At 40.1% G+C, this 64,011-nt stretch overlaps 3 protein-coding genes across 4 annotated transcripts in view; 2 read left to right on the top strand and 1 right to left on the bottom strand.

Moving 5' to 3' along the window:
• fam53b (family with sequence similarity 53 member B) overlaps positions 1-14,629 on the top strand; it is a 16,823-nt gene extending 2,194 nt beyond the window's left edge. The window contains exons 1-5 of one of the 2 annotated variants that reach the window (XM_088016369.1): positions 2,867-3,166; positions 5,462-5,655; positions 6,264-6,312; positions 8,243-8,988; positions 13,544-14,629. In XM_088016369.1, the coding sequence (XP_087872495.1) occupies positions 5,566-5,655; positions 6,264-6,312; positions 8,243-8,988; positions 13,544-13,852 (1,194 nt within the window). In that variant the 5' untranslated portion in view covers positions 2,867-3,166; positions 5,462-5,565 and the 3' untranslated portion in view covers positions 13,853-14,629. Of the gene's footprint in view, positions 1-2,866; positions 3,167-5,461; positions 5,656-6,263; positions 6,313-8,242; positions 8,989-13,543 lie in introns of those variants that run through there. The other variant, XM_014993567.2, reaches the window with a different exon arrangement.
• A 7,035-nt stretch (positions 14,630-21,664) lies between these two features.
• lhpp (phospholysine phosphohistidine inorganic pyrophosphate phosphatase) lies at positions 21,665-47,090 on the bottom strand. Its single transcript, XM_014993569.2, has 7 exons — positions 46,922-47,090; positions 46,460-46,647; positions 45,945-46,098; positions 45,789-45,852; positions 45,597-45,689; positions 44,928-45,019; positions 21,665-22,311 (listed from the first exon to the last, which is right to left on the bottom strand). The coding sequence occupies exons 1-7, from the start codon at positions 47,050-47,052 to the stop codon at positions 22,209-22,211; spliced, it is 825 nt and encodes a 274-aa protein (XP_014849055.2). The 5' UTR covers positions 47,053-47,090; the 3' UTR covers positions 21,665-22,208.
• Positions 47,091-48,196: 1,106 nt separating this feature from the next.
• On the top strand, positions 48,197-55,207 carry oat (ornithine aminotransferase). The gene is made up of 10 exons (XM_088016478.1): positions 48,197-48,316; positions 50,362-50,553; positions 50,655-50,879; positions 50,987-51,082; positions 51,192-51,319; positions 51,542-51,664; positions 53,156-53,284; positions 53,393-53,506; positions 53,631-53,775; positions 54,004-55,207. Exons 2-10 carry the CDS (start codon positions 50,367-50,369, stop codon positions 54,162-54,164), a joined length of 1,308 nt encoding a protein of 435 aa, XP_087872604.1. The 5' UTR covers positions 48,197-48,316; positions 50,362-50,366; the 3' UTR covers positions 54,165-55,207.
• Positions 55,208-64,011: the final 8,804 nt, after the last annotated feature.

The following is a 64,011-nucleotide window of genomic DNA, read 5'->3' as shown; positions in this document are numbered from 1 at the left end:
CAGCTTGGACAAGTTTGTCCAAAGCCTCGATTACTGAGCTCAACAAAGCTCTTGTTCTGGACAAATGTATACAGTGCAAGCGATTATGTATGAGATAATTAAGCGGCGAGCCAGCTTTAAGAACCTGGGCCTCCCTGGCTGCCATGCGTAGCCATGCTGAGCCTTTGTGTTTATGGTAAGTGGGCAGCTGCATGCCTGTGAGACCTTGGCTGTACCCCAGGGCCTCGACTGAGCCCGATAGCTGCCATTGAAGCCTCCCGGCCATGCTCATTTCTGACTATTCACTCACAGCTTTAAAAAATGTGGAGCAAGCCTCCCGTATGACTTGGTTTAATTTCTGTGAACGTGTTGGGCAGCTGTGTGCTTGCCAGCACCCTACAATGTGTTTCATAAAGTTCCTTTCATTCAGTCAGCCTCGACAGTACTAAGTACCACCTGCTGCTCACTGGGAGCTAAATAATGACCCCAACAAAGGAAGTTTCAGGTTTCGAAAACCTGGAGTTTTCTCTGTGATGTGCAATCTGCTGCTGCAGCGTCAAAAAAAAAAAAAAAAAAAAGCAGAAATAGATGGCTAGATTTCACATTTATTTCATATCAGAGTTTCAGTTTCTACACAGATACACAAATATGACACATTTTGTTTGCTTCTGTTTAATTACTTGCAGTTAATAAAAAAAAAACCCAGTTCAGTTTCTGAGACAATTACATTACAAAAACACCAAAATAAAGGTTTTTAGATTCTTTTTGTTTTGACCTACATAACCATGGAGAAAGATTGCTGACTTGGCAGTTGTCCAGCAGACAGTCACTGAGACAATCCACAAGTAGGGTAATCCCAAAAAGGTATTGTATTGCTGTACAAGTCGGCTATTCAGAGTGCCGTATCCTAACATAATAATGGAAAATTATGTGGAAGAAAAAAATGTGGCGCAAAAAGTTGAATAGAATCCAACTTGCTTTAACATACAACTAACCAAAAGATTAGCATAGAAATGTGGGCCTACTGGAAGGTACATACAATACAGAAAATTCATTCAGCATCTGACATATTTTGTATGACTGCATTTAGAATTGTTGGTAAAACCCACATTGCTTTAATAGCTTCTGTTGGTAATCTATCTTGAATTTCTCATTGTCCTCTTGACAGTTTTAGAGCACAAGCAAGAGGTCAAGTCTCTCCAAATTACCACTCAATGTGTAGTAACTTCACACTGAATATCAAATGTTATAAATGTTGTGCAAATTTGTTTTTCTTCCACTCAACTTTCCCTCAAAAACATCCTGCCTGTGGAGGAAGTCAGTGTTTGTCTGCTGGGCAACTAGCAAGTCAGCAGTCTGTTTATGTCATAGGACATAACATGCTCATGACATAACATTTCTGTGTTAAACATTCTTTTTCTTGGTCTTATGAAATATTACAAGTTTTAGAGAAGCTCAATTCAGTGCTGGATTTTTATCAGCTGCAAGCTGTAGTCTTCAGAATTAATAGTTATTTGTTTTATTTTTGTTTCGAATGAGAGAAAAAAAACAAAACAAGATTTTTGTCATACATTGGGATGAATCTGAATTCTCAAAAGGCGGGCGTAGATTTGGAACCTGCTACTCTTCAGGGGTTTAGCTATTTGCTTTGTTTCCTCAGGAATACTGTCTGCAGAAAATGTCCCATTTACCCTGATTTCCTCCTGCAGAGGTTACAGAGATGAGGAACAGTACAAATCCCCCAGTTAGCCTTCCAAGGCCGGCCATCTCAGGTGCTCTGCTGATTCTCCTTTTGTTGAGACAGCCACAGTTGTCTTTCCATTGATTGGTATTTATTTAGGAATATCAAAACCTCTTCTCCATTAAACTTTTGCATGGAATTTTGTACTTTTTTTAAATTTAGCATCTTCTTTGACTAAAGTCCGAGAGGTTAGAGTCCTTGTCAAATGGCGTTTTGACTAAAGTCCAAAGGGTTGGAGTCCCAGTTGACGGCGTCTCAACTAAAGTCCTACAGCTTTTTATTTCTCTTTCTCACTGTTTACGTTTAAACGATGTTTTTTAAATCTCTCTCTTTCTCACTGTTTATTACATGCTGTTTTTATTTTAATTATGTAAAGCACTTTGAAATGCCTTGCTGCTGAAATGTGCTATACAAATAAAATTTGATTGATTGATTGATTCTTAGAAAAAAATAAAAATAAATCAAAGATTACATTTCTAAGTGGCAATCCTTCAGAGTAATAAATCTGAATAAGCCAACGCCATATCAAACACTTTTGTTTCTACCAGCTGTCCAAGTGCTATAAAACAGATTAGTATTAGCTCTAATTGTCAGACACAAAGCTGACAAATCCTTATGTAATGGTGGCCTAACCCACGGGATTACAGTCTAGGCAATGTATGGAAAAGCTACTCAAACAGAGCAGACGCTGCTGTTGGGGTCTTTGTTGGGATTGCTTTGTGTGGTCTTTATGAAATTTGGATAAATCAAGAGCAAATAAACAAATGCTGTCTCAAGAAAAAGACATCCAATTCATATCCATTTATATTTTAAAAAGTATTATCTCACTTTAAATCTTAGAATGCAATTCAGTCACATAGTGGGATTGAGATCCTAATTAAAACGCAATACAATGCAGTTGAAGAACATTTGACAAAAAGCCCACTTGCGTTGAGTTGACCCAGTAAGCTCTGTGGTTTCCTCGCGTCGTATCTCACTTTTGCAGCACGATTGCTTGATGTCGCTGACAAACCAAAGCGACCATGGTTGAAAAGTTTTCGGTAACCACAAAGGAAGAAGGGCAGCATCTGCTCATCCAAGACAGCATCGTCATTGCCTTTCAGGACAGACGCCAGACAGCATTGCAGAGAGATGTGTTGGAAGTCAGTTTGTCAGTCTGCCTTTGATGGGAAGTGAAATGCTCTGTTGCATTGTGCTCAGCGATTAGACTTTCTCTGTTGTCATGGTGGCTAAAGATAAAACAGTTATCGGATGCCAGAAGCGTAGAGACTCCCACCAATTCCAGAGAAATGGCGATGTCGCTAACAGAGGTGCTTTCAGGTTTTACATCAGAATTGGAGAAGGACACATATTTTTGTTGCTGAATTTGGCAGTTTGTAAGATGCAGCTCTGGGCACGGTAACGGATGAAGGAGTGCCAAGCAGGGGCTGGTAGGAGATTCTAATGGTAAGTTTCAAGAAACGAGAAAATTTGAAATTAGGCTTTTAAAAAATACCCTTGTTTCCTAACATTCATCAGAGTATTTATTTATTTTTATGCAAAAGACTTGAGCAAAAACAAGTTATTTTTCAATTGATTATTGCACAGAACATGTGAATTAGCTGGGCTGTCTGCTCAGGTAGCCAGTCTACACTTGCTATTAGTGTACAGCAGCATTTGGTGGAGGGGCAGCGCTTAGTAACTCTACCCTCGAGTGATCCCAGCACTTTCTATGGGATCCCATTAATCATTTTTGCATCTCAAATGTAAATCATACGACTGGCGTAATGGAAAACTTTTAGTCGTAAAACTTACTGATTTCAAAGAAGCCAGCTGCAAATATATTTATCCTTTTGGGAAAATTAAAAAAAGGAATCAATCACATTTGGCAAACCAAATGTTATATGAAACCAGAAATCTATATTACCGGTAAAGCGTGATCTGTGGATCTCAAGTTTTCATGTCATGGGACTCTGATATTGGCCTATGCCTGATCTTAGGTTTGCTTTCCAGGTTTTGTCTGTCCAAGAAAAAGTAGTTTCACTCCTTTCCTTTTTATTATTATTATTTTTTTTATCCTAGCATTTTGCATCCTGTGTTTTTACTCAAAATCCAAGACAAGCTTGAGTGGTTTTCCAGGGCTGCAGGGCTAGGTTAGGCTTTTATAATTGTGTGTTCCACTTATGTCATGCAGCAGAGGAATGTTTATAATTATGTTATAAACCTCACCCACTTGAAGTACTCAGTTCAGATTTATAGGGATAGGGGAAGGGAAAAGGGAGAGAAAGATGATTTAATTGTTGCAATTTTCTCTAGCTGAACATATTGGCGGTGTTTACGATGGGAGCATGAAGAATGTCAGATAACCCCGGGAGTCGTCGGTGGGGAGGACTTCGTGTTGGTCGCTGTGTGTCTGTCTCTGGGTCATTTAGATGCGTAAACAACTGCTTCCCCTTCCGTAGTGTCAGTCGCAGCCATCTCGCAGATCTCTGTAGTCGATGGCCACGCCACGCACGTTATCCATCCCACTGTCACCAGTTAAGCCCAAAGAGCTCAGTGAGTGTTGTGTCTTTTCCTCAGAACCCCTCTCTTGTTCCGTCGTCTCGAGGTGATAAGTGTTAGTGATGGAAGTCATTCGCTGAATTCAAACAGCACCTTTGGCGTGCTCCTGCATGGTCTTGTGACGCTGTTGCACTCCACTCCAGCCCCCAGAGCAGCCAGACCTCTCTGCTCGCGCCTCTTCTGTTTTTGTTTGTGTGCTGGTTTCCTGTAGTGACCTTCAGGGCGTCATACGACCATCTCGTGTCCTCTTTGTTCCACGACTGCTCTACCTGACATGGCCTTGCATGCGACTGATTGCTGTGGTAGCGAGATCCTCTGACCATTATATAGATTTACATCTGACAGGGGGGAGGGAGGCAATCAGCAGTTTTAGTGTAATCATGGAGCAGCGTTAATACAAGGAGGCCTGTTTTGATAACCGCAAGGTCAGCTATTCCTGGCCGGCCCCCGAGGAGTCAATTACACAACTCCTCTGTGGGCTCCAGAGTGGGACACTTTTAAGGAAACTCGCACGAATCTAAAAAGGTGGAGTTCCACTTAATGTGGCTTTCTTGAGGAGGCCATGCGGAAGTGAAAACACATGATGGCGGAGGAGACAAATAAAGTGTGTTCTGGGAGTGCAGCCTCAGAAAAAAACTTGAATTCCCATTACCTTCCACATATGTAGATGTTGAACAGGATGCACGTGTTGGAACTGCAGAAACGGAATCCGTGTGTGTGTGTGTGTGTGTGTGTGTGTGTGTGTGTGTGTGTGTGTGTGTGTGAAAGAGAGAAATGGAGCTTGGGTGATTCAGTATTAAAAATTTAACTGTGCATGGAAGGCCACTCTTTAAGGTTAAATGTCTGTGGGGGGCTTTGGGTTTCAGGTTAGTTTGGTGTTTAGTGTAGAGGCTGTAGTAGAAACTCTGCAATAGTTTGATAATATTCCAGATTTACAGAGTTTTTTATTTGAGTTATTTTTTTAAAATCCACCCATGTGTCCATCCATCTTCCTGTTGTTCCAGTCGGCATCGGACACCAAAGCGATTCTCAGGGAATTCCTTTTAGGGATCTTAAGGGTTTCTTTTCCATTTGATGATGCATTTCAGAGCCTCCAGGTCAGGGATCCCTTCCTCTCCGTTCGCAGCTTTTATACGGCCGACAGAATGTTAAAAATGCTCCCAATTCTAATCCCGCTCTCATCTCCCTGTGCCCTCTCAGGTGTGGGCCGAGAAGTGAAACGCATTCCAGCCGACTAATAGCACCAAGCCCGAAGAGATGGCCCTCAGCATGAACTGCCATTACTGGACCGGCTGTGGACAGGGATGCGTGTTGTGATGGTGATCATTTACAAGAAAACAGTGGAAAAAAAGGGTGGCGACGATGTAACAGCAACACGTACGGACTTGGGCACGGTGAGAGGATATTTTGAGATTACGTAAGCAGTTCCTTGTGTGTGGAATGTGTCATTTGGTGTCTAAGTGACGTGTGCTCTTCAAAGGAGAGCACAACCTGCTACTCTGAATTAAAACCACCTATTTCTCTTAAAAACAAAGCTGAAACCCAACTCTCTCAGGCAGAATATTTAACGGCTGCCCGAGTGACTCACAGGACATGACATCAGAGAAACAACGCGAATGCTTTTTACGATTATAAATGCAGGACATTTATGCTGCAATTACAGATGATTGCATCATAAAAGCTGGTAGCATTAACCAGGATTTCTCTTGGAATGACAGTGTAGTATTCTTTACACAAGGCTGACCAACTCTGACTAATTTTTGGTTCTGCATCCCTGCAACTTGAAGCTCTGCCAGCAGAGAAGAAAATTCCCCCACTTATGTGGACTGAGATTGCCCTCAGTCTCATGAAGTGAAGTCATCTGCGGCCGAACTTTTGTTCACCACTTTCTTCAGTTTTATTGAAATTATTAACTGCTACCTCTGCAATCCCACATTCCTTTTATTTTTGTGGTGTTTAAATGGCTGACAGAGAATCTTGTTCTGATTTCTAACACTTCCAGGCGCCGACCATGAGCCAGGGAGCAGCACTTTTTTCTTGTGGACTCATGGGTAAGCTTTCCTTATCTCACTTGCTCGATATGCAGATGTGCTCGTAACTTTTACACGCTTTGGTAACGTGTGTTATAAGTTACTAGCTTCTGAGGATTTTGTCTGAGCTGCTTTTTTGGAGAGTGGAATAATTATGCAACAAACAACATCATTAACGTCTAAAAAAACCGTTTAAATTAGTTATACAAAAAAAATGGATAGATGCTCAAATATATACATAAACAACCACTAATATTTGTTTAGCATCTAGCTTTTTTTTTTTTTTAAGTCATCAACAAGTTTCTGATGTACTCCTGATTGGATTATGTGACTATAAATTGTGGACTTCATTCAAATTAAAGTTTGTTGGCACAGTTCTAACTTTTAAGTTAACTTTCTACATATTTTTATCTGGTTAAGGTTGTAGAAGCTAAACATTAGCCAGCTTTATCCATCCTCTAACCGGTTTGCTCGTTTGCCATCACTGTGCTGTTTTACTGCAAGTTCAATCATCTAGCTGCTGATTTAAGTTGAGGTTAAAGCATTCATTCTAAATTATTTCCACCCCACAGCATTATTCTGCCACCACCATCTTTAATAATCCTAACTAAAAGGCCAGAATGTCCAGATCAAGTCTGTAGTTGATTCAATATGCTTTATTCATTTTCCTAAGCTGAACTTTGCTTATTCGAGGCTCAAAGTGGTTTAAATGCTGCTCTGCAGCTTGGAAGTGTCCGATGAGTTTAAGATACGGAAGCTGACTCTGCTGCAGTTGGTTTAAGGCCATGTGGATTCATGTGAAACATGCCTTACAGGTGGTTTTCACGTACAAGAATGTGTTCAAGTGAGGTCATGTTAGTAAGTTTATCTTTGCGGAAATCTCCTCACACCCAAACACGGTAAACCTGATTTTTCCCACTTTCTTGATGTCTGATGTTCTTGGAGTAACTATGGTCCGAGGTGATGATAGTACTTCCCACAAGCCTTGTTTTTGTTTCTGGCTTTGATTATCAGCGACGTTTATCTCGAGATAGAGAGAGAGAGAGGAACAAACGTCCTGCGTGCTATGAATGGATAGTTGCTGTCGTGTTTAGCTGCTCACTCGCCACAGTCATGTTGGTTACCTTTATTCAAAAGAAAAGACAAGAATCAGTTGGGAGGTGACTTAGTTTCCTGTGCTCCTGTTAGCAACAACTTGGGTCATCAGAATGTTTGCGATGTATATATATATTTACTCCGACTCCAGCGCATTGAGCCAGCTGGACGTTGAGCTTCCTTCCTTTTTCCAGTCGGCACGGCGACTAGAGCACTGCCTGAGGGACAGGGCAGGGTGTGTTTGTGGTGAATACAACACAAAGCAGCCAGTGCTATGAATACGGAAACAATCCCAAAGCAGAAGTTTGACGTCACTTATGTCTGCACAACCCTGGCATATATAGTAACAAAAGAGCAGCAGTTTGGTCTGTCAGGATAATAATGTACTTTCTTTCTAGTGGAAAATTGTCTGTATGGAGTAAGAAATTCAGTCCTCAAACCACAATGCTTCTATCACTATTGAACAAAACAATCAATACAGACCGAGCGTGGGCTTTTTCATCAATAGTAATACAACCGTCACGGCTTGGGGGCTGAATTTTACTGTATATTGTCAATTTTCCACTACGATTTCAAGCAAGTTAACAAAGCCTCTGCAACAAACCACGTGAGGCTCTTCTGTGAGCAACGGCAAACAAAAGCAAACAACAAAAGCTACTTAGATTTATAGTATTTTAAACCTTACAGTCAGCAGGGATGTCAAACTCATTTTCATTTGAGTGTTTTTTTTTCTGTTTTACCCCCAATACCAGTAAGTGGCCCATTCTTATCGGAGATACTATTAACAAGCTTGCTCTGAACATCTGCTGTCTTGTGTTGAGCATTTTGAAAAGGCTGTCGCTGCTGTTTGTTACAGAGACGAGCCGATGGCGTGAGGTGGGGACCAGCTGCGCCTTGCAGCAGCGGCCGGTCGGAACCAGCCTGGAGAGCCTTTGGGACGTCCTGCCCGACGTGCACAGGACTTCTGCCCACTGGGGCTGGGACGTGGGCTCCACCTCCAGCACCATCTCCAGCCTGCTGCAGGACCTGAGCCTGACCGAGGCCTCGCACTCCACCGCGCCCCCCAGCAAGCGCCAGTGCCGGTCCCTGTCCTGCTCTGACGAGCTGAGCAGCTGCCGCTCCACCTGGCGCCCTCAGGGCTCCCGCGTGTGGACTTCGGTGGAGAAGAGGAGGTGCCACAGCGGGGGCAGCGTTCAGCGCGGCGGCGGCCTCGGGAACTCGCAGCTCTGCTTCCCGGCCATGCAGCGCAGCTCCAGCTTCAGCTTGCCTGCCCGCTCCAACAGCCAGGAGCAGCCCTGCTTCCCCCAGCTGTCGTCAAGGCCTTCCGCCTTCTCTGGCCCAACTCCCAACTCCTCCGATCTGTCTGCCCAGGCCCTCTACCTCTCCCATGAACAAATCTGTCTCCCTGAGGCGGAGGAATCCTCACCGGCGAGCTCGCCAGACTCCACTCCAGAACTCGAGCGCCGGAGTGGGGAAGGTGGCCTTGCCCGGAGTCGCTCCCAGCCGTGTGTCTTAAACGACAAAAAGATCGGTGTGAAACGCAGGCGGCCGGCGGACTCTCAGAAACAGAGGCCTTCCCTGGATCTGGCAAAGATGACTCAGGTTAGTGTTTGGAGAACAGATCATAAAGTAGGAAAATATGCGGAAGAATTTCCTGTTTTCAGTCAGTTCGTCATTATTTATAGCGGACAACATAAAATGCTGCGTATCAGATAAGAGACAAAGGAAAACAAAGACCAAAAGGAAAAAAAGTGATGTTGGTTTGGAGACTGAGAAAAAAGTTTAAATGGAAAGGAGGAAACAGTGAAGTTAGATGAAAAAAAAACTGATTCTAAAAACAAATTGAACAAATTAAATGGCACACAGATGGATTTCTGAACATGTAGGTTTTATTTATTGGTTTATAAAGGGGGCTGAACAGTTCAAATTATATAATTTATTTCCTGTAAATAAAAATAATAATAATAATAATAATTGTACTTCTTAGTCTTTATAACATCTACCAGATGTAAATTCTACAGACATCTATTGGACAAATTCTACATTTTGTGATCCAAACATGATCATGACTTGTGAGATTTAGTCCATGTCCTCTAGCCTCTGTTTTTTTTTTTGTTTTTTTTCTTTTTGCTTGTCATGCCATGAAAACAAACACTTTTGGTAAAGGTCGCGGCAGTCTCCCTCAACACACCTCGCAAGTGTCTGTCTGCCTGCATTGTCGTTGAAAGCAGTCATTCATTCATGCAGGCCTGTTGAGATTCACATTCCATTATGTGGGTGTGTATTTGCATTCACATTCAAGGAGGAGGATTCTGTTGTATTTAATGCCTGGGAGAAGATAGCCGGGTCAAAGCAGACTTCTAGAAAACGGGTTCGCAATCCAGCACACCTCTCTGTTTTAGTTTGCTCGTCCATGGAGGCGTTATGTCTTCCTGCCCTCACACGGAGTAAAGTTTCACGTATTTTCATAAACACAAAGCAGGCCTCGGCCTTTCGGAGACAGTCATTTGGAGTTCAGCGGTGTCACTGTTGTGACACAGCAAGTAGACGCCACAGGAGCTTCAAACAGAGGCGAGGTCAGTGCAGAGAAAAACAACCAGAGGCAAGACAACCAAAAGTGTTTTCACACCATTCTCAGCTGCAGATCTTCTCTATTGTTGTTCTCTGATTCTGTGTGGAAGGACGACATCAGTCAACGCAGGGAGGGGAAAAAAAAAAGTGAAAGCTGTTACTATTTTGGAAAAAGTTCTGCAGAAATCTAAAGAGTTTCTCTTTTCAAATTAAGAAACTCTGAGACATGTTTAGTGGTGATAAGACTCTGAGGTTACTCCCCCCACCCAGCTGTAGGACTTTTACCCCCATCTACCTTATCAGGACTCAAAGTCACCTCACTATTCAACGATTGCTCGCAGCGTTGCTGAATGTGTGTCTCCAGAGCGTACCGTCATCCAGACACGTCGGCGATGTAGCTTTCCCGAGGAGAAACCAATCACCTGCTGCGGAGCTCGGCCTCGCTTTACAAATATCAGGAAGTGGAGCAGTGGTGGCTGAAGGTTATAGATTATCGAAAAGATAAGACGGATTTCTGTTAATTCAGCTTATCTCTGGGGTGCTATAAAAGTATCCATGCCCCTTGGCGTTTTCTACGTTTTGTCAAGTTACAATCACATTTTACAATGTATTTCATGGGGACTTTTATGGGATAGAAAGGTACAAGGTAGTGCATAAAAGTGGAGTGGAAGAAAATAATTGTTTTTTTGTTGTTGGCCATTGTATTAATAAGCAGAGTCCAGCTGTGTAATTTGATCTCGGTGTTAATCCAGGTATTCTGTGAAAAGCCTCAGAGAACGTTAGTTAACAAGCAGCATAATGAAGACCAAGGAACACAGCAGGGCAGGGATGAAAGGTGTGGAGGACTTTAGAGCAGTAATCCCAAAGCAAAGCAGTGGTAGTAAAGCTGGTAGAACAAACAGGAAAATAAGAGCAGCTGAAACCAGAATATTACATACACTACATAAAAAAACAGCCCTTCTGTCCTATAAAACAAGATAGCAGTGTTTAAGGTGTGGCCTTAACACAAATCTACAGGTGTTTACTTCAGTTATCTCAAATGTATCAGTTAACCTATCAGAAGCTTCCAAACCCATGACATCACGTGGGCTTTTTCTCTCACTGTTTTAAAGGGATAGTAATCACTCCGTATGAAAACTCCTGATTTCGAAGATATTAATGAATAAACCTCTTAGATTCTTCCTCTGGTCATTGTGGCATTTAGCAAATAGAAATAATTTGAGTAATTCTAGCTGACCTAAAAGATGAGACGTTTGGTCTGGCTTAACTTCAGACTGAGAGACAAAAGGTTCATGTGTCTAAATACAAATGCTTACTATTTGCAAAAGAAAACTGGAAACCATGTATCATTTTTCTTCAACTTCAAAACTGTGCACTACTTTGTTTCGATCTGTCACAAAAAAAGTCAATAAAATACATTGAAGCCTAGTGGTTATAGTTTGATGAAAGGGGAATGAACTTTTGCAAGGAACTGTATTGATCTCGTTTTTCTGGATGTTGTGGAGTCGAGGTCAGCATCTGTAGCTTTGATGACTTTTTCGTTTTGCTCAGACCCATGTTGTTGTTGGGTCCCTTCCACTGGTTCGTCCCATAGTGTTTTGATCCAGAGGTCTGACTCTGGAGTCTGAAATGCTAATCCAACAATGCAATAATCGGTATGGCAGACGAATGTCCCTGCTTTCCCAGAGCCAAGAAAAACATCAGTATTCCTCTTTGATCTCCAGAGGAATACTGGATCGTCACTGTCTAGAAGGTCATGGCTGACAGCTTCAGCTTTAGCTACCCCGGTCCTCGTTTTTCACATTTTCTGCTGTGTTAAATGATGATAAATCACTTTTAATATATCTGAACTAAATTCACTTTGGTATTTCTTTTTTTTTTTTGTTAGATAATGACCTAAGAACTCTAGGTCATTACTTGGAGTTCGGAAATGAAAAGCAAACTCTTTATTTTGGGTCTGAGTAGATTAAACTCGTTAAACTCACCAGCAGTTCCTTTCAGCAGAGAGTTATCTGATCATAACAGCTCGAGTTTTACTCCTCAGTTCTCAATGTGGCTTACACTGAATGCTACATCTGTGCCTCATCTGAGATGTGCAGATTTATGGATGTTGCAGCTAACGCCACTTCCACCGCTTGCAGCTGTTCGCCCTGCACTCATTTGTGAGGGGAATGGCTTTTTAAAAGACGGGCGGTGCATTTTAATTGTCTACAGAAACGTAATGGCCAACTACTGATGGTGTTTATGAGTTCACACAGAGCACACATCAAGTTTTGTCAATCAAAAACGTATTCATCTGAATCTTGAAATCGTAGGCTTTTCCACCCCAATCAACTAAAGCTCATCTGCATCCACACACCTCTTAAACTTAACAGTCCTATTCCTTCTAAAGGTTACGTAAGCGCGCAAATGACGGGTCGGGGGATGGGGGGATTCACAGAGGCCCCATTCTCTCTTGTCCCTCTGGCCCGACACCGGCGAGGCATGAGGCAGCTGTCCGGCCTTCTCCATATTAGCCATACAGATTGGATAAGCCTCTGTCGTAAAGGCTTCTCATTCCGGCACGCACAGCTGTCGCAGGGCATGCCCGCAGCACCACTGGCACATGTGTATTCGCCTGACGAAGCTTGTAGGTTTCCCCAGATCTAAGTGCGCATTGTGCAGGGCCATCGAGAGGCCAGAGGAGTCAAAAGGCCGACCCGAGTGATGTACGGCCGCTTGCTGCGTGGGTACTCGAAACACAGATCACAGCTTTGTAGCCTCGACCAGTGTGAAATGTGAGCTGAATTAATGCCCCAAGTTTTCTGTTGTTTTTTTTTTATATTATATTACATTATATTATTCCTGCATTTTTAAAAGTAGCTCTGTTGTGGTTCCATACTTTCATCACATAATCTCAGAAGTAATGAGAAGCAATGGTGCAGATTAATTTCATCTTTTAAATAGAGATGTGACTAAATGTTAGTAAATGAAAAGAATACTTTGGTACCTTGGTTTCGATTTAAAATTTTCTACCACATTTTTCATTCCACTCAACTCTCCTTTAATATTATTGGGTGATGCACTTTGTGACCAGCCAGTTTCTTTAGGGAGGAATTACTGACTGTCTGCTGGAAAACTGTCAACTAACCCACTCCCAGTGACTGCCGAGGCCATGACATCAGATATCTCTAAAAAACATTGTTTTTTTTTATCTCAACAGTTATCCATATAAATTAAATTTAATAAGATTCATCGTTGTGCGCGTAATGGACCTTTGAGTTTCACTTCTTGATCTGAATTACTAAAATAAATGAACATTTCAAAGATATTCTAGGTCATTTAGATGCGGCTGTAAAGTATAAATATCTTTTTAAGAAGTGGCTTACAAACTGCCTTTAATATGCAGCACTGCTGATTCACCTTTATGTAATCTTGATGCTGTTAATATAATCTTTATTAGTCATTTCTTTTTCATATCAAAATTTCAGGCAGACCTTTCACAGAGGAAATGAGTCATTTACTGTTACTAATTTGTTCCGATTCAGAAATTATGATATTTACAAGGTTGTTTTGATTTCTGTTTTTTTTCCCCGTTTTTCTACAGAAACTTCGGAATTTCCACAGCCTCAGCTGCCCTGGGATCACAAGCGACGACCCGTTAAAGTCCGGCCCGGCGGCCCGCTCTCTCAGGCCCAGCGCCGACGACCTGTCCGACAACGAGGACGCCTCGGAGCTCAACGGCAACGAGTCGTCCGACGCCGACTGGAACCCCAGGGGCCGCGGCGACAACACGGTGGCGGGAACAACCGGAGGGAAGGACGGCGAGACCCTGTGGGTGGGGCTGTGCAGCATGACGAGGGACATGTACCAGCTGGGAGGAGAGCTCGACATCGAGCAGATTGAGAGGAACTGAGCTGAGTTGCTTTTTCCTCCTCCGGTGGGGAAGCTAATCACGGGACTGGAAGTTTATCACCAGGTGGTACAATAAACAGTGCTGATAGTCTTAAGGGCAAAGCAAGAGGGGAGCTCATGCAGAGAGCATTCCAGGGCTTCTTCTTCTTTTTTGTTTTTTTCTTCTTAAGGAGAAACTGAACAGGAGTTTTGTGCTTTAAATGTCCATGTTTGGGGACTTTGTGTTGTTAGAGGCGACTCCCCCCCCCCATCCCTACTGTGCGGTGTCTCAGGATAAAACGGAAGTCAGGGAAGAAGGATCTGAGTTGAAATAAGAAAAAAATAATAAATAAAATAGATACTCTGACATCACTCTAACCCTGAATAGCCTACTTGTGCTTTGTTTGGAGAGAATTCACAGCAGGTTTGTATAAATTCTCTGCACTAGAAAGAGTGTCTTTATTTTTCCTCTGACGTTCCTCACTAGCACATAGGTACATGATGGAGACGAATGAACACCACTTATCAAGCTACTGTTGAAACTCTGTTCACTCTTTACTGAGCAGCAAGCAGCACAAAACACCTATAAAGTATCCGGATGCTTCACGTTTTACTGAGTAACTTCAGGCTTAACTCTGAGATCTGAGCTCCTGAATGTCTGGAAGACGCTTTGAGATGCTAACTGTGTTAATGTTCTTTCTTTCTTATGATTTGTAACTACAAAGTTATGTAAAACACGAACATAATTTCTATAAAAAAATAAATAAATAAAAAATAAACACAGGTTTAAAAGTGTAAATTGTAGTCACTTTACTTGACTTGATGTTTACAATCTCTGTTTTGTACGCTTTGCTGGTTTGTGTCTTGTTTTGTTTTTTTGCTCAGGTGCTGTGCCAAAAATATTTATTACATTGCTTGAAGTTTTTCACGTTTTCTCACGATACAACCGCTTTATTTGGGTTTGGTTTGACAAATACAGCAGAGAAATGCAAAGTCGTGCAGATTTAACATATGAAAAGCTAGAAATATTGATCTGTATTCAGACCACAAGTCTTTGCATGGTTTGCCCATGCGAAGTTTTTACTCATTTTTGCAAACTTTCTCAAAGTAAGCTGGATCATTAAGTCTTCACCTGATTTGATATGGACTTATTGGATTTAAGTCTGGACTTTGACTGGGACATTTTTACTCATGAATTCAATTCGTTTTAGTTCTGGCTGTAGATTTAGGGTTGGTGTCCTACTTTAGAGTTCAAGTCCAACTGGTTTTTGTCTTCCTATCAACTCCGGCCAGCTTCGCTGTTCCTGCTGAAGAAATGCATCTCCACAGCACGATGCTGCCATCACCATACTTTTACAATGGGGATTGTGTGTTCAAGGTTATGTGCACTGTCGTGTTTCCTTCACATATTTGTGTTTTGCACGTAAGCTTTAAAAATTAAAAATACATATATATTAATAACAAAACAAGTACGAGCAATTGCATAAAATGGGGGTCGAACACAAATAGATGCCACGCTTCCTGGCTTTTATTTGTAAAGAATTGTTTCCATCAAACTTTACAATCATGGAGTACTTTGTGTTGATATATCATAAACTCCAAATATGGTCGCTTTTAAATTTGCGGCTGTGATGTGACAATACGGAAAAAGTTCAAGGGTTATAAATATTTCTGCGCGGCACTGTATGCCATGTTCCCTTAGCCGGCCTACTTTTTTTTTTACGAGATGGCATGAGGTCTGACATTTTATGTGTTGGAGCAGTTTCACAATGAAAGCGGTTACACGTGAAATAGATCCAACAGTTTACTCGAGGACTTTGGTTTCACGCTGCTTTTTAGGCAGGCAAATAATTGTTTTAGATGTGGATGCACTGCGAGTTTATAGATTAGATTATTCTGCATAGATTTTCTTTTACAGCCTTTCTCCAATAAATTGTGCACATTCGAGTTTTGAAACACGGCTATTAGTAGGGCACGTCTATTTAGCAGCAAATGCCCTTGTTGGTTTACTCGTCAATGCCGCAGTAACACAGACTGGTGCTGAAGCGGGGAGGACGCTGAGGCAGGGGAGGGAAGTCCGCTTTTTTTTTTTTTCCCAACATACATATATATGTATATGTATATATATATATATATATATATATATATATATATATATATATATATATATTTTTTTTTTTTTTTTTTTTTTTTGATGGCGGGTGGAGAGGTGAAGCTGAGCGACGGTTCACCCCAAAGGCCTCGCTCCCTCCCCGCTCTGGGAAACAAAAGGGGCTTTTTCTCTAAGGAGCGCGGTGACGTGGGAGGCGGCAGTGAATGTGGGCCATGTGTCAGGGCTGTTGCTGCTCCGTTTGTCTGCTTCCCCTCCCCGGCTCTGGTGCCTGTGTAGACCTCAAGAGTTTGTATTGTTCCCTTTTTTTTTTTTTTTTGGCTCTGTTGTGATTGCACACCCTTTTGTAGCGTGCTCACACAGAGTGATGCTGCTCCACATTCTTTGAAAGTGTAAGGTACCTTCTGAAGGAATGAAGTCACATCATTAAAAGGTCCGGCTGAGTAATTCGAAGATTGCTTGACATGCTATTCTCCTGGCTCAAATAGCACACAAAGCCCCATCTGTGGGGAATTTAAGTGGCCTCCAAGGCCACTGCGTGCTCCTGCAATGGATGATTATGTTGTCCTACGAGAATCTGTATGCTTGCACAGTAAGGTCACATTCACTCATGTCAGCCGCCTGTGGTACGTGCAAGCCACTTACCGGCCCTGGAAATGGGTAAACATGGCCCTTGTTAAACGTGCTGAGCGGCAGACTGACACACCGAGGGCCCCTGGGCTTTAATCAGCGAAGTGACAGGAGTGAAAGGAGGCTGTGTTCTGGGAGAAGATAGGCATACAACAGGAGGAGTGGGCTATGTCAAGGTCCAGCGCTGCACGCTCTCACAACCCCCCCCGGCCCCCTCCACACACACACACACAAGCACTAACTCAGCAGAGTTTTGGTCACTTTTGAACTGTCATAAGGGCTTATACCCAGTCCTTTCTGCTCCAATCACTATGTTTGCTTTGTTTTTTGTTTTTTTGTTTTTTTTTGTTACACCTAACTGTTCAAAATCATCAAACAAATTTAATGTCAGATAAAGATAACCAGGGTAGACGCAAAATCCAGTTTTCAAATGATGAAAAAGCTGTCTAAACCAACCCGGCTCTGTGTGGAAAACGAAGTACCCTCAGAGCGGAGAACTATCAGAAGTTTTTTTTTTCTTTTTTTGTGAGAATCAACAGCTTTATTCTATCACAGATTCTCAATCAGATTTAAGTTCAAACTTTGACTCTGCCCACTACAAAACCTGTAAGCCATTCACAGGTGAGTTTGTTTGTTTGCTCTGAATAATTTTTCTGCTGGATAATCAAAGAGATCTTGAATTTCATGAACTGAATCTTTCCAGGTTTTCTGGTACAGTCGTCCATATCCAGGAGAAGCAAAGCATCAGACCATCGCACTAACACAACCACGCTCGACTGTCGGTTTGCAATAAAACAAACGCTGTTTGTTTTAATTCTGGTTTACAAGGGCAACCTTTCAAAAATGCTCCTTTTCTTTCTTGACCAGTGGTGTTTGATACAGTGTTGTTTAAGCAATTTCTTCATTGCATTCGGAAATGTAACTGTTAAACTGTAAAGTGAGTGCTAGAACCTGTCAGTAATCAGACCTGGTTAATTTGTAGTAGCAGTTAACTTGGAAAAACAAGGATAGTTATTGTGCAGGTTGTTCTCTGGGTTATCTGCGTCTGATATTAAAATTAGTTTGATGGTGTCAAACATTTACAGTAAATGTGACAAAAAAAAAAAAAAAGAAAAACAAACAAAAAAATATGCCAGGAGGACTACATCTTTTCACAAACACACTTCTTTAATTACTACTTTTAAGTTCAGGGATTCATTTAACTTTATAAAACTAAACTGTTTCCTGGAACCTCATTTGGGTCTTCATCTCATCAGACCTTTGACCCTTTTTCGTGCAGCTGGGGAGTTGAAGTCGTGCCAGAAACGTTTCTTTTTCTTCCTACGTTCTCCTGTGGGACGGGCACCAACTTTTATACGTTTCGTTTATTGGGTTGATTCAAGGCTAAGCTGTCGCAAAAAGGACAATTTAAGGCTATAAAAGCTCTCCCGATGTCAAGAAAGATCCCATTTCCAGGATGGTTGCAGGAGCCGTTATAGGAGCACTCAACAGGCCTCCTTTCACTCTGACAACAAAGCAACTGGAAATCCTCCGAAAAAAGGAGCCCAGAGAGAGGGAGAGAGAGACCTGGCTACAAAGCCGAGGTCAGCTGTAAGCTTTCAGATGTTTTGAATACCAAGACAATCGGTTTACATTGCATGGTGACATACGACCGCTGTTACACCCGGATTATGCATACGTACAAGGTCGAGAACGGCATCATGGGGACGTGCTTTGTGTCTAGAGCGCGAGGCCTCAGAGAGGCTTCAGTGGGCAGATGAGAAAGGGTCGTGTCCCTGGAGTGGGCGGGGTGGGGGGGGATTGTGACGACTGTGGGCCACATTAGAGGAATACAGACTCCTCTGTGTTTGAACTGGGATGCTTCTCAGATTGCTTGTAAAGGCCGTCATGGGGAAACTGGGATTGGACTGGGAGAGAGAAGGGGGAAAAAAAAATCAGGCTTTGGCTCAAACCGTAATTATTCAGACTTTTAAAAAACCTTACCACACCTCTTGGAACTGTTGGCACAGTTGCCCAGGAGGAGGAATGGAGAGTGATGAAATGTGGAGGAAAGCATGAAGCCTGGCAAGCAAAAGGCAAATATTCCACACTCAGGAGGGAGGGGAAGGAGGAGGAGGTGTGACAAACAACGGGCCTCTATAAAAAAAAAAAAAAAAAAAAAACAAGTTCAGGTTTTCCACGGATAACGGAGCGCTCAGTGCTGCAGGTGCTCTGCTCCGTCTGGTCACCTGACCCCACCATTTCCTGTTAAACAGGAAGAGGCAAATGAGAGGAGATGAAAGTTCAAGGTAGTACACAGCTGGAAGTTGTTTTAGGTGGGTGAGTGCAGGTGTGGCACAGGTGTGGCACAAGTGTGGCAGTGTGCGTGCAGTTAAAGAGGAGGCCAACCCAAACAGATGACATACAGCCGAGCACGAACGTTGGCTCAGGCTGAGCATGCATGATGTGTGCTAAGTAGGACCCCAAGGGCGTCATTTCTGGGGGAAAAAAAAAAAAATCTGTTTTGCTTTCTAATTTTTCTAAAAAGTGCAACGAATATCTGCTACAGCCTTTTATTTTTTTTAAAAGAGCTTTCTTAAGTCGCATAGAATCGGTTTTTTTTTTGTCTTTTTTCTTCTTTTTAAAGAACTTTACATTCTTATGCATATGTGAAAGTTGTGCAAAAGATCGCTCCGGGTTAAATGCAAGAGGCTGGAAGAGACAGAGCCATTTTCTGCACTCTCCATTTGTAGGCAGCGGCTCTCTCTGTGGAGTTTAAAAGCCGTAAAAAAAAAAACAGCTCTGCGACTCCTTATTGAAATTAGTTGAACGATCAAACAGGTCAGCTCGCAGCCAGGTTGCTAAAGTTGTTACAAAGACCTTTTCCTTTTGAGCTGCAAAGAAGCCACAGAAAAGGAGTAGAAGCCGCATGTGAAGGTCACGTCATGAACCAAAACCCCAAGCAACGAGCAAATCTCACCATGCAGAAGAGTAAAGAGGTGACAAGCTGATGTGAACATTAGCTTGAAGAGCGGCCTGTTGCTTAATCGTTCGACAGCCTGTCAATAATGGCAATGAGCTCACAACATGTCCAGACATGTCAGCTGAAACTGAGGTCATTGCTGTTATCTGGAGCGGCTCTGCAGCGACAGCGAAGGAATCAATGCGCTGGACTGCAGGAGGAACGTAACGCTGTTTACCCAACATGGCAACCGGAATTGGGTAAACTCGTACTAATTTGTGACTCGTGTAAAAAAAAAAAAAAAAAAAAAGAAAAGAAATTTTTTTTACCTTTGGCAATTTCTGAGAGGTGCAGTTAACAACCAGCCGCATCTCAGGGTCATGAGATGCGTTTGTGTCTGAGACGGAATAATGCTGAACTTTCCAAGAGAACTTCTGTTTTAGACTCCGTTCGAAAAATTGGGAGAAAAAGAAAAAGAAATGAATGTTTAATTGCTTCACATACAAGGGCGACAAGCAGGGAAAGTATCACAGACCAAAACACTCATTCAAACAGAGCACCAGCAGTACCAGCTGCTAGCACTTTGGCGGGTGCATTAATATTTAATAAGCAATCTGAAGGAGCAGCGACACAGCCAGCTCAGGCACGGTTTCATAACACTTTGCAGCATTTTTATTACCTCTAATTGTCCAATAACATTCAAGCATGTGTGTCAGCTAATGGCGAAATGAACCAGTCAGACCTCAATGAATCACTTGGCAGCGGATTTCTGTTCTCGCAGAATGTACACTGGGACCTTGGGGGCAGGCAATTGAGAATCATTTGTTTTATGCCCCACTTCAAAAAAAAAAAAAAAAAAAGGCCCCTGTGATCCAGCTGGCACGCACGGATTTTACACACTCATCATTTTATCAGCCCTCGCTGTACGGCGCAGTGCAGACAACATGTGACGTAACCATCAGAGGCCAGCAGGGGAGGAATTCAAGTCAAAACAATAAACATAAACGGTCTCCGGTCTTCTGCTGCCTCACGCGTTTACTACCAGGATTGCCCTGTAGTTTTCTGAACCCATCTTCCCATCAACTCTGTCGTCTAAAAAGGCTTGTGGCCAAATGCAGCGGGGGAATTCTTTTGGTTTTCTTTCAGCAATACAACTTCCCTAAAAACATGAGTTGAGTTTTGCAAAACTAATAGTTGTGCCATCATCAGTTTCTTCTCTTATTTGATTTCTTGGCTGCTTACAATTAAAGCTCTCCTTGCATGTTTAGCTTGATGGCCCGATCTTGTTAAGTTTGTAGTTGCGTCGTCCTCATTTTATGTGATTTAACACATAAAGTTAGCATTAGCCTTAGGCTTTTATGATGATCAAATCTTGGGATATTGTTTTATAATTGAATCCTACTTTAAACAACTCAACCATGTTATCTCTGACCTTCCTGTTGTGTTCTTTGGTCATCATGATGCTGTTTGTTCACTTATGGTTCAAACCTCTGAGGCCTTCTGGATTTTTACTGGGAATAATCACTAAAAAAAGTGACTTTGGTAAGCCCTAGATTTATTTTGAGGTGGAAAGGGAGATTGGAATAAAAATAAATGCTAGTTTACCAAAAAGGTTCCAGAATAATTTTAGGTTCCAGAATAAAGGAAAGACTAATGTTTCAACAGGAAACGACTTCTTAAGTTTGTAGCCTAATGATCAAAGGAATGAGCTAAACCCCCCCCCCCCAGCAATTCTGTTTTCGTAAATCTTTGCACAGATAACTTGGAAAAAACCCCAACAAACATAGCTGACCATGTCTAGACTTTTGTATTGATTTTATATTTAAGAATACCGCTCAGTTCTTCCGGACAAAGTTATGAAGAGCCACCGTAAAGGGCTTAGAGAGGTTGAGGAACCTCAGCTTGCTGACCCCTGGTTTAGGATATAAAATTCCAACACAACACATTGTACTTTGCGGTTATAAATGCAACATCACTGTGAATCATCATGTCTCTCTGAGATTAACTCACTTCCCATTTCGCGAGTTTTACTGCTGTGCAAACAAAAGGCTTCTCTGCTACGAATTAAGGTTCAAAGACTAAAGAAACGAAAGCCAAACTTTTCCCAGGTGCTTTGAAACCTTTGGGGTTTCCGTGACAATTACTCTGAAAACTTCAAGAGGATAAAATATCTTTATTTTCCAACTAAATGCGTGATATCATCCATTTCATATGCACAGACATCATTTGTGTTATGACACGTTCAACAACTTGATCACCAGTCATTCTCAGCTGCACTTCTGTACATGTTTCCAACGACTCTGAACGCCTCGACTTTCCACATCTAACTGTCGATCAGCAGCTGGTTACGTGCTCGTTCGTGTCAAACTTGAGGTATCCCATCTATGCCAATCGCGTACCGACAAATGAACAGCGCAGCTCGAGAGCATTTACAACCATCTAGGATAAGTTTCACTGCAGTTAGGTTAACACTATGTAGGGCAAGCAGATGGCTGATCCGCTCCCATGTTTAACAGCACAGTTTATAGTGGTTAGACAACATGGGAATAGTTCTGGTAATTCTTTTCACATTTTTCTTCAACGACCTCAACACAGAGGAACCTCCTCATACGAAACGACACTTTTATGAGCCATAAGTTAGCGCTACAGTGCGACAGTGGGCCCGGACGGCTCTGGGCCACAGCAAGTGGAGCGTTCTCAGGCGCCGCGCCCTCTCTGTCCGAGGATCACATCCACAGCGTGGGCCAGGTTGTCCACAGTTGCATCGGCGATCACAGTTGGGTGCCTCTCGTCACTTGGCCTGCAGGGTGACAAGTGAAACCGTAAGAAACAGGAAGGAGCAGCTGCTACATGAGAATCTGTAAACATGGAATCTAGCTCTCATGTGATAAAAAAAAAAAAAACGCAGAATGGCAGCTTATAAAGTGGACAAGATGGCTTAAAAATAACCCACACAAGCCAGAGTTAGAATACAGACCACCCTGATGAGCTTCTGTGGAAATATGTCCCAGTAGAAACAGGTTTATAGTCTCCAAGAAGGAATAGCAGAGCAATAAAAATAATGTTTGTTTGCAATAAATTTTGCGGAGTTATTAGTGCTGTTAAAAGAGGGTATCCGTGTAGCTGCTTGTGTTACAGAAATGCAGGGCAGTGCACGCTTCTGACCTTCATCACCAGCTGTATCGGTGCGTACTAAACCTTTACTATTTTGGCATCTAACTGAAACAGACAAACTGGAACACACATACCCAAAGGAAAACATTTCAAAACATACATACCAGATTCTACAACTGATTTAGGCTCCAACACCTGAAGTTGGCTACTTTCAGCACACACACACACAAAAAATGCAACCTTTCTGTTCAAATAATCTCCAACAGGTTTCTTGGACATGACAATGAGTTCAATGTACTCCAAAGGTTTCCACAATCACTAAATTGCAATCAGATAACAAGGCTAGTACCACTGTACCCAATAAACTATGCTATATAAATATCCCTGCCACTAAATGCTATGACAACCAGTGTTCACTTTACCTTTCCTGTGATTTAGACTTTTCATCATGTTGTACATTTATAGTTGGTCTTGTTTTTTTTTTGTTTACCAACTATGTCCTTATCCATACCTGCTTTGACAACTGACAGTCTACTCATGGTGTTGATGAATGATATCTACCAGCAGGAGGTTGCTTGGATGAGTCAACTGGTCTAAATTGCTATCAGAACCTAAATAAATGAGTAAATGGGGTGTGATGGAACGTTTTCAGAAAATATTACATGGTTGAAATAAGCTAAAGAAGATTTGACTTCTTTTATGACCAAAATTCATGACAATCCTGAATAACTGGAGGTAAGAATACTATCACATGAAAGAAGAACCACCCACTAGAGAAGAGTGGGTTGATACAACATGTTCCTTAAAGATTCACCTTTTCCCGGAGACCACATAAAGGCACACTTTACAGAACATGGTCTACCTGGAAAAATTGTGTAACATTAGTAAGAGTCAACTTTAAGTGATGGACTTGACACAAAAAGCATTTAATAATTCCCTTATCCAGTTATCAAACCGTGAAAGAAAAAATACCCTCCAATTGATCTTTAATGGAAATAGCCACACAAAGGCACTGACATTGTGTTGGATATAAAGAAATAAACACATTTGTAAAGATTATAAGTCGCTGTATTTGGTTGCTTTTCAGGTATCAAGGGTAATTGAAGAAAACGCTGAACTACAATGAAAAATAAACTGATTCAACAGGAAAATATTTGCTTACAGCGTTGACATGGAAGTAAAAAGTGATTAAATAGCAATGCGTAGGTGAAGGCCCATCTGTCAGTGGTCATAAAAGTTATGCCTGGTATCAAGTTTTCTTTAAGTGAAAACTGTTTGCTGTTGAAAACTCAACTAAAAAGGTCTCAGACTGGTTGAGGTTACAATCATAATCTTGGCTCTGCTTTGGCTCCTAAATTGTGGGAAAGCTTCACAAAGCGTTCCCCAACAGTTCATATCTCCCCCACTGACTAATGCCTTTCTTTGGATCAGGGTCCACTGATGGATGCAGATATGGCTGTTTAATCAGCTGGTGGAGGAAATGTAATCCATTTGGTGTGGCACCCGGCCCAGGGTCGGCATGCGAGACCTTTTTCCTCCCAATCACATCAAAAGACATGGACACCCTTTTCATTCAACTACAGGAGTCCTGTTCATTTATAAAGGGGAGCCTATAGATACACACCCCCCACACACACCCGCTTCTCAGACCAGCCTAGACCAGACTCTGTGTGCTGCCTCTGTTCTGTCCCTCAGTCACGGGTTGGAGCTCCAGATGGGGACTCTTTGTCTGGCTACGGGCGTGCGGCACACACCACCATTAATCCTCGCTTCTGAGAGCCTGCGGAGAACCATGGCAAATATTTGTGAGCTGCCCAAGTGTAGCGCTAGAAAGAAGAGGCCTGGAGGTGGTGGTGGTGGGGGCAGAGAGGTGTTGAATACTGAAGCCACGTTGAATACGGGGGAAGCGGTGCCATGTGTTTACGCATGTCTGTCAGCTGCCAGCGCTTGGGTTATGTGAGCTGCTGCACTAATGGTCGGGGTGTTATGTCTCCTGTGCTGAATTACTCCCGCACCCTTTTCTGCCCGAGGACTGATAGAGTTTACACACGCACACGGATGCATGAACTCACAAGCAAGTCGCTCACATGGCTCTTAGGTTTCAAGAAGTGAATTCAACCGCATTGTCTCTTTTACCTCTTGCGCTATTAAATCTTTCAAACGTCCCTTTGCTCCCGTCCTCCAGATATCCAAGCATGCATGCATGTCTGCATGTATTCATTTTGCTGCTTTCCAATCTCTGCCATGAATAATAGAGGAGCAACCAGGTCAATGTGACCATGCAAAATTCAGGACAACGCATCTAGTGTTACCGGTGAGGTAATCTGCGGCTTGCTCCGTGCCCTTCAGGTCAGCGCAATATCAATACGGCATAAGCAGATCCGTTCGGCCTCCGCGACTGACCGACACTGCGCAGCCTTTGTGCAGCGATGAGGTCAGCCATGAGGTAGGAGGTAGACAGCAGCAGCAGTCAGGGATTTTGGCCAGCACAGCTGCTAACATGTTGACAGGGCAAAGTGTTTCTCTGAATTAAAGTTACTAAGTCACCACAAGATTTAGTTTGCATGTGGAACCTGGAAAAGCAGTGTATAATTATAATGCACTGGGCAGAAATCTTGTTAAAAATAATAATTATTGTTTCTGTTGTACAATCGGGGAGGGTTTTTTTTTGTTTGTACTGTTACAAAAGTAACAGTACAAAAAGGTACACAAAATAGAAACAGAATTGCTTTGAGTATGATTCCAAATGTGTTACCTTCATGTTCTCTGTAAGATTAGATAAGATTACCCCATAAAGTTGAATTTGCTTCCTTAAATGACACATCATATCTTAGAGCCATAAGACAAATTCAATCATAATTGGCTATTTTATTGTTTATTAAAAACAAACAAAATCATTGAAAGCCTGAGGTAAGACAATACAACATACTTCCCCCATGACAAAGACAAAGCTTAAAGAGAAAGTTACCAGGCAGGCCACTAAATCAGCTGTTTGTGAGCATAAAGTTCATAAGATTAGAAAATTGTTTCAGTCTCTAAAATACGATGTTTAAAAATAACTACTTTCAGCTTTAGCTTCTCTTTTATCTACCGGATGTAGCATAGGGTGACATCATCTTATTTGATTACCGTATTTTCCGCACTATAAGGCGCACCGGATTATAAGGCGCACCTTCAATGAATGGCCTATTTTAGGACTTTTTTCATACATTAGGCGCACCGCATTATAAGGCGCATAGAATAGACGCTTCATACTCTATTATTACACATCCACATTAATAAAGAAATGGTCCCCGAGTACTTTATATAGTAGGCTGGCCCAGTCGTTGTTTCACTCACGGTGTTGGTGTTGCGATATTATGCCCAACTGCTTTCTGGGTAACACAGACCAACCGACAAGCTGCCGCTGCAGTCTCTGTCTCTCTTCCCCTGCCCCTCCCCCCCTTTAAATGTATTATCAAACTTTATTAACAAACCAGTGTTCTGACAACTATCCCAGCATGCACCGCGCACTACTTCTTCTACGGGGGAAAAAGAAGTTGGCGGCTGCTTACCGTAGTGGACCAACTACGTAAGCAGCCTACTGCATGTCTGTGTAAACATGACGTCTTTCATTTCGATCTGAGTTAATTAGCGTAGCATTTCTGCCGGATTTTCACAACATATCAGCCACGGCAATGGACAGGGGAACCAACAAGTTCATGTCATCTTTTTTGGACAACATCAAGGTGTTTGAGCCACTGGATGCCTCCGCGTCACAGCTAAAAGCTACCGATAGATGAGGAAAACAGCAGATCCTCACACCCTCAGCATAAATATAGCTGTGGACAAGATCACTGATGCCTATTGTTCTTGCAAGGCTGGGTAAGTCGGCATTCATGGTTTTGATGGTCCACAATGTACATTAGCATATGTTTACTACTGTAGCTTGTGTTTGTGAGACGGTCACGCACGTGGTAGCTGCACTGTGACCTAAAATGGGCATTAGCCAATGAAACGCGGCCCCTGTGGTAAGGTCCGTTGCTGGACCTGTTGTGGCTCAATATTGGTCCATATATAAGGCGCACCGGATTATAAGGCGCACTGTCGGCTTTTGAGGAAATTGAAGGTTTTTAGGTGCGCCTTATAGTGCGGAAAATACGGTAGTTGCAACTTGGAAGTTATACCGAGCAGCTGTAAAATAAATACATCCAAATAACTGGGTAAAATAATTAGATGAAAAAAAAAAAAACTCAGATGTTACGCAGAAGAAAAGTTAAACCACAGCAACCTGGAAGATAAAGCAATGTTGAAAAGTAACAGCACTAACAGTGCTATTGTTGGTTTGACCTGTCAGTGCTTAAGCATGGTGCATTTCCTGCTCAGGAAAAGACCAGAAATTTGACTTTATGACCCCCCCCAGTCACTGGCCTGGGCTTATTAAGCTTAATGCATATTTTGAATAGCTGAGTCTTGCACATTTGATAGGACATGAGTATCCTAATAGATGTGGCAAGTGAATGCTCTCTATGTATGATAAAGGCAAAGCTAACATACCATTAGTCCATGTAAACATAGTTTAGTGTAAACTTGTTGCCTATAACAAAACGGAACTGCTATGTGCTGAAAGTCTTGCTCTCTCTTACTTTCTTGCAGCTTTCCAAATGCTTCTTATACCTCTGTGTTGCAAAAATCTTTACCTACCCATACTGAAAAGGTTTTTATCTCCACCAATAGGACACATATGGCATATTTATTCATTAGAAAAATTAAGCCTTTCTGTTATCTGCTGAAAGTCTTGCCCTTTCTCATTCATGTAGCCTGAAATAACTATCCACATGTCATAGAGCATACTTAAAGTTTTCCAACATGTATGTTTGAAAAAATTAAACAACTTTTGGAAGGAATTAACATTCAAAAATAAAAAAAAAACCTAAATATTTTTCACTAATTAACACCAGTTACGCTTCAAAAAAGTGTTGCCAGTACAATATGGTAGCAATTTCCAACCTCCCGGCCACCTGTAGGGGCTGACCAAAGTGAATTCCAGCATAATTTCTTTTGAGGTAAATGCCACACCTTACTAGTGTTCAAAATATTTACAACCCCAGTCAGAAACATGGTGAACGAGATGTTCGGGAAAGAATGCAAATTGTCAAATTAGGAACAAAACTCTAAGTCCATTTAATGGACAACCTACAGAAATGCATTGATAAAGGCAGATTATTCGGTATGCCTAATACATGTCTTTGGAAAATCCCTTTGAGTAAGCAGATTAAAATGGGAACCCCTGTTCTAGCTTGAACCAGTAAGCAGACTCTGATATGCAAACCATAAAATTCTGCATAGAAGGAAATACAAGAGGTTCATCTTTGTGGTTGATCTTTAACCAAAGGTTCAAACAAACTTTTTTTTAGCTCTCTGTACAAGCAACATTTAAGTCTGACTGATTTCACTTTTATCACACCATTTGAAATCCATTTTGATTTACTCAACTGAAAGTTGGGCCTTCATAGCTGTGTATTTGGAATGACTCAAGAACTTAAACTATATAATAAATGTTTTAGAAATTAATCTCTTCTCTGCTCTGTATGTGCTTTAAAGATGAATTTGTAAACCTCTAATCCTACCCATGTTAGACATTATAAAAGCTGAACCCGTGTTGCAAGCGAACGCTCTTCATGCATTACTGAGACGATGGTGGTTTAGAGAACTTACAGGTGGTTAATATACCACTAGTCTCTATAAACAGTTTGTGAGTACAGACTGTGCCATGATGAAATGAAAGTGGACTCAAATGAGTCATAAAAAGTGCAAACTTGTTTGTGAAAGTCAGCTGTGCATGGGAGATAAACACAGATAAGACACCGCACAGAAAAACAAAAAAGGGAAACGGGATCATTAAACCTCTCGTTAGGAGAACCACTCCATTGTTGTTTTGATTGCATACATTGTCAAGGCAACCGCCCGCAAGGTACAGAAGACATGACAACTCTCCCAAACGCTACTGCCCACCACACAGGAAACATGAATGAGAAACACGCGCACAAGACCGAGGGAAGCAAATCTGTCACATAATGTGAACTTGGTTTCGATTTATACTTCTCTCTTAACCTCTCCACCTTTTTTGCTGAGTAGGTGTTTCAGCTGAGTGAGTGCAGATGGCGCAGATATGAAGCAGGCATAGGGGGTTGAGATAAAAAGTTCAACCAGAGCCAGCAGTGAATTACTTAGTAGGCTGTTATGGTGGGAAGATGGTGACAAGAAAACAAACCAGGATAAAAAAAAAATTGTTTTGTTTTTCTGGCAACGTAAACGGAAAGAATCTTGGTTCGTGACACCCACGGTTATTATTGTTTTGACCTTGATTATCTATATGGGGACTTGGTCTCAAATGACCAAAGTGCCTACCCGAATGTGTTTCGGTCCCAAATAAAATATGATGTTAAAGCTGGTTTCAAGACGCAATATGTCCAAAAAATGATAGCCCTTTCCCTTTGCTAGTTGTAGCATCTTAACCTTTACTGCTACGAGACCTTTGTATTGGTAAATAAGAGCAACAGCTAGACGAGCCTGTAGGACGGATAGCAAATGTGCCTGCACTTTTAAAGATTTTAAAAGTTGTGTATGCATCGACGGTAATTGGAGCTCAGGATTATTATACAGGGTCTTGCAAAAGTACTCATGTGCCTTGAGCTGTTACAGATGTCAAAATACAAAACTTTTTTATTGGGGTTTATGCAAAAAAAAAAAAGCTTCATAAAATGGTTCATAACTGACCTGGAACGACAATGCGGGACTTCATGCAATTGTATTTAGCTCATTTCACTCTGCTGGGCGCCTGTTTGGTAAAAAAAAAATGCTGACATATTAGCAAAACCTCAAGCCTAACCTAATCCTCAAACGCATCATAAATAACAACGGCAAAATCTTTTCAGATTTTTGCTTGTAAAATAATACTTATATAAACCATATCTCGTTTTCCTTCTACATCACCACTGTGCCGTATCATGTGTTCTTCTATCACATAAAATCCCAACAAATGACACGGTAGTTAGTAGTTTTAATCTCCCAAATTGTGGAAAAGTTAAACTTGGCAAGGGTCTCTAACTGGCCAAGACTGTGTCGCATGGTAATTTGATGCTGGACTGATATACTTTCCCACTGCACTAAAAACAGATGTTGGCAGAATTTTGGAACTCTTGATGAGGGTAAAAATGACTCAAGATTGCTGTGGATAGGTGGGATTTACCACAACAAACACCCATTAAAGTCTAGAAACTGTACTGAAAATCCCATTTAAGCTGACATAAACTAAATAAGTTAAAAATGTCAGATTAGGCAAAAAAAAAAAAAAGAAAAAAAGAAAAAGATTGCTCCCATCACACTGAAATGACCATTTAGTTTGTAATGAAGGAGGCCAGGCAATCAGAGCTAACTTTAAAGTGGTAATGTGCAAAGAATTACGTCTCTTGTTTCTGAATTACATGTCCTCTGGTTAAAGAACATTGCATGAAGAACATTTTGATTCATATCGGCAAAGTATTCAAAAGCACATTCAAACAAAACAAAAAACAGACGTTTATCAACATGTTCATTACACCTGCGTAATAGAAATAAGCGTGCAATTATTGTTACTTTAGTTCTGCTTCCCCTGTCCCAAATGGAGAAAAACTACAGTGACAAAAACAGAAATATGGAAGTGTTTTGTGGCTTCCATATTTCTAAAACTTTCTACAGAAGCAAAACATAAGTTAGAAAAAGATTTTATGTGAAACTGATTGTGGTGCTGTAATTTACTATGACAAATTCTGACTGGTATCAATTTCTCTTATTTGGTCCCGTTTGTTGGACGCTGGTATGATTAAAATGCAATGGAAAATAAACCATGTTTGAGGTACAGTTGAATGTAGGTCACTACTTTGTTTATCTACTGGAAGCACACATCTCCTTTTTCTATTCCATAATTAAACAAGACAACAAGATAGTAGTGCAGAAAAAAGGATTTGAAAAATAACACACAAATAATGTGTTGGCAAAAGTAAACCCTTTTTTCTCCTAGCAGGGCCAGTTCTATGTTAACTAAAATCATCCTGAATTTTGAGGTTGATTCCTGAGCTCAACTTTTATTACTGACTCTAGGGTATTTTTTATACTGATTTTTAACAGCTAGATATGAAGACATGCACTTACTACATTAAGCAAGTTAATACAGCAATTAGTGTAAAGTAGACCCTTTGTACTACTTTAATGAAAAGGGTCTAGATTTCAATTTTTTTTTAATGAAAGACAAAATAATTACAGTTGAACATGCTTACCATCTTATATTAGTAATTAACATTTCTAAATCCGATACCACTGAAAAAACAACACATCAGTCTCCTTTGATGTTCACTAATTTGCAGATCATGATCTTAACACTTAGATTTCAAAAAAAAAAAGCTGCCAACATTTTAAATCCAATATGTTCATTAGTAGACAGAGGAAATCACAAAAAAAAACAAAACAGACACCATACCTTCCTGTTATCTTTCTCAACTTAAATAAAGCACAGATGCGTCTTCACATGTTGCAGAAAAGACTTTAAAATAGCTAATCGAATCTTGTTCTTCCTCTGACCTCATTTTTAAACGCCTCACTGATAATGTTGATGCTATGGATTGATAACTTTGGGTTCAATTTTCTCGGTAACAGCTTCCACGCTGAAAAAGAGATTTTGATAGCATGAGCATTCTGTATAACCAAACAGGGAATTTTTTTTTTCTTTTTTTTTTTTTTTCAAGTTTCCCTCTTGGTCTGTCAAGCAAGCAAGAAAATCAGCCGATTTCGGTCAACAACCGAGTTCTTGGTTAATCTCCAAAATAAAGTAACCGAACATGTCTTGATTGGGTGGTTTTGCACGTCACGCTCCCAAATGACTGCTGCAGTGAGGATATTGAAATGTTTCCAACTATGTGGTTTTCATGACAAAACACAAAAGCTTTAAAGTTCACAAAAAAAAAGAAGAAAAAAACACCTATGTGTAACTGCTGCAAATCACCAAAAAATAACAACGTGGGCGGATTAGTTATGACAGCAAACCGTCGGAGATGATGTGGAAATTTTCATACCAAACTGTTGAATCAGGAAAAGAGTAATGGGAAGGATTGTATTTTCATAATAAAGTTACCTACACAGACACACAACCTGAACGCAAACATGACTGCATGATAACTATAGCCGTTATGCTCAGCCAAGCCTTGTGGGTGGATATTAGATGCCAACACAAGACAAAGCTCCCTGCTCCAACCCCGGGGCAGTCGGAACGAAGGTGAGCAGCTGCTCCTTTTTTCCCTAAACCCAGTAACGCTACGGGAGACTCAGTGGCCTTGACGGTGAGAATGTGATCACAGTTTAAATGCTCAAAAATGTGAAGAGCTCCAGGCCAACCCAGATGCAGCGTGGTTTCATCCCAATCAACTCAAGGCTTTTCATATATCTCCCTCCTTTATCTGATATTGCAAGGCCTTACTAAAATAAACAGCCCAACGGAACAATGACGAACCACCATCTTTTCGCATGTTGTGGCAACAGACGTGTCCCTTTTCTCTGCAGAGAAGATGTGCAATGTTGACTCACAAGCAGCAAACAGCTGCAAGACGGTGTTCACACTTTACTCAGATTAACCGCTGTTTTCAGGCGAGCTGGACTCAAAGGGAGTTCCCTACGTGCAGCGTGATGAGCAACTAGATTTGCTTTCCGTTTTCCACTCATCCTGCTGCTGTACAAAAAAAAAAAAAAAAGAAAAAAGAAAAAAAAAAAAGCCTCCTGAGAGAGCCAGGCAGAGTTTTTTTTGCAAGAGAGAAAGTCAGAAGCGTCAACTCCCTCCCACTGGAAACTTTCAGCTTTTCCAAACATTAAAGACCAGAGGACACAAACCGTTACCGAACGTCTTCGTCTTCTTAACTGCATTTTAAGAAGTTCATTATTTCACAGCTGTTAGTATTTGCTCAGTATGCGGAGCTTCATGTGACCCAGATCTTACCACAGGCTTTTAACCAGCGTGTTATTATTTGCAGTGTTGCTGACGAGTTGCACAGCTTTTATTTGCGTATCTCTCTGTATGAGCGTTTTAAGATAGCGACGCGGTTCTGCCGAGTCACTTGCTTCAGACACGCATAATGCGTTTGTGTGCACACCCAAACAAACATGCAGAGACAAGGCATGTGGATAAATGGTGGCAAACAACATTAACTAGGCATATCCCCAAATTCACACCATGCTTGGCTGATTAGGGTGGCAATTAGGAATTGTTTAGCAGGACTGATTATCCATTCAAACGGCAAAGAATTTTCCTTTGTATGTTAAAAAGCTGCTCAATGCTTTTGCTTGTGGGCTTTAGCACTCAGATTCTTCAACACTTTTTGTTTTCTCTGTCAAAGGGTGGAAAAGTACAGTTGTGGAGGTCAGAGGCTAAGGCCCAGTCAGCTCTTTTGTCTTGTTGTGGCAGTCTGGTCTTACCATAAAAGAAAAAAAGAAAGAACCTAGGTTAATAATTGATATCTTATTGAGTTCCAACACCAAACAAGCTTCGAAGGAGGCCGGCGGAAACAGTCACCACATGGTGCTGAGGACAACAGGCTTTCTGAAAGAGTGTGTCGTCCACTGACGGTTGAGATTTCATAGTTCAGTGTGTTGATTTCCTACATTTCTCCAGACAAATTCCTTCATTTACCACAACTGTTGTATTTCAATATCTAATGAGACTTTTTATATTATTATAAAGATCCAAAGCTTTAAACATAGCCCTCAACATTTTATTAGACTAACAGTTGTTTTTTGTGTTTTTTTGTCTGGGACAGCAGCAACTGGAGTTGGTTTGGCAATTAGAAATTCTTCCAAAAACCAAGACTGCCTTTGTTGTAAAAGAAAAAAAAAAAAAAGGAAGCTGGCTAGCATTGTGCAGCAACAAGTGGAGGAGGGGCAATACTGCATTACTCTATACAGGAACAATTTACTTTCACTCTCTTTCCTGGATTTGAACTTTAAATAATACGCCAGAAATTATTAAGGGTTCTAAAAGGTAGGACCATGTCAAAACTCAATGAAGGTATAGCAATGAAATGGCAGCACAAAATCATGAAATGGGTGTACAAAGAAGCTGATCCAGGTATAAATGAACCAAAATTTCAATTGAAAGAAAAATAAAAATCCTATGAACTTTACCCATTTGTAAATGTTGTAACCTGTGTAATTGTATGAAAATGAAAAGTGTGGCATCCTAATGCACTTTAATTCTTTGGAAGCAAAAAAAAAAAAAAAGATCAGTGTGGAGCAAAGATGGAAGGAGGGGTGGGGACCAACAAAACAAAAACAAGCTTTCATGTGCCATCTATTAAAAATAAAGGAGATACAGCAAAGGAAATACTAACCTTTTGTAACATGCATGTTCCCATTTACCATGCAAGTGTTTCACCAGCTGCTCACAAAGGAGGTGCATAGAAATGTGCAGCTGGCAGACAAGAATGTGCACGCATGCATATTCAATATGCATTTTTATTTTTTTATGTTGTTTTGGCACAACTCAATATCAAAATTTGAATAAACATGCACAGATAAAACGCATTATGTATAAATTGGGTGGGATAAATCATTGAAAAATAAACAGCTTCGCTCAAAACGCGCTGGCTCGATAACAAAAATCCCTAAATGAGTCAGAATGCTTTTCATTTTCTCTTCGAATGAGGTTGTGAACATAAAATGGTGTCTTTGTGGATTGTGCTGTGGAAGCAAACCGACTGAAATGACACATTTAGAAACACGAACTGGTGAGCTGACGATCCTTTGACAAGTTTACAACCTCAATGGAGACGAGTTGCACTGAGATAACTCCATTTCCTTCCCACACAGACAAAACTCATCTGCAAACGGTGGTTAAAAAAAAAGGACTGGGTGTGTGGGACTGCGCTGTTCTGCTCGACCATACTCTTGCCTACGGAGGAAAAGGCTTCGCAAAGCTGAGCAATTGTGTGGTCAAAGTGTGACTCAGACTGAACCTGCAAAGGCACGACTGCAAGAAGAATAATCTGGTTCTACAAAAAAAAAACTACCCTGAGAAATAAAGGCACAATAAGTGGGTGAAAGATTATAGAGTTGCATAGGTGAAACCTACAGAGAAGGGTATTAAATATAGAAGGTGACATAAATTATGTTACAGACGTCATCGGACACCGATGGAGGAATGAAAGATAAGCCAGGCTGAAATACAGTATGTACCTGAGAGCTAAGCTAGGGGCACTACTCGGTTTGTAAAGAAGATTAAGCTGCTGCTACAGAAGACATAGCCACCCTGTCGAGGTTCAGTGACACAGGTCTGCACAGAACAAAGGCCAGCCATAATCACTACGGTCTTATGTTCAGTCCGATGCCTAGTCGAGTCAGTGAGGAGGAGATCGGATGGGAAGGAGCATGTGCTTTCTGCAGATCCTACAGTAACACATTTACGGTGTTTTATAGCTGCTTTAACAAAATCCCTAACCTGACTGATCAGGCTGCTCTCTTTAGGTCCTCTGAAAATGTGTCCTGTCCTTTACCAGAGAATGCAATGTCTGTTACACTCAAATGTTAAATTCACCAGGCAATAGTGCTACCATTCAAAATGGTGGCACCAAAAACAGTAAATGAAGCAAAACAGTTTATTGTCAAATGCAGCGGTGGGCACAGTTCCACTGATAGCAGAGCTAATTTTTCATGTAGCTCTTTTGCTATATTCGAAAAATGTTTATCGCACTTAGCTTCCCTTAAATGTATTTCTCCGGATAAATTCTAAGGCGCTAATTTACTTGGCTGTTCCGAGGACGTTCCACGAAATAAAGTTTGACAAAATAAACCAGTTCAATTCACCAAATAGATTCCACCATGAGGAAAAACATAAAGAAATATTGAAAAAAAAATCTCAGGACATTAGCCAAGAAGTTAAACTTTATGTACAAATGAGGCATAGGATCAAATTATTTACAAAGTGGCATAAGGACAACAAAGTCAATGTTTTGGAGTTGCCATCACAAAGTCATAATCTCAGAGCTGAAAATGTCTTTGATACCAGAGGCCTAAAAATTAGACCAGTTCTGTCCAGAGGAGTGAGCCAAAATTACAGCTAACTCAACTAAATAGGAAAGGTTTAGTCTTTCTGTACAGTTTGTGTAAATATCTGGTTTCAACTTTTTATCATTTTATTATTATTGAAAAAATACAAGTCAACAAAATATTGCATCCAAGATGCTGTAAATGTGACGGTGAACACATCGATTTAGCAATTTCAATATATATAGAGAGAAGCTCTAATGATCCAATGATCCAACTCTAGTATAAACTTTGATCAGTTGCTAAAAGGTTGTTGCTCCTGGAGACTTTCCTTTCATCTCCACAAACTCTTTGATGTAGAGGCTGGACGACGATTATCTCCACTGTAGCATTAGGACCACAAACAACTACTCCTAGATTTCCCCACTGTTTCAAAGTTACAGGATCCTCACATTCCTCATGCGGTAATGCATAACAGGCGTTTTAGTAGTTCAATGTGTGACAAATGTGTGTTAAGCCTTCTTGTTTACCTTTCCATCAAAATATACTGTACCACCTCTACGGGTAGCAGTGCCTCACTGTGACGCTGACCCACATTCTTTCTACGCTCATTCCCTATTCGGTCTCAGGCCATCGTGGTTCTGACGACTGACTGCAGGAAAATGGAGCAGTTACAGCGATGTCTGGATATTTGCATAGCGACCATCTGGGGGTAACTGTGCTCCAACTGATGTTATTCATTTACAAGCTTGCATTTGTGTGTATATGTGTGATTTTTTTTTTTTGCACAAACACAACAGCTTCACTGATAAGACGCGCTAACCTCTGTACTTTATAACCCTGGTTACACAATTCCCACCATTCATTCTAAACTAAATAAGGAAGTGCATTATAAGTTTACTGTAATGCAAGCCACTGCCTAACATATTAAAAACAAATTTTGAGATGGGATTTTTTTTTTTTTTAGATACGTTTGTGTAGATCCATTTTCTGAGCTTACACAAAATGTAGGCCCATTCAAAAGGAAAACGATCTTTTACTTTCAGAGATATCTACAATTTCGAATCATTTAAAAAAAATTTTATTCAAGACAACCATTTCTCCTGGTTGTCTTGAATAAGACTCAGATTACAGTTCCCAAAACATCCACAGACAAGTAAAGTTCGTAGTGGGTTTATTTTGGATGGATAATGCTTTTTTTTCCCCCCAATCTCTCATCGTCCAATTTTGGTGACCCTGTGAAATAAATAGCCTCAGTTTTATTTTTTGCTGCCTGGTGTACATTTCACTTTTCTTACCCTTCATGATGCTTTTTTCCAAACTTCAGTAAATTTTCCTTACTACAACTATTTGCCCAGATGAAAACAGTTCCTGCCATGTGATTGGCCAATTATCCATTTGTTTTTGCAAGCAATTGAACAGGTGCACCAAATAACACGGCCAATGACGGTATGTTTCAGATATGGGGGAATTCCTTTGTGAAACTTAGATGGCAATTCTTTATATTCCAATTTAATGAAACAGATGTAACTCAAGCAATTTTTTATTACTATTTTAGGTTTTAGTTCTTGTTTGCCTTGGATAAAGTATGAGGTGAACAAAGTTAAATTATCTCAGTCCTAGACAAGAGGTGTGTCTTGATCTACAAACATCAAGTCTCCTAGACATGTACAAAGTCGAAAGGAATAAATGAAAAGATTAAAATGACTGGGACAATGACAAACCAGACTGGATGGGGACCAAAGATAATTTAACTACCATGAATGGAGAGAAGGATTGTTAGAGAGAGAGCAAACGTCTTTGAATCAAGACTCTAAAACAGCAGTTAAAAGGCAAGACTAAAAAAGACTGTAAGCACTTTTATACTGAACCTAAACAGGTGGAGGGTCCTAAATGCTACGAGGTCTAAGATAAGACAAGATTGAGCTATTTGGTAATAAACACTCCTAGCATATTTGATGTGAAACAAAGGTGAGCAACGGAAAATCCATCTCATGGATACCGGTAAGTAGAGAGGCGAAGGTGTGATCCTGTGGGTGTGTTTATCTTCTAAAGAACGTGAAAAGCTTGTTGGAGAGCATCATACACTGTATAAAATACCAGAGTATTTAGAATGACAATTTGGCGGAAGAGAAAACCGAAAATTTATCACTTGAGCATTTCTGCAAAAGAAAAAAAGAAAAAAGTGCAGAGAAGAGTTAAACGCCCCCCTCCTTGTAAGTATAGACACTGTGAAATTTTATAGATGACAAAGTCCTACGGCATTAACAAAATACAGCTGCATGCAATCTCGACAGCAGAAATACTGCACTACTGTTAATGTTGCATAATAAAATCTCTGTCTCACAGCATGATTTTTACATCTTCCTTCTGGGGGTGTCAAAAATCATGGAGGGCACTGTTTACATAAAACTGCCATAAATACTATTTTTATTTAACTTCAAATGAATAAAAATTGTTCCCGTAGGTAAAATAAAAATCTTTAAGTTGGCCTCTGGAAATGAGTCATGTTGGACTAATAATACTGATTAACAGGAACAGAGAGCTGTGGTTACAATAAGGGGACGTTTCAGGGAAGTTACATATTTGCTGTAGTGTCAACAACTGCAAAAGCATTTCTCAAGCTCTTTTGCCAAGTGCTTGCTCAAAGGGAGTTGTTTATTAAAAGCGCAAATCCTTTCCTTTCCTATTTATGACCCTAAAGTAGCACACACTTCAGGGTGTTCCGACACCCTGAAATACTTCTAACCCTTTGTTTTATATGATAATTTTATGCCAATTGCCAAAAAATGTGGTTTGTTGTCATGCGCATTTTTTGTTTCTTGAGAAAAGTGCAGCTAAGCTGCAGGAGAAACACTTATCTAGATTATAATCACATGACCACTGACCCCCCAGTGCAGAGCTTGCTTCCTGTTGCGTCCCTCTGTGACGACCGCCGACTGAGAGGGCACAAACCTGGGTGCGGTTTCAGTGAACTTGCACTGTGATTTCGCATCATCGGGGGACTCACACTCTCTCCCTCCTGAGAGTCTGAATCTGGCTCGGTCTGCTTGTTTCCCAACGTTCCCATTAGCAGTGACGTGCTGGCCAGAGTGGGAGGTTTACAGTGTAAACCTTTGAAAGACGCTTACTGCTGTGTGTCTGAACTCTCTGCCAGATTTCATCAGAAATGCAACAAGTACTCATCAATGGCTGGTTAAGATCCGACACACTGCTACAGAGACAAAAGGATGTCGACGTGCACAGAGAGTTTTTGCAAATCTGTGTTTCATCTGAAAGAAAGAAGAAAACACAAACAAACCAGCAGCAGCAGCAATGAAATCATGTTGCAAAATGGGATGTAAGGAGGCAGTGTGACGTGAAGCCGCTTTTAAATTGCTTCAAAGCGCCCCGGTTCCGTGCTGATGCAGCTCCCTGAAGATAAGAGAACAAGAAACAAAGAGCACAGGACCAGCTAAGGTCAGAGACTGTGGGAGATCCCTGTCCAAAACCGAGAAAACAACGAGAAGCCACAGGACAGAAAAAACAAGAACAAAAACACAGAATTCAAGTGGCTGCGTCATACTCTGGTAACACACGGTACGAAAATCTAGAACACGGCTTTCATTAATACAGAAAATGTGTGGTGACAACAACAGTCCCTTGAAGAGACCACAAACATCCAAATGTTTAGTTCCTCTTTTCAATTCTTGATTGGCATTTTGAGATCTTCCGATTAAGATTCTTTCTTTTTATGGCTTGCAACTTAGCTGTTTTGTTTCAGCACCTTCCTTGGTTTGTTGCAAAAGGTTTCACACCCCTCGATCTATTTTCACAATGTGTTACATTTCAACCAAAACCTTCAGTGTTGCCTCAGTCGATTTGACGTGAAAGACGAACACAGTGTGTTGCACAACACAAAGTGGAAAGACAATAACATTATCTTTTCAACATTTCATAGAAACAAAGTGTGGCATGCATTTGTTTTGATCTGAAAATGGAAAGTGATACATAGTGTGTCACTTTCCATTTTTAATGCTGACAGGCTAGGTCAGCATTAATCAGAGAAGCAGCCAAGAGGCCTTGTACTTTAATTTTTATTTTACTCTGGAGGAGCAGCAGAGATCTACAGCTCAGGTGGGAAAATCTGAAGAAAGGGCTCGCGCTCTCCCCAAATTGGACCTTTATGGAAGAGAGGAAGAAAGCCAATAAACATACCTATGATCAAACGCAGTGGTTGCAGCATCATGCAACACTGTAGAGACGCTGTTTTCAGCTGGGACAGGAAAGCTGCTCAGTTTAATGGAATATTGATAGAGCCAAATAAAAGAGAGTCCTGTCAGAAACACCGCAAAGAAGCTATGAAATAGTTCATACTGGAAGTGAGGTTAAATTGTTAGCAGAACAATAAACCTTAACATATAGTCGGAGCTGTACTGAAATTGTTTCAATCAAAGCTTATTGTAAAGTCATATTCATTAAGTTAGCATAAAGGTTATGATGACATTTGTTATTCAGATTAACATCATATTTTAGAAATGACCTTTAAGCAGCTGTTATACATACTTTCCCATTAAGTCCACATGCCTGTGCTAATCTTTTTATTGGTCTGATCTAACATTCTAATCCTAAACGTCTTTATCTTTATTATTGATAACAGTTGGCAGAAACCAAGGCTTTAAAACATCAGTCTTTGTGTAATTAAGCTGAATGGTGTTTTACTAAGTAAGTCCAGCTACTAAAATAAATGAACTATTCAATAGTATCCTACATGACTATATTCATGCATTAGAATGGCCCAGTCAAAGAATATCTGGGAAAAGAAACTCGGAAATTCATGTTTACAGACCCCACCCGTCCAATCTGACTGAGCTTGAGTTATTGAGAGTCTGCATGTACAAAACCGGCAAAAATATATCCCCAAACGGTTGCAGCTGTAATCCGAGCCAAAAGGAGGTCGTTGTTCAGGGAGACTGAATAAAAATCCATACTACACTTTTATTTATTTTTTTTTTTAAATCTGAACGATGACTCTACCTGCCATAATCTTGCAGCTTTTACAGCATCTCTAAAACAGCATTGGGATAAAGTTGGAGTTAGCGTAAAGGAGCCGCTTGCAAGTTTTTTTTTTTTTATGTTTTTGCCCAAGTGTTTACACAGGGAAAATAATGTTTAACATTTTCTACACCTCTAACTCCCTGGCTGCAACTCAACGGCAAAATCTAAAAGGTTGAACAAAGGTTGGAGCAGAGCACGCTGTTGGCACATTTGTCTCCATGCAGCTGATTAACATCAGGACTCAGGTTTCCCACACACCTCATGTAAAATCCAGCCACATTTCACTCAAAGGCCCCACTCTGAAAACCTGTTCTATATTAAAGAGCAAAGGGCTCCTTTGGATTGCACTAACTGTAGCTCATTATTTCAGAACCAGGAAAAGCTGAGCACTAGCAGAACGGCTTTGTTGCAATTATCCCTATGATCTGCCTACACATCGGCATTCGTTTCTGCCAAGGCCTTAGCCTCGTTATTTCTAGAAAGCATGCAAACACGCTGTATGGAAACTTAAAGATTGAGGAAAAGACTTCGGCCTTTTCCAAGCCTTTTAGACGACATTATTACATTTTCCTCAGCAGCAGCAACAACAAAAATTCAACAGTAGGTATCTGCCAAAGGTTTGCCACATGTGAAAAATGAAATCCTTGCTATATTTTTGAAGCAATGAATATAAAAGCAATGTACACTTTTCAGGTTTTTATTTGAAAAGACAAAAAACAAAAAAAACAAAAACAAGATGAGACAAAACGTTTAAAAATGGTACTATGTATTCATTCTAGCTGTAAATCTTAAGAGAAACCAACCGGGGAACGTTTCTCAGCCACAGTTTTTCCAATAGCCCCTTCTGCCTGATTTGTCTAATATTTGTATCCTTTTCACCTTCCTGCCCCGTCACTGGGTCTGGGGTATTTTGAGGCTGCCTTCATTCAAACCTGATGGGAATTGGAGGTCTGTGCAGCATCTGGTTGACTTGGAAACAGCTGTGTTTTCACAGATCTGACTGAGGGTTTATAGCTCCTCTGAGCAGGCCAGGGTTCACCCGGGCTGTTTGCCTAAACAATGTTAAATCTCACGTCTCCCATGGCTCTCTGAAACACCATTACTGTCACAGTTACTCTTATTTCTTTCAGACACTCTGTATGTGAAATTGGCCATTTGAGAGACTTTAAATATTATGAGCTGGTTCTGTTTAAGACATAAATGACTGTTTTGATGTCCTAAAGTTGTTGTAATTGCTGTATGCAGTGTAAAAGTAAAAAAAAAGAAAAGGAAAGTAGATAAGTTAATAGTGCTTGGCACTTGGTGCATAGCAAAACGAGTATTTTTTTTTTCTTGCTTGGGCTTGTTTAGCCCAAACAAGCAATGAAAACATGATGTTTGAGTTTTAATTTGAAATGCCATCAGGGTGATTTTTCTCAGTCCTACTAGAAATGTGGAACTTAGATTTGCAATAATGGATTCTGAGAACAACCTGAACTTTTATTTTGAAGATGATGTGCAGTATGTGTTTTTTTTTGGAAAGACTTGACAATGCATTTTTAATCTTTAGTGAATCTACTAGTAGTGATCCAAACTATAAAATACAACTATTTAAAGTAGAACTTTTTTTAATGTTATCTGTGAGTTTTATGTTGAAATTTCAACACAATCTGTTCCTTTTTAATTACTGGTTTGGTAAAATTACTAACAGAAAAAACTGCAATCGTGGGTTTTATTTCTTCTTTTATTTTGAAAGACCAACATAATCCCTTTTTTCATTTCTAGTTTACGTCCATTAGCAAAGAGGTCCCTAAAAGAAAAGTCAATTAAATTAAACTTTGAGACTTGAGACTTATTTTTTTACAAAATAACTATTTGTGACCATAATATGTGACAAAAGCAGAAACGCAGTTAAATTTTAGAAAACCTTTAACTGCAAACAAAGGAAATCTACATTGTAAAAAGGGATCATTTTCTCAAAACCTTGTCTGACTTGTAAGATAATCTTGGGATAACTGTAGGGGTAGTGGGAACTGAAAAGGAAACGTTTTGGTCAACAACCAGAACATTGAGCTGAATCCGCAGGTGAAGGCTTTCAAAGTTGGGCAAAATATTCATTCTCCTTGCTGAGGGGCCGCCAGCTTCAGTCCTCAAGAGCTACTATCCAGCAACATTTGGATGATTCGTTGCACCGACACACCTGATATCAGAAGCACCAAGACAGATCCACTAAATAACCGCCGCTTCTTTTTACCAAACATGTGACAAACTAGCTACACCAGCGATTATAGAAATATCCAACAGCAGCTGCGATAAAGCCAAAAAACTGATAGCACGTACGTTCCTTTGCTCCATTCATCTTGCTTACATCCACATAATGAGATGAGTCAAGTGGTGATATAATATAATCGGCCTTATCCTGTGTTTAGCTTATATGTGACAGACATTCTTCAGAGTACCTGCGTTCTGGAGCCCAACTGACTGAAACTGTTAGAGCAACATTGTGGAGGAACATAAACCACATGAACTGAGCCTGTTCCACTGAGAGCTTCACCCAGAATAGCCTCGTCTCCTAAGCTTGTGCTGAATCACCCTACAAAGTTGGCTTTCCAGCTCATATGCTGGTACAAACACAAAGCAGGGTTAACTATACATGCATGTGCATGCTAGGCCAAAAAGCACAGCAAAGCGTACACAGACAAATCCCAATATCCCATAAATGCACAAGAATAACTGCACAAAGGTGAGGTATAGTTTTTGAGTTGTGAGAAACTGTTGTCTGACTGCAGGATTAAAATGACTGATGCTCTTGCAGATTACTCAGTGTTGTCTCGGTATCATGATCAAAAAAAAAAAAAAATCCTGCTGTGACAGTCTGCAGCAGGCCCTGCCGTGCCACGGCAAAACCCAGCTGGTTTACAGCTGCACTGAACAATCGCTGCTTTTCGATTCTGGCCAATTGAGGCTAGGTGTTGATTCATGATTAGACGCATTATAGTAGTGACCCCATTTCGGTGAGGTGGCTTTAAACCACCAATGATTGATAGATTTAATTTGGTCTTAGTTCACTTTAGACAGAGCACGGACACATTCACAGTGCACAATGTGTGATATTTATTTTGCTGTACCTGGGACAAAGTCTCTAGTTGTTTTCTATTGCAGCTGCAAACTTTAATGTCTTTCATTCAGATTTTATGCGATGGACCAACATAAAGTGGAGCACAGCTATGAATTTAAAGACTCTTCACTGATAAAATAAAAACTAAAATCTGAAAAGATAGTGTGTGGAATGCAGTACCCTTGATTCTGATACTCCTATAAAATCCAGTGCACAAAAGTGTCTTCAGAGGTCACTCAATTAATACGAGTGTGAGAAATTTATTCCCAGCATAAATCCAAAGAACGCTCTGAAGGCCTCAGAGTTTTCTACAAAGTATTGACTATCATCTAAGACATAATTAAAGCCATGTATAATCTCCTTTCACTTAACATGAGCAACTACGAGAGGATCCATCACATAAAATCCTGTGGTAATGTGTCAAAATTATCTTCAATGTAAATTCCAGTGGCGTTCTGAGCTAAAATACACATTAAAATCTGGTTTAGATGCAAAATTAAAACAGATCTGGATTTATGATTTGGAACACATAACAGATATGCCATAATGTGCAGTTCCACACAAGCATCAGCATATTCCCATAGTAATGTTTCCATTTCCTTCAAACCATAAGCACAGCATTTACCATTAAAAATAATCTGCCATGACCTCCGTGTGATGACATCCTAAGAGCTGCCTTACAGTAATCCCCAGGTTGGGACCAATAAATCGCTCAGTGACTCAAAAGTTGCGGTCAACGTTGGGGAGAGAATGAACTCTATTTTTGGCAGAGTCTTAAAACAAACAAATCTGGAAGATTTAAGAACGGGGTCGTCTGGGCCACAGGAGGGTCTGTGGAGGAAAACGTGTTCAAAGTGCGCCATCGTGTGGTGGAAAACAAACATTTGTCTTCTCAAAGCGCTTTGCTCCAAAAATGGTCATGCATTTCCTTTAAAAGGGCACAAGTTTCTAAAAATAGACTGTTGCGTGTTTTTTTTGCAACATGTCTGAGAGATTTGTAATACTTTTTCAACTTTTAAGGAAGCTTCAAAAAAACAAACCCAGTTACAAAGGAGATGGAAATATTGGATATTGCACCATTTGTGGCTGAAATGAAATGATTTATCAGGCTTGAGGATATCACTGACCTGTATTTGCCTGTCCTGACTTGCACACCTTTCATGCCACAGTACTGGGCCCCTCCTACATCGTTCACAAGGTCATCTCCAATCATAAGAGCCTGAAATTGTGGCGAAGAAGAGAAGAATATTGGTACATAAACTGCGAGTGCTTAATGGTTGCAAAATGTTGTGTACCAATCTTGTGAGTAAATATTTTAAGATTCCTGAAGAATGGATTTTTTTTAAATAGCAACAGAACAAATGGATGGACAGATAGAAAAATAGGTAGATTGATGGATGGATAAGAAAAATACAGATGGATAGATGACATATCTATGATTCGTTAAATGCAGAAGTGGGTGGGTGGACGGACGGACGGATGGATAAATGTGAAATTGGATGGACAGAAAGATGGATGATCGGACTGAATAACGGATGAGCAAATTTGCGGATTGAAAATTTTACAATTGGATGGACAAATGGATGAACTGAAGAACGTACGACCATAATTATCCAGATCAGGAAATGACTAATTAAATGTATCACTTTGTGCAGGAACCACATGATTATAAGTCGGTCAAATCAAATTCCTCTTAAATTTGAAGTCATATTTGACCCAACGAATTAGTGTAATTTTAAGGACAAATCTTCATCGGTGTGCTCTGACAACATGCAGGACCATTTCTTGTTACTTACCTCTTGTGGTTTCAGTCCCATGTCAGTGAGAACACTCTGGAAGAACGTTGGTGATGGCTTCCCAATTACTTCTGCTTTTAAATCACAAGCATACTGGAAAGGAAAAGAAACTTCAGGTTATAAGCAGGATGACATTGTGACAGAATTATGTCTTACTGCCAAACTGAACAAGTAATACAAAAAAAAACATACCTCAAGGGCCTTCATGTAAACACCAACATCTAGTTTTAACCCATCTGTCTCCTTGTAGTATCTCCTAAGAAAGCGGTGAAAAAAAGAATCATAAGCATTTAGCTAAATCTGTGAAATACAGTCAGTCTCTTGTCTTGCGTTTGAATAATTTATTACCCCTGGCCAAGGGAGAATAACACTGGCTTTTCCAGTCCTATCAAAACCCTAAATGCCTCATTTAAGTTCTGGTACGAGAAGTTTTCTGCTGCGTCTCCAATGATCACACAGTTTGGGTTGGTCTTATCTACGGCATCAAACTCAGGGAGAAGTCCTGCAAAAAACAAACAAACAAAAAAAAAAAGAACAAGTCATATTTGAATGAGCAAGTGAGGATTTGTTTTTAAAGATTAATAGAACTATTCTCTTTATTGCTTTATTAATGTTTAGATCGATTAATAACTCCACATTAGGAAGCTGATCAGAGTTGAAGGGTAGATGTATGGATCAACTCAGACCATGCAGAAGAATAGCTTCATGCTGCTACCACCACTGGCCACCATGAATACAGGGTTATGGGATGTTCAGAGGGATATGCAATCTCCAGCTTCTTAAGATTTTCTCAGAACGGCTTTATTTATTTAGCTTTTTTTTTTTTTTTTTTTTTTTAATTTTAGGATATTTACGCGCATTACCGTCATGCACCAGTAGGTGGGGCCTCAAACCCCGCTCCTTGAGAACAGCAATGGCTGCAGGGGCAGGAGGGAAGACCTCAGATACAGAAATGTCAAAGCCCAGTCTTTGGAGTTTGGCTACGAACTTCTCTCTGGTTGCCTGGGTCTCATTGGTGCAGAAACGCAGCTCCAGGTCTGATTCTTTGAGTCTGTAAAAAAAAAAGCAAGAGTGATATGAAGGTTACTGGGAACACAAGAACAGGCAACATAAAGTTTGCCTGTTCTTGTGTTGTTGGCATAAATGGCTAAATCAATGCAGAATGCACACATTGCATACACAACTTTTGACTTTCTACCCCATAAGAAAATGCGCACTACCGTCGTAAGTAAGACACGATTTCTTCGCTCCGTGGTATATGAACTTTTGCAAAAATAAACTTTAAAATCTCAAACAACGCCACAAGCAAACAGTCATACACTCACCTTTTCACAGCCTCTATGGAGCCAGGGATAGCAACTCCGTCTCCCTCCCCGCTGTCATACAAAACTCCACACAAGTCCAAAATAACACCTTTCAAACTCTTCGCACAGACTGGCCAGCCTGTGTCAGCCATGACGTTCTGTGTACTGCGCCTGCGTGACCCGTAACGTGGCGAAGATAACCTGTATGGAATTACAACAGTGCCATGAAAACTAAAAAAAAGGAAAAGAAAAGTCTATAAATGCAAAAGAGAATATGTATGTAAATATGTTGGCTTTAGGTTAAATAAAAGCAACAAAAGTAAATCAAAAAAGTGTGAATATATAAAAATATACTATGGTTGAAGCCACTATAACCCATAGTGTACACACTACATACTATAGTCTATACTTTCATAGAAAGTGAATACATATTTCTTCTTATAGTGTTTTATGGTAGTTGGTACACCACCTATGAAGGTGGACAGAAAAAAAAATCTTCATCTTTTATTTCAACTATATTAATTTGAAAAATATTTTCAGTTGTGTAGTTAATTTTTACTTTATTAAGTGCTTCTTTGAGGTGTTCTCTTTCTGGATGGTAAGCAATGACTCCATGAAAATATGCTGTAAAGATTTAGTTTAGTTTGTTTAAGGAGGACTAATAATATCTGAAGAGATGCTTTTTTTCATCAGACTTTAGGTCTTCGAGCTATTTTCCATCTGCAGTCCCTAAAACACAGAGCAACAGTGTACATAAAACTACGTAATTTATACCATTTAAAGACAGTGCTATAATATGTGTTATAATAATATTGAATTTTGAACAAATTACCAAGGATTATTTTGGATTCACCCTAACTCTATGTTGCTTATTGATTCATTCTTATATTTTGTTTTTATACAATACAATGCTTTTTTTTTTTTTTTTTTTTTTTTTACATTGACTGTAGTTTTTTTTTTACTGCCTTTTTAAATTAACGTTAGCCTGTAGAATTTCATCTACATTCTTTGGCTCTAATAGGACTCTATAGAGCCTCACGTGGGATTTCATTCATGCATGTGGCCTTTAGTCATTTTCGAGATCGTTACATAATGCCTAACTTTGTGACTACCAGTTCTCGTTAGATAAATAATATTAAGTGGCATAGATACTTAACATAATAGATATTATGTATAATATTATGGAATAAATGTTAATTCTGGTAGTTAGGTATGGAGTATATCAGCGAAATCATCAGCTAAGATGCACAATGGAGGCGTGCGTCTCCACTGACGTAAGCACGTACAAAGAACCCCAGCTTTAGCACGTTGGGCAGTCAAATAATCCGCATCGGAACAGCACACGCATTATATTTTTCAGCTGGGCGAGTGAACATCAACAAAGAGGGTTTCCGAACTGCTTTCTGTTTACACAAGGTACATTTTCAATCCTTTTTTTCTTCTTTGTTTTATTTTGATAGACTGAGTTTAAAATATTGATCGAGACCAGCAGGAAAAAAAACAGAACAACTGATGATCACCACAAGTATCTGAACAACTGGTATCGTTAGTCTCGGGAGGGAGGAGACGCGGCTATTCATACGGTTGACGTTAATTTTTGAACGCATTTTGTTATTTTTTGACATTGAATGCAGGCAGTTAGGTTTTCTGTGAGGCTCTTTCAGGTCTTCCTGACATGCAACCGCTCTGGAAATTTACTAAGAGATACTCCGTGTTGCATAATGTCTGGATGCTAAGGATTGAACAGTTCTCCGTGGAAACCGGTTGAAAATGATCATGCAGTTCTTTATTTAGCTTGGCACCGTGAGGTTAGTGGGTGCGGTGGAGGCAGCTCCTCGGGAACCTATCAGCTGTTAGGGACTGAGGGATGAGCCCAGGCTCAGGCCAACTCCCCGGTAGAAGGTGTATGTTTGCTTTATTGAAGTTTCAGCTCATTGATTTACAAACTCTGCTATCTTCATTTAAAGGTGGATTTCAACACTTAAAAGAGGTAGCACAGGTAACATAGCTGATGAAATATTTGAGGTCGTGTACAGGTGCCAACAGGTTGGTGGCTGGGATGCCTTAGATACTGCAGCTTTCCTCAACTTTCAGAATATCAACTACTTTTCTCCCCTTTCTTTGAGGAATTTAACTCTGCAATACTCATAAGTTAAAGATTTATTTATTATTTCAGGTGTTTATTTATTATTATTTATATGTATGGCTTATAACTAATGTAAACCCAAAATTTGGTTCTTGGATAATTAGAATATTACATAATATGTGTTTTTCTTTTTTTTTGGCTAATTCAGTGCTGACTGTTCAGAATGAGCCTGCATTTAAATGTCCAAACCTCCTAAAAGTTACACTATCAAATCAAGTCGTTTTTCTTCTTTCAAACCAGAGTTGAAAACTTTTCATTTCTGTGCAAATGGAAAAATCTGGAGCTGCAGTGTTGCTGCTTTTGTTAACCGGTAGCCAGTCCCTTCCTTTGTGTTGGACATGAAAGAGAAGCTTGGTTCAGCAGACCTGCAAATCCTCTGTGATCTATGGAAACCCATGTAGCAATAGACTTCTTTTTAACCACTTCTGTTTGGTTCATTTTCTCCAAGTCATTATGTTGTCTGTGTGTACAAATATTGACATACATTAATGAATTCGTTTAAAAGTAACAACCATCCCTACTGTAAAATAAAATATGTCCAGGATAATCTTCCAGCCCAGGAGTTTTTTGATTATCATGTTTTTAGTTAATACTATCTTATCCCTTTCCCACAGGTACTTTTGGTATTTTCCTCTCAAATCAGCTTTGATTAACCTGTCTCTCCTCCAGCTTCTCGTATCTGCTGGAAACTAAACTTGACACTGCAGAGTTCGCAGGGCTGAACAAATTATTTAGGTCCTATGTTTAATTAAGCGTAAAGCAGAGACAAGATTTCAGATTGTGCTGCTGAGAGGCGTTGCTAGCATGGGAAGCATGCAAAGCCCTTCTTTTCATTCTAATCCTGTAAGAAATTTCGAAGCAGTTGTCGCTAAAGAAAAAAAACAAACAGGATAATGAGTTAAAGTTGCATCAAGTCTGTGCTAGTCTTAAGACGAGCGACAGAATATCTGGAAAATATTCACAATTGTCAATTTTGTTAATATGGCATTGGGTGCAAATGAATAAGTACACATGTACAGTGTTATGTTTGGAAATGGCATAACAGTAATGTTTGTTAGAGCTTCCCTCAAAATAAATTCACACAGTTTCATGTCTCACTAATTGATGAACTTGCAGATATATTACAGCAGTTCTAAAACAGACTACTTTCTGTGACATTTGCATTTTGCACAATTTAAATGTCATATTTTACATTTTGCTACAAAAACTTAAAATGTGTTTCCACTAAATAAGTATCTTCACAATCACTTTAGATATCAAACCTCTTCTTTTTCTTCTTCTAATTCCCATTTCTGTGCCCAACCACACAAAACAGCAAGCATGAAGGGAATGATTTTTCAACTCGGGAGCCTGAGCCGTGCTGGGCTGATTCTCCGCAGGAGCATCCATACACGTCTACGCCCCGCCCCCGTGACCAAGCTCACCTCGGAGGAAATCTACTCCCGCGAGGAGAAGCACGGGGCACACAACTACCATCCGCTCCCTGTGGCCCTGGAGCGAGGCGAGGGTGAGTTCATGACCAAAACTTGCAAATCTTCTATGAACAATGCTGATCCACATCGAAGAAGAAATAATTTAATAATTTAAAACATTTTTTATGCACTAAAGGCATCTATGTGTGGGACGTGGAAGGCAACCGGTATTATGACTTCCTCAGTGCATACAGTGCAGTAAATCAGGGTCACTGCCACCCTAAGATCGTCTCTGCGCTCACCAAGCAGGCGTCTACGCTCGCCTTGACTTCCAGAGCGTTCTACAATGACGTGCTCGGAGCCTATGAAGAGTACATCACCAACATGTTTGGATATGACAAAGTCTTACCCATGAATACAGGCAAGTCCTGAAGTTCACCTTGGGATGGGTCTTTCAAATTTCTTTGACATAAAATCTAAAGGAGCTCCTGCCGTTACTTACTTACTTTTTATTTTGTATGAAATTAGGGGTTGAAGGCGGTGAGACGGCCTGTAAGCTTGCCAGGAAGTGGGCCTACAGCGTGAAGGGGGTTCCAAACAATAAGGCCAAGATCATTTTCGCAGGCAAGTCGCCATCCTGTGTTGGAATATTTCCAGAATGCCACAGTTTATTTTGCCTGGAGTTTGGTGAGATTGTTGCTGAAGCTGTATTTCGCTCTCTTTCTTTCTTCAGAGGGAAACTTCTGGGGTCGCACCTTGGCTGCCATCTCCAGCTCCACTGACCCCAGCAGCTACGAGGGTTTTGGGCCGTACATGCCCGGGTTCGAGCTTGTCCCGTTCAATGACATTCCTGCACTAGAGGTACAGGTTCTATGGGTTTTTCTTTAATTTTTTTCTTATTTTATTTTATTTTTTTCACTGAACAGCTTAGCTTGTGCAAATACAGTTCCCATCAGCTTAGTTTAGGGTTAACTTGTTTTGCAGAATGTTGAGAAACATTGACTCTGAGTTGAGACATTGTCTTTCCACGGATTAATGTGTGTAAAAAATCTGAACTTGCTTTTTGCCCCTCCCTTTCTCTAGAAAGCTCTTCAGGATCAAAATGTCGCCGCCTTCATGGTGGAACCCATCCAAGGAGAAGCAGGCGTGGTTGTGCCCGATCAAGGCTACCTGACTAAAGTCAGAGAACTTTGCACAAAATACAATGTAAGTCCATATGAAGGCACTAGAACTAAAGAGTATAATGACTAGGTTGATGTTAGTATCAAGGCTATCTTAAAAACCTCCACCTTTATGCCAAAGAACTAAAAATGTTCATGTTTTTATATGGTATAGTGTCTACCACAGCTGTCTGCTGTTACAGATGGCAAGGTGCAACTGCAACTAGCAAGATTTAAACAGAATCTACAGTATTATTTTTATGTTATTTCCCAGGTCTGGATAATTATGGAAATCGAGAAGAGAGCATGGAAGAACATCAGCATTTTCTAATCTTATTAAATGCCCCGTTTTTTAAAAACAATTTGTATCCATCCTTTCAAAATCAGTCCATTTGTTCATCCATCCATTTGTCAGAGATAATGTTGAGTGCTTGCAGCTTTTATGCAAAGTAAGTTTTTAAAGTATTTTTACATGCCTGTAAGGTGTTTGACGGTTAAATGTTTGTAGATAGACCCCTTTGGGCCGTACATGCCCGGGTTCGAGCTTGTCCCGTTCAATGACATTCCTGCACTAGAGGTACAGGTTCAGGTGTGTGTAGAGTACACACACCTGCACAACCACCTACTTTTGATTTGACATCGGCATATTTTTTTCCAAAACATTTTTGGACGGTTTGGCAAACCTTCATTTTAGTTAAAAATAAACTTCATTTCTCCTGCTAGGAAAAGTGATCTTCCTTAATATTCTCTGTTTAATTTTAAGCTGCCAACAGATATAAATCGTCCTTCAAGGAGAAAACAAATCAAAGGTTTTTTTTAAGCTTTATGAATCTTGCTTTAATGTAAAAGGAAATCTTCCTTTTAAAAATTCTCAACACCAAACTATAAAAATTTTTTTTTAAAAAACCCTGAAATTTTGTGGAAACTGAGCGTGAAGAATGAAAGGCACGAAAGTAAATTAAATATCAGAGTTTGATAAGATTCTCAGTTAAAAGGCATCCAGCAAGTACTTCTAAGAAGAGACTGTTTCCGTGACCACAGCATGTTCTTTTCCCTAGAAAGCTAACATTGTGTGTGGGAAGTGCTGCAGATGGATATTTTGTAGCTGTGTCAGCAAGCACAGAGATTAACTTTCTTAGCGACGTGTAATCGTAGTTCCTGGCCCCAGGAGCGGACTAATTTACTGAGAGATTTATTCGAACTTCTAAGACCCAAATTGCAATCAAATCTGAATTGGAGCCGTTTCAAGGATGTTGCCAACAAGTATTTGCTCAAAGAAAGTTATTGGCTGTGTCTCGAGTCCCGGAATGACTTTTATCCTTTTGTCCATTTCCAAACTGTTGCCAACAACAACAACAGCTGCTAGCCTCACAGGGAATCCTTGGCTGTGGTTTAGTGTGAAATGTGAAACGGCCTCAGGTGATCTTACTGCTGCATCAAAAACTGATCAGAACCGTGCTGACCGTGACAACATCACTGAGTGTAGATGTTTCTGTAGTCACTAAAAAAAAAAAAAACACCCTTGTGGTTTTTGCAGGTGCTGTGGATCGCTGATGAGGTCCAGACGGGCCTGGCACGGACTGGCCGGCGCCTGGCCGTCGACCACGAAGGTGTTCGCCCGGATTTGGTGATTCTGGGCAAAGCTCTCTCCGGAGGAGTTTATCCAGTGAGCGTTATCTGTAATTTCATCAAGATAACACTTGATAAGATAATCAAGATAACACTTGATTACACCCATGTCGGCTTTAACTTCAGCTGTTTTCGATTCCCTTAGGTGTCTGCAGTACTTAGTGACAATGATGTAATGCTGACCATTAAGCCTGGGGAGCACGGATCCACATACGGAGGGAACCCTGTGGCTTGTCGTGTCGCTATTGCAGCTTTGGAGGTGAACATTTTGCAGCAGTTTTAACTTTAACGTTGTTTTTGCCTTTTTAAGTATTTCTCTATATTAAAAGTGTTTTATCTGAGCATCTGTATTAAACCAAAGTGGGGTTTTTTTTTATCTCCAGGTGATGGAGGAAGAGAAGCTTGCGGAAAACGCTCAAAGGATGGGAGAACTTTTGCGGACTGAGTTGAGGAAACTACCCAAAGACATTGTGACAACAGTCAGAGGGAAAGGCCTCCTCAACGCAATTGTGATCAAAGAGACTAAAGGTGAGGTAGAAAACAATTTCTGAGAGAACTGAGACCAAGCTTTGCATGAGTCAAAATGTTGGCAAATACCGTGCTTGCTAAAAAAAATAAATAAAAAACCTTAACTAATGGAGAACTGTCCGTTTAGCCCTGTCACATCAAGAGTTTTAAATGGACCATTGCAACACCTGACGTTCTATATATTGAACTTTACAAGTCAGTAAGTCGCTTTGTCTTCCGCACTTACAGACTACGATGCCTGGAAGGTCTGCTTGCGCCTTCGGGACAACGGACTCCTGGCCAAGCCCACCCACGGGGACATCATCCGACTGGCCCCGCCTCTGGTCATCCGAGAGCATGAGCTCCAGGAATGCATCGACATCATTCAGAGGACCATCATGTCCTTCTAAAGAGATAAGAAAACGCAGCCCATACCTTCTGAGGCGAGGCAAGGAAGGCCACACGTAATGTTTTAGTCGCTTTCATTTAGATTCAGTTTTTACTTTCGAGGCTGTTTTCATGCTCTTCGAAAGAATCGTTTGTAAGAATTGTATGAAGATGCACAGACACCTTTGTAAGAGTAACTGCTGCAGAAGAGATAGAGAATAGAGTTTGGTTTCCTAAGGAGAGGTTGCAGGAAGATCTTAAACTTTTGATGTGCTTTAGTTTACCGTGTGTGATTTTAACTAGAAATAATTGTTTAAACCTTCAGTTTAAAAAAAAAAAATAGAAACAGTGTTACTACTGAAGCCTATGGTCTGGTCAAGAAGGGAAAAGACCTCCTATAGGACAGTGAAGGAAATGCACCTTTTTTTTTTTTAATGTAAATCATCTTAAGCTCCTACCACACAGGTTGAGTAAGGTCTAACCGTCAGTCTTCCACCATCCTTTACATTTAGTCTGATATGTTAACGTTAAGCCGTGTTTGCGTCTACAGCTCCAACTCTAGTAGAACTTACCCAATAACAGGTCATCATTTAAGTGTTTACACTGCTGAATTTCTTTCAGCTTGACTGCTTTCTGCTGACACGTTCTGAAAACAATCTTGTTACAAAAGAGGTCAAAAGTCTACATATCTTGCGATTTAGGTTTTTCTCTCTTTTTTTATATATATATATATATTTATGTAATTGTGCATTTGCACTGTAATTACCACTTTTGAAAACTAAAGTTGCAATAATTCATAATCCAACTGACCAAATTTCATACGTTCTCTCTATAACCGTTTTTGCTGCCGCAAAAAAGAAAATATGTGAGAAACGTCACTTCCGACGCTGCTTTAGGATAAATGAAAGAATGTTTGGATGTCAGTGGCGCTGGTGGAGGCTGGCGGAGGCTGGCTTAGTTTTAACTATTTGCTGTCTGTGCAGGATGTATGTGAAGATGGTCTTTTTGAAGACACCTGACATTAAATTAAAACCCTTTTTTTTTCCAAATAAATTGTTTCAACAAAGTCTCTTGCTACTCTTTTTTTTTTTTTTTGAGCGACGAGCCAAAGTTGTTCAGTTTGAAGTTAAATTAAATTAAAACTCACCCAAAGGGACTTTTTAGAAATAATTTTTATTTTTTTTATTTACTTGTTTGCTTTTTGTACAGAAGTCTTTTAAGCAACCTTATTTTATTTTATTTTATTTTTTGCTTCAAACGTATGTAGTTACAGAAGGATTAAACAAAACAAATGACTTATTGATACACCAGTTCCTATCAAATGTGCTCTCAAAGCAAATTTAAACACATTATCAAAGCAACACAATCATGTAGACATGAATTAAAACATTTTCCTGTTGTAACAGTGCACTAAATTAAGTCTATTATATAAGTTTAGTTAAATAAGGGAAACTACAGGAATCTTCAGTGTGGCAACAGAATAAGGAGGTGCATCTCAATAATTGAAAAATATCACTAAAATAAGTAAATCTGTTTAAAAGTGGATCTGCTTTATGATATAGATTTACGACTACTATCTATAAGAATTCTTTGTTAATTTCTCATAGGAAAAATGCTAAATTGTCAAGCAGACAGTAATTGATGACGACCTGTAAGTCTCAAAAGTTAATAGACCCTTTTCACAGTGACGTCAGACAATGGCCGCCATAACTCAAACCTGGGTATCTTTACTTCCGGTGTGATTTTGCCTTGGGAACCAAGCTGAAAAATTCCCGCATTCTCATAATCTTAAGGATATAATAAAAGATAAGTTTAATAATAACAGCATTTCAGTGTTAGATAGCTGTTATTAATCATTGTAAAATCACCATTCTCTATCTGTGTATAAAATAAACAGCCTCCGATCGGAGAGTAAACCACCTAGCAGCAGCTTTAGCCACATTTAGGAAAAAATATACTGTCAGTGCTGTAACGTTTAGAGGTTCACTTTCTGTATTTTATAAAACAGAGTTTACGTGTTAGATAACCGTTATTAGTCATTGTCAATTTACCATTCTCCAACCAGCCTCCGATCATGAGTAAACCAGCTAGCAGCAACTTTAGCCAGTTAGGAAACATACACCGCCGCCTGTCAGTGATGTAACGTTTAGAGGTTCATTTTCTGTATTAATGGAAAATAAAGGACATAAAAATAACTTTAATCTGATTACTGGGTTTGAAATACAAGCTCGTTAGATTATTCGTTACCGGAAAAAGTGGTCCGATTAGAGGAAGGCATTACAAAGCAGCGGCGGCACCGGACATCTCTGCTTATAACAAACAAGCCCCTATTTTATGGGATGAATGGCAACTCCAGTCCATAATTTAAGAATATGATCAAGATTAGAGCCTAAAACGTTATAGTTCAAAAACAGTAAAAAGTTCTGGTTAAGGAACAGTTATGTCACGTAGTTAGCTACCTAACAAAATTCACTAATGCTAAGCTAACGGTTATGCAAAACAAAAATACCTACCTTCATAGTCAAACAGGTATTGTTCGGTGAAGAATTTCTAGCCTTTGTCTAATTTAGATTTTGTTGTCAGAGAAAATTGGTTTGCAAATCGTGAACTATCTTCAAATCTTATTTTAGGCAAATGTTTTAGAGACTGTGTAAACTCCATGCTCCGGTGTTCTGTCTGATCAACATATGCTGTCAGATATATATATATATAAATATCTAAATCTCTCTTTCTATATATATGTCTCTATATAGATATATATGTGTCCATTTTACATATATATATATATATATATGAAATAGACAACTTTATCGTTACTTACTATGTACACCGGAACTAAGGATACACAGCTTCGAGCCAAAACGGAGGTTGTGTGACGTCATGTGAAAAGGGTCTATTGGTAAAGATGCTGGCTGTTTGCAGAGTTGCTTTTGTCTAAAAATCTTAATGGAAAGTTGAGTTAAAGAAAAAAAAAAAAGAACAAATCACAATGTTGATTAAAGCCCGTTAAGAGTTTGAGGAGATTCACAAGAAGTGGCAAGGAGCTGGAGCTGGAGCTCCAAGAGCCGATACACACACAGACTTAACCAGGATATGAGTAACCACTGTTCTGTTGGCTGCTCCGGGCAAAGGGAAAAAATAAACTGTGGCTCAGATCCAAGAATTAAAAAAAAAAAAAAAAAAAAAAGGCAAGTTTGATTTGGGAGCCATGTGATTGGCTGCTGTTGGTAAAAATGTGTTTTATTAAATTCAAAGTCAGCGACATGGTTTACTAGAATATTTTTAAAGCACTTAATGTTTCCCTCTGCTGACAAGTGTTATGAATCTGCTAATTTTATTTTCCCTGGCGGACTTCGCCTCTTCCCCAAACTGTCAAAAAGTAACACCACCAGCTTTTGTGATCATGGTGTTAATGTGTTTGATAGCAAATTTGTCCTAACCCATGGATCATTGTCCAGAGGAGAATGAGAGGAACCGGACCCAGCACTCCAGACAAACAACAACCTGAGCTTCCTTCCACAAGCTGGTCTTCTGTGTGATCATTATTAACCCGCTGACATGTTGGAAACATTTAAATATGTGATTTAATTTAACTGTGTTTTTGAATTGTGAATCGAGCTTATGCTATCATTTACCACTAGGTGGTGCTGTGTTCTTACCAAAGTAAATCCGCGCGAGGACTAGAAGGTGCGGTGAAGACGCCTAAAACGTTAGGAAAGGAACAGACTTGAGCTGGATTTTAGGAGAACCAAAACTCTAAAGAGCTGTCAAGTCAATATGTAGATGATTTTCCTCTCAGTACAACCAGTTAAAAGGTGCCCATAAATTTCAACACCTTATAAAAATATTCACACCCCTTATTTTTTGTTTCTCTTTGCAGTGATTTACATTTGGATTTTATGAAAACAAAGGAGTATATCATTGTGAAACAGAACCAAAGGGTACATACTTGCATTTTTAAATATGAAATGCTTCATAGAGTCACATTTTGACTGAGATTTCTCCTCATTCCTCATTCCTCAAGCTCTGTTAGATTGGATGAATTACAACTTTCAGGATAGAAAAAAAGTCTATGCTTTGTGAATGCATTACAAAACAGAAAATAATGCTTGTAATAGTAGATCGATAAAGTTCGCTCAATCTTGTTTAATGTTTTGCACATTTAATGACGTACTCCTCTTTAAATGCTTTGTATCGATTTCGTCTTTGGAAACTTTCACTCAGCCAAGAAATGCTGAAATTATTTGCTGTAGGAATACATTTGTTGATTATGTTCTCAATCATAACATTAAAAAAAAGAAAAAAAGCTGACATTCAGTTTTCCTCTGGTTGGACTCTGGTCAGCCCTGTAAGTATGTGGTCTGAAACCACAACAATTTAGAAAATGGCATGTTTTCTGAAGATTTAAGGCTTTTGTTACCTCATTGTTTCTTTTTAACCCCCCAAATGTTTGGTAAAAGATCATTTAAAATGTACATGTATTTACAAGTTTACCATCAAACCATCTATTTAGTTCTGGACAAAAAAGAACAAAGCACTTCTGTCTACTAAGTACAGAGAGCACTGCAAAAGTGTCTATACCCCCTCAAAGACTGCATTGGGATTAGATATACCAGAAACCTACACAGTTTGGTGCATAATTGACCCCTGACTCTCCCCATCCCCAATAAATCATTTTAGCAGCGCGTACGGCTGCAAGTATCTCTGTGTAAGCAAAGTAAGAAAGAATGTAAAAGTTTATATAGTACATTTCCATAGACAAATTCCGTAATGCTTCACAAGAAAAATTGACCCAAAAAATTACACAGTCAAAGCAAAAGATAATAAAATCACTAAAGCATATTGCAAAACCTCAAATCTAACTAAAACAGGGGTGTCAAACTCCAGTCCTCAAGGGCCGCTGTCCTGCAGTGTTTAGATGTGCCACAGGTAAAAAAACAGTGGAATGAAATGGCTTAATTACCTCCTCCCTGTGTAGATCGGTTCTCCTGAGCCTTGCTAATGACCTAATTATTCTTTTCAGGTGTGGTGCAGCAGAGGCACATCTAAAAGTTGCAGGACAGCGGCCCTTGAGGACTGGAGTTTGACACCCCTGAACTAAAACCTGGAAGGAATTAAAATGTCCTTAAATGCACATATCAAAATAAAAGGTCTCAGATAAAAGACAAAATACTGCTAGATTTGTTGCTTGTTGCTTCTTTAAGTAAATGTTGTTGGAGAGTTTCTGAAAAGTCACCAATTATGGTGACAAAGTGGATAAGTTAGCATTTCTCATCCTGACCAGTCCTGCAGAACCCCACGCTTGCCCGTGCCGTTCAGTGTCTCTTGGCTCCGCCCACTTTCTTGGAAGTTTTTCAAAATTTGCCAGTGGGCTTGGGTTTCATGGGAGGCTTAGTTGAACTTTCAGTTTTCAGTGTAAACTAACCCCCCTTAGCATAAGCCCACCCTGACACATTTTGAACAATTCCAAGAAAGTAGGCGGAGCCAAAAGATATATTGCTCAGATATAGAAATCACAACATAAAATAATGGCAAACTAAATGAATTGCACAAAAATGCCAATAATCACAGAAATGTAAAGATAGAACCCTAAACGACCTATTTGGACAGCTTATTAGAAAAAAAAAGTTGATTTGGGGGTGAGTTTCACTTTAAATCAAGGCTAAAACCACAACACAAATTTTATTCCAATATTTTTATGATGTAAAATACTTTGACTTGTTTTGCTGCTACGCATAGACTTGCCTTGCTTGAAGATGAATCTCTGCTCCACTGTCAAGATGACAGGTAAACTGTCGTTTATCTTACCTTTGCTTCTGACTCATGAAAATCTTTTCAAGCTGGGTTTTGTTTATTTGGAAACGGTCTGCTAACACTGACATTTATCTAAAGGTCAGTTGAAAATAGAGAACATAAAGTCTGATTTTGCATTTAAAGAACCTCTTGGATCACCTCATAGTGATCTTTAAGAAATGCACTGCAAACAGAAACTTGAAATCACTCCCAAACGTAGCAGAAAATCCCCCCCAAACACATTAACATTTTTAGATGTAGCACAATAAAATATAAAACAGTTCTAAGATGTAAGGCTACTTGTGCTGTATTTTTTTAATTATTTTCTTTAACTGAGCCTAGAGACGAACGGGTTTGTCCCGAGTTTGCTTGAGAAATATGAGTGGAATCCAGTTTGGCAGGAGAAATGAGCGTTATTACCAGGTGACACTGAGAAATGAGCAGACTTTGATCCTACACTCTGCTCAGACCCGCATCCTGCCTTGCCACGGCAGGAAGACACACTATATTCCACAAATGAGCTCCAGATTTGGCAGGGGGTTGACAGGCCTGCTGGCCCTGTGAGGAGCTGGGAAAACTTGAAGTCCGGCTCAAGGCTCGAACTGTCTTGGCCAAACCTGAGGATTCTCCCGCAGCTTCTTACTGCTTATCCCCTCCCATGCGCTCAGTGCCAGCAGACAGTCTCCTTCTGAGTGTGAGGTACGGGGCTGGGTTCAAAGCTGGCTGTCTGCTCCATCACTATTTCTCACACCGAGTGGGTCAAAAGAGGCTCATCCAGACTAAATGGCTTCTTTTGTTCCCCTCTTTCAGCATTTAATCTTTCCTTTTTTTTTGTTCCCAGTCTTTCTAGCTGACTAGTCTTTTAATTTGTTATCCCTCCATGTGACACCACTTTCCACCTCTCACTTTCTGCCACTTTCCCTCCAACTCAGTACGCCCATTTGCATTCCCCGCCTTACATAATGCAGAAATCAGATTGTGGTACTTATCTGGGATGCAATCAAAGTGGTGGAAGTTGCATTCAAACCACGATAAATTTAAAAAGCCCCCGTATCCATTAGAGGTCCAGAGAAGCGAGGTGCCAGCCTGAGAATGATGACTGATGCTGTGGAGATCAGGAAAAGCTATTCCTCTTTTTTTTTTGCTTCCTGTAGCTCCACAGATAAATCACTTAAAATGTTGGGCTTGCCTGCCAGTACTCAAATTAATGGGGCTTTTGCATTAAGTTTATGACATCTGAACGCATTGATGAGATACATGTGCATGCTAAAGTGCAAACGATATAAGGACTGTAAGGGAGGAAATGCATCAGCTAATTTTCTCCCAAAGCTGCAGACCTTCCCTGTCTGAGGGGATGCATAAATGTACATACATTTATCAGGCAAGGTCTTCCGAAGGACATGCCTCTCTCTCCCTGCACACCCCGAGCACGGGGACACTTGACTCTCCGTATAAGTGCTTTCAGAAAATGATCCTATTTGTCACGGCCCATTTGATTTATATCTGCCTGAAAAAAACTACAGAAGTGTCACAGCAACAGAGGTTCAGAGATTTTTTTTTTTCCCTCTCCTCTACATTACATAATGCATCTAATAACAACACATCGAGTGGTGGTATGTGCGCCCCTGCCTTGGCCAAATATTTATATCTGAAGGAACAAAAATGTGAGGCATGCAAGAGTTTATAGAATCATGTTGTTGTTTTTTTTGTGATTAAAGCTGCCAGTCTTTTTCTAATATTTGTCTACTGGCTTCACACATGTAGAAACTGATATTTTTGTTCATTCCCCTTTGCAAAAACACTCAAGCTCAACACATGGATGGCTGACGCCACATAAAAATTAGGCCTGTCACAGCAATAAACTGTCCCACAAATTATTGTGATAAATGACATAAGTGTTGTTTTGAGAGCATTTCCGATTAGTGCGCTGATAATGGTGTAATAATGTAAGTTTGCCTTCTCAAAAGTCAACTAAATTAATTTTTTAAAGAACACTCGACACTGGAACTAGAAGGCATTTTTTAATATCCAAAATAAAACACAACAACCAAGAATAAGACATGAAAAGGAAACAAAACAAACAAACAAAAGTAAAAAAAAACACACCCACACCCAAAACCATAAATAAAATGGATTAAGAAGTCTCTATCAAAATTGCCCTTCAAAAAATATTAATCATCAGAGTGGAAAAAATCAAGCTCATTATATTTTATCACGCAATTAATTGATTTATTGCTTAATGTGAATGTCGAGCTCTAGTTTTCAGGAAGGAGGCATGTCTGGTGTCCTGAAGGTGGAACTTGTTTCAGCACCAGAACAAGACCTTGTGAACATGCTGGTTGATACTGTCAAGACAGAAAAACATGCCCTGTATCAACATAGGCTACAAATGGTTAGTCAGAAAGGAAGAAGCCGCAGTTAAAAGTCCGATTACAGTTTGAAAACGCACTCGGGGACAAGTAGATGCATTTTTAGAAATATCTACTGTGGTCTGAAAAAAATAAATCAGCCAAGATGCCACTATTATTGTTTTTATTTTTTTATTTTAAGACAAAGGGGGAGCTTGCAATCATATCCCAGCAAACTATTGTAAGAAGGTTGTGGAAGGAGAGTCACACAGTTTAAAACAAATATACCAAATACTAAAGAAATCTAACCTTCTGAAATTGAAGAAAGTGATGAATTATGAATATGGCATTGAGGAAAGACTAATGATTTTGGTAATCCTAACTGACCTAGAACAAGAAAGGTTGAGGCAGGACAAATATGTTTCTTGTTACCCAAATGTCTATGTTCAAGTGGATGTATAAATATAAATATTGCTCTGGACTCTATCAGAATTTAAATGTTGCACCCCAGTATGGTTTATAGTTGTGTTCTTGATTTTAACCTCCTACTGGAAATTTAATGTTAACCTGTTTTCAAGACTTTATCTTGAACAGATGTCACATATATTTTCCTCCTTGGCTTAAGTTTACTGTTACTTTAGGTTATTAATGACCACAGTGATTTTTTTTATTTTTTTATCTTCCACTGATTTCCTGTAGTTAGAAGCTGATTCCTCCCTAGTAAGGAGGAACAGAACGTCAACATATAGCAAGCGCAACATGGAAACCACAGAAAAACAAGCGTTTCCTCCTCTTCTGGCTTGAAAATGTGTGTTTTTGAACATCTGCAGAAACACAAGCTGCAGACATTCACTCCCCCCCAACCCCCCTTCAGGTCAACTGAAGTGGCTGTCCAATGACTCAGGGCTCAGAAAAATGTGGACTTTACAGTGACAGACTGACCACAACAACTGCAGACAAAGCCCCACTGTGTGGATTTAGGTGAGGGAAGAAAAGGCGGCAGCAGGAAGCAGGCGGACGTTGGGGTTGCCCACAGTAATCCAAGTTTAAGGCCAAAAACACTTGAAAAGGGGACAGTCAGACACAGTTTACATAAAACGACACACACACAAAGGACTTGTTTATTCAGTAAATGAATGTGATGTCGAGGCCTGCAAAGCAAAAGAAAAAGAAGGCGTTGGTGTGCTGGAGAGCGCAAACACGAGGGCTGTTCAGAAAGAAAAGACTGGCAGCCTACAGTATCACACTGAGGCTGGCAGTGATGAGGACTCCACAAGCCCGGGGTGGGCAGGCTGCCACAGAGGCTCTCAGCATCATAAAGGGATACATCAAGACTTCAAGCATAGCCGTGGCACTTCGGGCTCTCCAAACACGAAACGACACGTTTTAACCTCGTTCACGACAGAAATCACTAAAGTGCATTAAATCCACGTGATAATTCACAAGATAAATGCTATTAAAGTTAAATACTGAGTAAAAAAAAGAACAAAAAGAAGAAGAAAAAACTTCAGCTCCCATCCCCCCGCTCCCCCTGGAGGGAGAGAGCTCTCCACTTATCGTCACCCGGAGGTAAAATTAATCAGTAATGTTTTTCCTGTTCATTGTCTGAGCTAATTAATCGCTAATGAGGTACGTCAAATTTCATTTTAGAAACTCATTCACAGACAGTTTGTCCAGGGGATTAAATCACAGTGTTTTGGCCAGTTGATAAACTGGGAATGGCTGCTCA

The sequence above is a fragment of the Poecilia mexicana genome, unplaced genomic scaffold (assembly GCF_051168715.1).
Source record: "Poecilia mexicana isolate PSO_F unplaced genomic scaffold, ASM5116871v1 scaffold_19, whole genome shotgun sequence".
Lineage (NCBI taxonomy): Eukaryota > Metazoa > Chordata > Actinopteri > Cyprinodontiformes > Poeciliidae > Poecilia > Poecilia mexicana.
The sequence above is the reverse complement of the archived record's forward strand: the minus strand, read 5'-3'. Positions and strand labels throughout refer to the sequence as shown.

Bases quoted from the DNA above. Each gene is read 5' to 3' on its own strand.
- oat (XM_088016478.1), top strand. From the start codon at position 50,367: ATGAAGGGAATGATTTTTCAACTCGGGAGCCTGAGCCGTGCTGGGCTG. The intron at 51,320-51,541 runs GTACAGGTTCTA...CCCTTTCTCTAG, and splicing joins ATGACATTCCTGCACTAGAG to AAAGCTCTTCAGGATCAAAA. The intron at 53,776-54,003 runs GTGAGGTAGAAA...CCGCACTTACAG, and splicing joins TGTGATCAAAGAGACTAAAG to ACTACGATGCCTGGAAGGTC.
- lhpp (XM_014993569.2), bottom strand. From the start codon at position 47,052: ATGGCTGACACAGGCTGGCCAGTCTGTGCGAAGAGTTTGAAAGGTGTT. The intron at 45,853-45,944 runs GTAATAAATTAT...CCGCTTTCTTAG, and splicing joins TTATTCTCCCTTGGCCAGGG to GAGATACTACAAGGAGACAG. The intron at 45,690-45,788 runs GTATGTTTTTTT...TTTCCTTTCCAG, and splicing joins TTTACATGAAGGCCCTTGAG to TATGCTTGTGATTTAAAAGC.